At 40.6% G+C, this 61,763-nt stretch overlaps 1 protein-coding gene and 2 long non-coding RNA genes across 3 annotated transcripts; 1 reads left to right on the plus strand and 2 right to left on the minus strand.

The window, feature by feature from the left end:
* The first annotated feature begins 36,561 nt into the window (after positions 1-36,561).
* LOC139434346 (uncharacterized) lies at positions 36,562-37,513 on the plus strand. The gene is made up of 2 exons (XR_011643701.1): positions 36,562-36,673; positions 37,194-37,513. It is a non-coding gene; the product is annotated as an uncharacterized lncRNA (long non-coding RNA).
* Positions 37,028-41,102, minus strand: LOC139434345 (uncharacterized). Its single transcript, XR_011643700.1, has 3 exons — positions 40,899-41,102; positions 38,440-38,516; positions 37,028-37,857 (listed from the first exon to the last, which is right to left on the minus strand). It is a non-coding gene; the product is annotated as an uncharacterized lncRNA (long non-coding RNA).
* Positions 41,103-44,190: 3,088 nt separating this feature from the next.
* atf7ip2 (activating transcription factor 7 interacting protein 2) lies at positions 44,191-57,484 on the minus strand. Its single transcript, XM_034089987.1, has 14 exons — positions 57,396-57,484; positions 52,683-52,738; positions 51,622-51,855; positions 50,031-50,103; positions 49,769-49,900; positions 48,963-49,031; positions 47,603-47,640; positions 47,463-47,500; positions 47,320-47,375; positions 47,090-47,135; positions 46,771-46,850; positions 46,447-46,608; positions 46,166-46,353; positions 44,191-44,739 (listed from the first exon to the last, which is right to left on the minus strand). The coding sequence occupies exons 3-14, from the start codon at positions 51,846-51,848 to the stop codon at positions 44,529-44,531; spliced, it is 1,320 nt and encodes a 439-aa protein (XP_033945878.1). The 5' UTR covers positions 51,849-51,855; positions 52,683-52,738; positions 57,396-57,484; the 3' UTR covers positions 44,191-44,528.
* Between the last annotated feature and the right edge of the window lie 4,279 nt (positions 57,485-61,763).

Raw genomic sequence — 61,763 nt, forward strand, 5'->3', positions numbered from 1 at the left:
CTCCTTTCTTAATGTATAGTTCTGCGCTGTGCCCTTTTGTCTTCAGAGTTCGCGGGGCAGGTCATCTGTAGAGATGTGAATATGCCTTGTGAACCCTCCGGCCGTTTGGTCTCTCAATATATCCCAGTGTTTGACATTCAGAACTCCTGCTCACCCCGTGTCTCTCTGAGTCCTGACTTTCCATTGCAACAGAAGTTTCCCTTACACATACCAAGTTTACATTAGCATTACATACATTAAATCATGCATGCTTCCTCCATATTCGCAGGTGTAGTAAACCACACACGCTGCTCCCCAAACTCTACAGTCACTATACAACCAGCTGGCATTAGTGTCAGCTGCTCCGATGACCATAAAGATACTGTGTGAATCTCAGGGTGCATGCTTAATGCATAAGTGTGTTTACAATATGTTATGTATTCCTCATAAATGTAGGTACTGGAATCACAAGTGATACAATACCTAAATGTTCTCTTATGGCATGGGAGCTCACAGACATTGTATGTACACAATGCACACACAGAACATTGGTAACTGAATACACAAGTATACAGCTAAAAGTAGTAGACATTTAAAATGACAGGAGGTATCAAATACAACGACTTATAAATGACACTAGAGCGAAGGTGTGGTACAAAAGCTGAGACCTATTAATTATGTGAATGCAAAAGTGTCAAAAAAGTGTATTTATTTATATTCACTGTGATTGTAATGCTGTTTATAAAATGCCCTCCTGTCAATCTTGATACCATTAGTGACAGGATCTTTTGTGCAATATTTGTAAGAAAATATCAGCATCAACATCCAGCAGAGTGAGTTCAGCAGACTCAATGATTTCACATTGCTTCAGGGGGTTCGGGCAAAAATACTGTATGTCTATATAAGGTAAGAGCTGCTGTAGCAATTTGGAGACCTGAACCTCACTATCTGCCAAGTACAATAAATACACAGGAACGAGTGTCGCTGACATTTCTGACACATGGTACAGGAACAACAGCACTTAGTGTCCAGTGGGTAGGTATGGCAGACTATAAATATCACCCTACATTTTCACTTTTAAGATGATGCCCTCAATATGTGCATTAAAAAAATGGGGCAAAAGTGGCAGCTATATAGCATAACCTAGCTTTCCTTAGGTGCAAGAATGGTATTTATATATTTCAGGAGGTCAGGAACATGTAGCTGTAATGGATGGATTGATGGTCTTTATCATCCCCAAAGTGAACATTATTTTTGATCAGGTCAGTATCGTACAAACAAACAAATACAAAAATAAAAGTCTATGATGATTATCTTTCCATTGTTAGCACAAAAGTCATGCCATATATTGTTGGCAATTGTATAATGACTGTAATTTAAAGGAATGGTCCACTCATTAGATAATTAATCAAAACTTCAGTATTTAGTGAAACGTTATGTTTAAACCATACCCTGAAGAAATCAGCGATATTCCCCGGTAAATAATGATTTTATAGCTCTTTTTTATCAAGACCTGTATATTCCGTCTGGCCGCCGCCATGTTTGCCATTTTCAGTAGTCACGTGATGGTCGTGACGTCATCCATGCGTTCACTTTGTCAACACACGGAAACATGGTGGAGTATTTCAGTTCGGACTCGTCAGCAGAGGAACAAGTTTTGACCAATGTGAAGAGATTGGATGGGGGAATTCAGCCATACATATCAGTATGACAATACGACACCCTCTGTCCTTTGACCCTCACATTGTACAAGGAAAAACTTCCGGAGAAAACCCACAGTTTAAAGGGAACATGGGAGAAACCTCAGGGAGAGCAACAGAGGAGGGATCCCTCTCCCAATTCACTGAAAGATCAGGGATGCTGCCCCCCTCGCTACACTGCGTCTGAACCTGATACACAGTGAGAGTCAGTGTTTGGCGACATTACCGATGCATTGATCTTTCTGGAACAGTGCAGCTTTTAATTACCAACAGCTGCAAGAGCCTTTTATAATGAGGGGCTCTCTCAGACCTAATTACCCGGCTTTACTGTTGCACATACAAGCCGAGATGTATGCATGCAACCACACATCTCGCTACTTCAGACCAATTAGAGATTCAACATTAAGCCTCTTTCTATCTTCCCGACTCTCCAATTTCCTGCACTCTATTCCTCTCTGGCGTTTTCTTAATTGGTCGGCTTGGGTTCCGTGTGGTTCTGTGAATCCTACTATTCGCTTAATATAAAAAAATGTTGCTTTATTGCTTATTTGCCTATAGTGTCTTGTGATACTCTGGACGTGTCTGGCGTTCACGAGTATGTGTCGGCTATTTTTAAAAACTCATTTTACATCCTTGGAGTTCTAGACAAGTTGGATTTCATCTAAATGTGACCATCAATCCAATGAGGCTAGTCCAAATCAGCAAGACCTCATTAGTCTTTTTCTTATTGGACCAGTTTAACTTAAACTTGCTTTTGAGGGTTTTCCCTAATCCTGTAGTGTCTTATATATGTTTTTGTGCATGTAAATGGTCTGTAAAGGCTAAAATCTTGAAGTTCCCAAAGTTTCTCCCCCACAGTCCCCCCTCCCTGAAAAGCCTTAATTTGACTCCTTTATTTTCTTCCTTAACGTAGTGACGTCACTATGTTACACTCATGCTTCTATAGACTAGCGCTCCAACACATTATACATGAAAGGTTAAGTGGTGGGACATCTCTAACGGTACGTCCACACAGCAGCTTTTCAAAAATCTTGAAAATCTTGGAGCTGGGCGTGTCTGACAGTTTGGGGATTTTTTGCGAGCAATGCGACCATCAACCAATCACATGAATCTCCCGCCCCCGACATACAAAGCAAAAAACCCCGGGGATTTTATGCGAGCAATATATATATATTAGTGCTGTCAAAATTATCGCGTTAACGGCGGTAATTAATTTTTTGAATTAATTGCGTTAAAATATTTAACGCATTTAACGCATGTGCAGAATGGCCCGCCCCATACGTGCCACCAGTGGCAGCGCCAGGGTATGGCTGGGGTAGGCTACACCCATACCAAGAAATGGCTTAGCCCCACCATGAAAAATGATGTTAAAGTAAGCAAAATAAAGTCTGCCAACTCGCGCGGAGTAAATTGCACAGACAGCAGTTAGTAAGATTGATTTCAGTAGCCACGGTTTTGAAAACTTTTGTCACGTAGTGATCGTCTTCTCAATAGAACATCTTTGATAACGGCGTGGTGTTGTTGCAGGAAGTCCCGACGGAGAATACTTTGCTGTAGTACAGGGCAGAGCCATATAATAGTAATAATATGGCTCTGGTACAGGGGTGCACATAACTGGTACGCAGGTTATGTGCGTAATCTGAAATGCGTACCGTCACTTGTGTCACAAAGCGCATTTGCGTACCGACGTACTTGTGAAGCTTTTCCAGAAGGCGGTTAGATCACCGGACGACAGAGTCGGTCTCCGTGTGCACAGACAGGGCTGCTGTTAACGTCGGTCTGTACAACGGAACTGTGCCAAAACTACGCCAACCGGCTGCGGAGGGAGACTCCCCCCTTCACTGGAGAACTGCGCTAAAACAGCTGATCACAACGTTCACACTCTGTGGTCACGAAGTACTCCACTAGCCCCCCCTCTGTCGACTTTCCTGAAGTACTCCCCCGTTGATAGAAATCAACACGTAATGAATTAAGACCCCACGGTTTGATGATTGATAGGTGTGTGGGTTGTCTTTCATTTTGACATGCGGAAATGCTTTATAATAAACATAGATACTGTATGTTAAATGGATATATCCGCCTTCTTTCATTTATCTTTCCATTCCCACAACAATATACATAAATAAATGGCATATTTTGGACATAGTTCGAATGGTGATTAATCATGATTAATTAATTTTTAAGCTGTGATTAATCTGATTAAAATTGTAATCGTTTGACAGCCCTAATATATATATAAACTCCCCAAACAGGCGAAAACCTACCAGTTTCACCCACTGTCTCTGCCACCTCCCTCCATGCCTGGTTCCTCCGGTTTGTTAATAGTTCTGGTCGTAAAGAACCGGGTGATTTGCTACCGTAATTTCTCGTTTGGAATATGAGGAAATGAACTGCGGTCTGGTTCTCCCTGCTTACACGCGGTTTGATTGGCTAGCGCTTCTACTGTCAGATTTGCATAAACGTGTTTGATTGGCTGGCGCTTCCAGCTCAGCTTCAAAAGTTGAACATTGCTCAACTTTTGAATCCTGGAGATCCTGGAAATCTTCGCTTCGCTCCCCCACAATGCAGTTCGGGGAAAAGCGAGGCAAAGTGACGTCATCCCCATTCAAAGTCAATGGGCAGAGAAGCGTTGGAAGCGGTGGAAGTTTCTTCTGAAGCTGCTGTGTGGACGTACCGTTACGGCCCGTCTACACTACAGCGTCGACAGCGTCGAAAGCTCCAAGCTGCTCCAAGCTGCCCATTCACTTTCAATGGGGTGACGTCACGTAGCCGCGCTTTTTCGCCGAACTGAATTGTGGGTAGCAGAGCGAGGCGTCTCAGGCGACCCAGGCGACCAGAAGTTGAACATTGTTCAACTTCTGGTCGCCTGGACGCCGGAGTAGCCAGCGCCAGCCAATCAAATCCCGTTTCCCCAAATCTGACAGCTGAAGCGCTAGCCAATCAAACCGCGTCTAAGCTGGGAGAGATATCCCGCCGTTCATTTCTATATTTCAAAAAAAGTCGGAGGAGAAACTAACTATCGCCGTAGCGAATCACCCGGTTTTGTATGACCAGACCCTCTTCACCTCCCGGGATACAAACCGGAGGAACCAGGCATGGAGGGAGGTGGCAGAGACAGTGGGGGAAACTGGTAGGTTTTCGCCTGTTTGGGGAGTTTATATATATATTGCTCGCATAAAATCCCCGGGGGTTTTTGCTTTGTATGTCGGGGGCGGGAGATTCATGTGATTGGTTGTTGGCCGTGTTGCTTGAATAAAATCCCCAAGCTCCAGACACGCCCAGCTCCAAGCTATTTTTGGAGCTGTAGTGTGGACGCTCCGTTAGGGATTGACAACCAGGCAGTATGAGCAATAAATACAGCTTCTTTTAATAAAGCATGTCAACACGTCACAGTTGAAGACTATGTCTAGTGGACATATAAGACATATGATAAACTAAAACTTAAAAATAGTGGCAGAGTGTGTAATATGAGTAAGTGTGGATGTACATTGATATATTCTCTATTTATTATGTTATTAGTAGGGTCACCAAACAGCATGAAGGAATCACTGTCCTTCTTGTCTTGATATCATAAAAAGTTGCATCCTGGGAGCCAACATGGATTCCTAATTACTACAATGCATTCACTCAATACACATTACACAAACAACAGTCAAAATGTCACTCTAACATCAATATTACGCCTTTACAGAATATCACACTCTCAATTTAAACTATTTTATTCAAAAGACAGTTTTCGTGTTGGGTATTCTGTGATGGGTATTGATTAACTGATTTTCTTGACGCCTGCTGAAGGTCATTTCATTCATACTCGTGCATACATTTGTCCCTCTAAATGTTAGTTTAGCCCTCTGATATTTAAGGCTCTAATGGACCGTTGGACTCAGACATTGTCAGGATGAGTGTCGGCTCTGCTGTGTAGCAGTCTGCTGTGCTTGACCTTCATACTCCCCTCTCACAAACATTAGAAATACAGAGGCATGCAGAGAGGCAATAAATAATTAACTAGAGCAGAACACACAGTTTGTTCAAAGCCACATGTTAATTATATTGTATTAAAATCTGTTTTATTTATGTATGTATTCAGCCAAACATTTAAGATTATTGTATTTTACATTGTTTCACACTTTAATAATCGTGTATTCCATCTAGCTGTCATACTGTAGAGCTAATTGATCTACAGTTCAGTATTCCTACATGCGACCAACATCAAATGCCGAGGCAAGTTCTTTAACACATCTTCAATTTACCAAGTTAATCTGCTGTCAAGACCATTATCTATGCAGTCGTTATGTTACTTTATATAGAGTAGACCATCACTATTATTAGTTTTAGCTGACGCTTCTTTCCAAAGTGACTTACATAAACGTAAATACTGAAGACATGCCAATGAGGGCAACTTGCCTAAGGAGACCAACCGATGACCCTTTGATATGTTTATCAGTGCATTGAAATCCTGAGCCATAGCCGCATGATTAATGTCAATCAAGTTGTGTTGAAGGAGTACTTAAAATCAAATTTCGAATAATTAACATTTGCCTCCTGTTATTGTTCACTTCTATGCAACTGAGGTAACAGAAAAACTGTAATGATGAAAGAAGGATTATATTTCCTCCTTTTCTATTTCCTGATATAACGTGTAACGCGCCTACATTTACATATGTGTGAACGTGCCCTTCCATTGTCCTTAGTCCACAAAATGTTCTGGTCAAATTAAACATTTGAGAGCTGTTTAGGTATAACAAAGACTCAAATCAAATCAATATGTGTGTGTTGCCTCACTCAGAAGGGGCACGGCTCAGTGATTTTATTGAGCAATACTGAGCTGCAGATGACTGTTGGAACAACCCAGCGTTCATTAAACGTCTCATCAACATCTCAGCAGAAAATCATTATCAAAAACATTCTGTGTTTATAATGCTGACTGTTACCCATAAAGTATGTTGACAATTATCTAATGGGAGCAAATGAAGGAAGCTACATCAAACTTCATATTTATTAAGAGGCAACATGAGAAAAGATGGAGGCAGATTTCTTGATTCTTATTCGTACTTCAAAGCAGCTTTTTCAACGCTATTAACATTTGCTCTTGCAACTTCTTCCCTTTGACCAATCTGCTTGCGAGTGGGCATGTGAAAATATTTGTTTCACTGTTGATTTTCTTAAACATTGTGAAATTGTGGTCACTTTTGTGGTACTTTAAAAAACTTTTATTTCATTTATTGAATTTGGATCTCTCCCAGTTCCACCACCTTTCCACTATTGATTGTCCTTCATCTGCTCAAAATTGCATTTAAGCCACATCTAAATGGTTCAGAAAGCTTACTTCTGTGGGTTGTGGTTTTAAAAAAAAAAGAATCTGACACTGCATTCTGCTATGGCCTCAGGAGTGGGATGACAAGAATCCTAATTAATTAGAATAGAGGGGTGGAAAAATTAAAATAAACCCTTGAGTCAGGTCCACTTCACGTCCCCTTTAATCAAATCCACCCCAACTTCCCTTTAATCACAGCACTTTTCTCTCATGCTAAATGCTAAATAAAGCCTGGAGGGCATGAGGGGCAGTGGGGGCAGTGGGGACAGTGGGGGCGAGAAAATCCCGGAGACGGTCTGTCATTAGTGGAGCGCGCTACTGAAGTGGAAAATGAACCTCTTCTTTCACCTGATGCAGAAATACAGCAAGGTAAAATGTAGGTCCTATTAGCATGGACAGCTCATTGTGTCATTTGTATGCATTGCAGCAGCCACCCGAGTAAAAAATCACGCATTTTGTGTAAGCTTACCTTTAAGCCTCTCTTAATAACATCCCAACATTACTTCTCTCTCTTTTCCCTCTCTTTCCATAACCATATTTTATGTGTTGATAATCCCACATCTTGCTCTGTCTGTATATATTGTATTCCTCTCACTTCAAGGTCACTTTCTAAGAAATATGAAAGTGAGACAGGATCTCTGCAAAAATGACACATGTTAAGACTTTAGATGCGTAAATCTTTAGTTCTGTGTAAGTCTTTTTCTCTATCGCAATGATGAAAGCTCTGGCAATTGGCGAGCAATAATTTTCTATCTCTCTATCCCCTTCCCTTACACAGACACACTCATACACACACACACGGACACACACTTGCCACCAGCGTCCTCATTAGGGCTTCCTGCCACTTCAGCATTTCGTATCCTGTCTCGTTTGAGCAGAGCCAATTTAAATGTCCTGGACGTAGATTTGAATCATTTATGGTGGAAGCTTGGCATTTTTGAGCCATTCCAGGATTTTCCTTGTAACTCAATGAATGTATACTCCGATGAAAATATTGTATTCTTGTGTGCACGTAGGATGACTGATGGGACTGCTTATTCATCCCAAACTGCTGTCTTTCCGTCATTTAAGTAAGAGAGGTGAAACTGTGTCTTTAGACAAAGCTGTATCTCAGCATTCATGTCACTAAGAAATATGATAGTGATTCCAAATGTTAACTTGTTTGGCTTGTCCATACCTGGGTCCCTGCTTACACACTGGAAATAATGTGTCAAGTGAAAAGTTAATCAATGGATAGAGCTGCTCACATTACATGATCAATAAAATAGAGGACTTGAGATCTCAAACTCAACCCACAGTCATTTAAAAAAACCTGAGAGTCCTGTTTTTGCTGTTTGTTAGTGGTGTAACTTTTTACTTCACTGCAACATGTTAATAAACTGTGACATCACTGCTGAGCGAATAGTCCAATGATACTAGGTGTTAGAGGAAAACCAGTTTACCAGAGAGGGATGCAAAACACTCCTTTAAGCCTTATGCTAAGTTACCCTTTAACGTGCAATGAAAGGAACAAAACACTGACATAATTGATATTATTAATAATGGACCCAGCTAGCGGGGAACGTTCTCACAACTTTGGCTAACGTTACCTACAGGTTCTAATAATGTTTTAAAGAAACGTTTTAATCTGATGTTCAACGAACCTTTTTAAAAAATAATGTTCCTATTAGGGATGCCAGTGATTATTCGATTATTCGAATATTCGTTACAGTCTCCATAATCGAATATTATTTTTAAAAATCGATTTTATTTATATATATTTTTAATTATTATTTATGTTTTTTTTTTTTTTCTGGCTTAGTTTCAACCAAAATATAGACTAATGCTAATAATAGTAATAGTATTAATAATTGTAAATGGACATTGGTCACACCACCAGTTTGTTTTACTGTAAACTTGGAGGAAGCCTGCGTGCAGAGCAGACTGCTGCTGCAGCACGCTACACACCGACCCCGCCCCCGCCCCCACCCCCCCTCTCCCTCACACGTGCGACTAAAGATGAACAAAGCGGCAGGTAAAAAGAGTTCCTCCTTGTGGAACTACTTCGAACTTACAAGTCCAAAGGAAGTTAAATACAAGCACTGTGAAAAGACGTTGGTCTATCACAGCACAACCTCAACAACTGCCAAAGAGGTTACAGAGAAAGATGCAGCACAGCCGGCCATTACCAACTTCACTTCAAGGCCACGCCGTTGTGATGACATGCGTGCAGGTAAAATAACTGTACTAATCACCAATATGATAGTGAAGGACATGCTGCCAATACGTTTCGTGGAAGGCGGGGGTTTCCTTAAGCTTATGGCAAGCGTGGAACCAAAGTACAGGGGGGCCAACAAACAAAATAAACGACAAATAAACCAACATCAACATGATGTTGATTTATTTTTTGTTATTTTCTAAAGTGCCTGCCATTGCCTTTATTTGAAGATGCGCGATGCGCGCACAATTTATTTATTGCAATAATAATAATAATAATAAATGTTATTCCGAGGCGCCTTTCAGGACACCCAAGGTCGCCTTACAGTGCATTTAAAAGTTAAAACAGCTAAAACAAAAACGGAACACAATTTAATCGAACCGACAAGCCAATACAGCAGCATAAAAGCATAAAACAGGCAAGACAAGAGTGTGGAGTGACGGAGTGAGAGGGGGATCTGTAATAGCAGGTTGAATGTGTTTTAGACTGAGTAGGCCAGTTTAAACAGGTGGGTTTTGAGGTGGGATTTGAATGTCGTTCCCTTAATGTTACATGATAACAAATTAAGAACATTCTCCAAGCAACATTCTGAAAATGTTTTCAGGATGTTATTGAGGCCTGAGATGAGAAAAAGTGTTTTATAAAATGTTCCTTTAATGTCATATGTTAACGAAGGTGGTACGTTTTGCCTGCAACATTCTAAGGACGTGTTTTGGATGTTGTTGGGGTAACACATTAAAGATGCTCTTTATAAAATGTTCCCTCAATGTTACATGATAACAAGTTAAGAACATTTTCAAAGCAACATTCAGAAAAGGTTTTCAGGATGTTATTGAGGCCTGAGATGACAGAACGATTTTTATAAAACATTCCCTCAATGTTACATGATAACAAAAGAAGAACATTTTCAAAGCAACATTCGCATAATGTTTTCAGGAGGTTATTCTTTTTTTATAAAACGTTCCTGCTATGGCAAATATTAACACGGTCAATGTCAGATTTATTTCTAGAAGACTTTAAAAAACAAACGTGTTGCATTTGTTTGAAAAGGATGTTTTAAAAAAATCTGATGTCACCATATTTTCCTTTTAAAAAAAACAAACAAGCACGTAATTCATGATAAGCTGTAAGCAGATATTGCATGCTTGCGGTGGCATGTGTGAGTTCCCAGCTAGACATTTTTGGTTCTCAAAAAAATCTGAGAATGTTACCATTCATTGTTCTAGGAATGTTTTCAGCGGAACGTTTTATTTTGGTTCCCAGAATGTTCTTCTGAAAGGTAAGATAACGTTCTTTAAAAACATTCTTCAAATGTTTGGTGATAACCTTCTTAAGGTTTTTGATAACCTTCTTAAGGTTTTTTTGATAACATTGTTAGAACATTATGCCCTACTGTTCTTAAAACGTTTTTGGCGGGACGTTTTATTTTGGTTCCCAGAATGTTCTTCTGAAAGGTAGGATAACGTTCTCTAAAAACATTCTTAAAATGTTTGGTGATAACTTTCTTAAGATGTATGAGCGCATTGAGACAATGAATAGGACGTATAAAAACGAATTTATGCATGCCAATATTCACTCACATGCACTTATAATCACACTAATCACATTTCATTTGTGTAAAATATCAACAAATAATCACACTTTTTTTTTACTATAAAGGTTGTGTCTCGTATGTAGGTTCCAACTGTTATATAAGCTATCTGGCCGTGTGTGGTTTGTGAGGGCTGCGTATAAACAGTGTGCGCTGTTTATGCATATTGGATACAAATCGCTATTGCACCCTTTAGATTTGAGACCGACAGACATATAGAGGAACGGACCGACTGTCACTGCCCGTCCCTGAAACCCCTGTTAGTGTTTGTATGTGTTTGTTTCTACTGTGTGTCTCTCTCCCCCTACACGGCTGGTTACACTATGAAAGCCTGCAGCCTGCACTCATTCCCTGCCGGATTGTTGCCGTGAACAGTTTGTTGCGTGCCGCTCTAGCTTTTTACCAGCATATTCTTTGACAACTTTGCCTACTTTTGCCTCACACTCATTTTTATGTCTCTCCCAGGAGGAATCCAAGGCCTTCCACACTCCCAAGACCAGCCAGGCCTCTCTACCCACCCTGGAACAACTGTTTCCCACTGCCGCCATAACCCACCACCACTCCCAGCTCCCCTTTTCTAATAAACAAATGTTTCTTTCACCAGCTGATTCCGAGTCTGATTCTGGGTCCCCTCCAGTACATGTGACACAGACAGTGACTTGTACTAGCTGCTGGTCGCATTTAAAAATAAATAAAAGACTTCTGATAAATCGGAATGATAAAGCACGTTATCCTACTCTAAAATAATAACATTCTGGCAACATAAAAAAATCTAACTTGCAGCTGAAAACGGACAGTAGGGCATAATGTTCTTACAATGTTATCAACAACATCTTAAAAAGGTTATCAAAAACATCTTAAGAAGTTTATCACCAAACATTTTAAGAATACTTTTAGAGAACGTTATCTTACCTTTCAGAAGAACATTCTGGGAACCAAATGAAAACTTCCCGCTGAAAACATTCCTAGAACAATGAATGTAACATTCTCAGAATGTTTTTAGAACCAAAGATTTCTAGCTGGGGATATGGCAAAGGTTTTAGCAGTTGACTATGTACAATTCAGTATAATGAAGAGAACATTGGGAAGTATTAGCGTTCATTTGTGTTTGTGTTCATCTATTCTAGTCCAATATTGTCTCTCTTTTAGCTATTTTTGTGGTCTCCACCAACCAACCATTGAAATATGTGTCTCCCTAGCTGCTAAATGCTCAACTATTTACACCAAGTAGTCACTAACTTAGTCTCTCTGCAATTTCCCGCCATTAAGAGACAGGAAATGCTTTTTTAGCAGTTTTTCTGATGATAAAAGCTGTCCATTGCTTTCTTATTTGTTATCTTCTCTGTGATTGACCTGAAAATCAGTTCGCCTTGTGGCACAATATTTTTTTCCCACCCTTTTTCTCTTCGGGGATATGATTCACTGCTTGTGTTTAAGACGCTATCTTGAAGTGTACTTAACCTCTGCCCGACCATCCGCCACAGTTTTCTATCCCTGTTTCTCCTCTCTCTTACTCTCATTCACACAGAACAAGTGAGTCATTCACAGTATACACAGAAAGTGATACACATATTTACAAAAATATGTATACATGCAGAGACCAAATGGAAAACACATCTCTTTCCTGCCCTTGATACAAATTGTGTTTGGCAAGTGTCTTTGTGTATCCCCATCACCCAGTTAATGTGGGTTTGTGTATCGAATGTGTGTGATACTGTAATTTACAGGGCATAGCTCTAATTTTGTCATCCCATTGTAAATACGTCACCTCGGTTTTTCCTGACGTTGTTTGTGCATGTGGGTGCGCCTCCATTTGTGTGGGTTAGTTTAATCTGACGGTGCAAATGATGTTTGACGTTAATTACATGTTTAATGAAGCTATGGAGGGCAGGTGCATAGAGCCACATGCACACAAACACACACCTGTGCATGTATGCGCACAAAGACACAGATGGACGTGTGTACATGTGCAGGGACACACAGCACAGCTACAGGCATTATTTAAAGGTTCCTGTTACACTAAGCAAAGGTGACAGAAAACCACTGTCCCTGACATCCCGTCCACCAGCCCTCCATCCTGAGACTGTCAGCACCAGAACAACAAAACCAATAGAATATTCTTTCAAATCTCACAACATGTATTATTATTATTTATGTTTAGAGAAGCTGCCCCCAAATCACTTTTTTGATGCCACAGCTCTGCTGGGTTTTTACTCTTCTGAGTTTTGATTTTTGCTGCATTATTAAAGATGAATTAGACCAGGACCACAGTTGAGTGCAATTAGACACCTCATAGAACAAAAACAAGCAACACTCCACAAAAAAAAATATGAATAATAGTGAATAATAGTGACACCTAATGGTTGCAGCAGGTGCTCTAAAATGTATCAAACAGTAATGCATGACACCCAGGCTGATCACCAGTTTCATGCTTTGTTTTTTTTCAAAGGCCAGTTATAGAGCTATTTGTTTTTCTTAATGCTCCTAAAGATGTGTATGTCTACTGCTCTCAAGACTCCACAATCTGTACAATAAAATCATGAACTATCTGAAAAGGATGTAACCAAAAGCCCTAACCCTAACCCTAACCCAAAGGTAAACACAAACGTTTCTAAATATGACAGGCCTTATAGTCAAACAAAATTCTGCATTGCACACTTGCACTACTTTCATTCCCTGCTTCTTTACTTTTGCTTGTGTACTTATTGAGTGAAATACTTTGTCCCTATGCATATTCTCTTATACAGTGAATGAGGTGACAAAGAAAAAACAGCTTTCCCTCATTAGGAAATAATCCCAAAAATGAGCAGGTGATTCTCAGTTGGACTGATTGTCTGTAAATGTTTAGTAAAGTTAATCAGAAACGTTTGCATTACTGAGCATCCCTAATCCAAACCGAAATTCGTGTAGATAGTAAGTATAATCAAGTTGCGTTTTGAGAGAAAAACATACTGGCCGCTTAAAACTTCACTATTAGCTTCCCCAATTAAGAAATTCCCAAAGGAGCTTTTCCTTGCCCTCAGATGAGGGTCTAAGATTGTATTATTGTATTATCTTAGTAATGTTAGCCCCTGAGTGTTACAGAGAATAATAGCTATACAAACATTTCTGGAGTATTGCCAGTTAGCGTTCCTTTGTGAGGTGGCCATCTTCGCCCCCTCCCTGCCTGTCACTGTGTTGTTTAGGTGCCTTGGAGTAAAGCACTGAGTTGTGAACTGTTTTAGCTGAACTGCTTGTTGTTAACAGTGTAACTCCCATGTGTAAAAGGGTCCATCAGTGAGTGGGAAAAAACAGGCCTGAGTACATGAAATTATAAAAAATGGGGTCTTATTGGTCCTTGCAATCAGCAGCACCATGTGTGTAACCTTATTCACATTGTGTAGCACTTGCCCCTTTCTAACTTCAATAAAAGTTAACCTAGAGACTGAACTCAATGAACGTGACAGTGTCCTATTTAGTTAGCGAACGTTAGTTATTTAGCTAGCAAACATTAGCTATTTAGCTAGTGAATATTAGCTATTTAGATAGTGAATGTTCAACCCAGTCTCATGGCATTTCGTGTTATAGTCACGACATTTAATCTATTGATTCGTGTTCACCAACACAATTTTTCTCCTTTTTTTCGTGTCACACAGAACGATTTTAAAAGCAATGTATTTCTATTGGTAGTATGTTTCGTGCCTGCAACACGTATTTTTGTCCGGTCGGGTTTTGGAAGACCGGAAGCTGTGGGGTTCATAAAAACATGTTCTTACTCAATATCAAGCCACGATTATTGTTTTTATTTTAAATCGTATAATGTCTGACTTTTTTTGCCGTTTGTGAGGAAAATAAATGGGGCTCAGAGCCTCAGAATACTGAAATCTGAAACACTGTTATTTACTCAACAATAACACACAATTATCCTTGTTTTTATTTATTTGTTTATTTCCATAATCTCTGGCTGTTTTGGCGTCCGTCAGGAACTGAATTTCAAAATAAAAATAACCGGAAACAGACGTAGGCCTATATGGAACATTTCGAGCATCATTGTGATACACAGCCACTGAACTGATTACCCAAGAAACTCAGCTATGGTTTAATCTCGGTGATTGGATGTTTTAGCCGCAATGCACGTTGGGATATGGTGTTAATGTGATATGAAATCCGAAAAACATTTCGGAGTTTAGGATGGCCGAAAACACGACCCATAATCCCCAGCTATCGTTTGGGAATATGGTCCCCTAATTAATCTTCAATCTATTGTGTTTCGCAAAATATTCTATGGGACGTCTCCACTGGGAACGTTTTCCTTTTTCCCACAATTAGAAGTTGCCAGTATTAAACACATTGGTGTTATCAAATGTAAAACATATCATTAATAAATGGGTGAAAATCGCTTGTGTCCATAATGCGCAGCATTAATATATACCCACATGACAGCTCATTGTTACTTTGTAATTCTACTCCACTAAAATTCAGAGGTTAACCTGATATTTTTACTTCACTACATTTATTTTAGTTACTTTGCAGATTCTGATTAATTATGTGAAATATAAACAACCCTTAAATCAGACTTTAGTTACACCTGAGTAACATTCAGGGAAGGTGATTGTCAAGTGCCAACAATCAGGAGAGATATTTGATAGTTGGTGCTTGAGAAGACTAAATGTTTATCTGCAGATCCCTATAACGTATATTCATTACTCGTTATTCTCTACTAATAGTTAATTAAAGACTGTATAATTTCTATTTTTCAACTACGGTGTCACGGTCGAGTGAAGGAAGCAGGACCCAAATGCAGATAACTTAAGAGAAACCCTTTATTATAAAGATAATGCAGAGATACGGAACACTCACCGGTGAACTCCGTCACCAACAAACAATGACCCAACACTGAACACAGACAGAGACAAGACTAAATACAAGAAGGGGTAATCATGACAACGAGAAACAGCCGGGCAGGGGAGGAGAAACACAAGGACAACAGGTGAACACAATCGGGTAATCAGGGAGGGAAACAGACAGAAAGCAGACAGGCAGGAAACGGGGGTGAACACTTAACACAATAAGACAGGAAACCCAAAGACCAGAAAAACACCAACACAGACAAAACTACAAACGTGACCTAACATGTGCATTGTGACAGAACCCCCCCCTCAAGGGACGGATTCCAGACGTCCCTAAAAAAAACAAAAACAAAAAAGTCCAAAACCCCAAGCAGGGTGGGCGGAGGGGGTCCGGAGGACGGGTCTTGGGCTGACAGCCCAGGAACACAGCGGAGGACCAGGAAGGGGTCTCGGGCGGACGGCCGGGGGGCAAGGTACAGTCCAAAAAGGGGGATTCGGGCGGACTGCCCGGGGACAAGGCAGAGAACCAGGAAGGGGTCTCGGGCGGACGGCCCGGGGTCAAAACAGAGTCCAAGGTGGGGACCATGGAGGACCGAAGGCAGCGGCAGGAAGAGTCAGGGACCCGGGTCCGAGGGCGAAGGCAACGGCAGGAAGAGTCAGGGGGTCGGGCCCGAGGGCGAAGACCGCAGCTCTCAGGGGGCCGGGCACGAGCGCGAAGACCGCGGCTCTCAGGGGGCCGGGCTCGAGGGCGAAGACCGCGGCTCTCAGGGGGCCGGGCTCGAGGGCGAAGACCGCGGCTCTCAGGGGGCCGGGCTCGAGGGCGAAGACCGCGGCTCTCAGGGGGCCGGGCTCGAGGGCGAAGACCGCGGCTCTCAGGGGGCCGGGCTCGAGCCGGTGTCGACCGGACAGGATCAGGAGGCCGGGCAGGAAAACGCTGATGGGCCAGTTCCGGAGATCGGGCAGGACCCGGTGTCGGCCGGACAGAAACCGGAGCCGGTCGGACAGGCTTCGGCAGGATCCCCCACGGAAAAGGACCAGGAGTTGGCAGGAACCCCGGCGAGACCGGTGATGGACACAGGGTTGGCAGGACCCCCGGCAGGGGAGTAGACGGCGGGACCTCAAACGGCACAGGACACAGAGCTGGCAGGACCCCCGGCAGGGGAGTATTCTGCGGGACCTCCAACGACACAGGACACAGGGTTGGCAGGACCCCCGGCAGGGGAGTAGACGGCGGAACCTCCAACGGCACAGGACACAGGGTTGGCAGGACCCCCAGCAGGGGAGTATTCTGCGGGACCTCCAACGGCACAGGACACAGGGTTGGCAGGACCCCCGGCAGGGGAGTAGACGGCGGGACCTCCAACGGCACAGGACACAGAGCTGGCAGGACCCCCGGCAGGGGAGTATTCTGCGGGACCTCCAACGGCACAGGACACAGGGTTGGCAGGACCCTCGGCAGGGGAGTAGACGGCGGGACCTCCAACGGCACAGGACACAGAGCTGGCAGGACCCCCGGCAGGGGAGTAGACGGCGGGACCTCCAACGGGACAGGAGAAAGGGTTGGCAGGACCCCCGGCAGGGGAGTAGATGGCGGGACCTCCAACGACACAGGACACAGGGTTGGCAGGACCCCCGGCAGGGGAGTAGACGGCGGGACCTCCAACGGCACAGGACACAGAGCTGGCAGGACCCCCGGCAGGGGAGCAGACGGCGGGACCTCCAACGACACAGGACACAGGGTTGGCAGGACCCCCGGCAGGGGAGTAGACGGCGGGACCTCCAACGGCACAGGACACAGGGTTGGCAGGACCCCCGACAGGAGAGTCTTCTGCGGGACCTCCAACGGGACAGGACATAGGGTTGGCAGGACCCCCGGCAGGGGAGTAGACGGCGGGACCTCCAACGGCACAGGACACAGGGTTGGCAGGACCCCCAGCGGAACCTCCAACAACACTTGCGTAGGGGCTTGAATCGGGAATGGAGAGGGAACTCGAGCGGAGACTTGAGAGGGGACTCGAGAGGAGACTGGAGAGGGGACTCCAGAGGGGACTAGAGAAGGGAACACGAGAGGGGACTTGAGAGGGGAACTAGAGAGGGGACTCGAGGAGGGACTAGAGGAGGGCCTGAAGGAGGGAACTCGAGAGGGGACTCGAGGGGGAACTGGAGAGGGAACTTGAGATGGAAACAGAGAGGGGACTCGAACAGAGACTAAAGAGGGGACTAGAGGAGAGACTAGAGGAGGGACTAGATGAGTAACTAGAGAAGGGAACTCGAGAGGGAACTCGAGAGGGAAACTAGAGAGGGGACTCGAGGAGGGACTAGAGGAGGGACTAAGGAGGGACTAAAGGAGGGAACTCGAGAGGGAACTGGAGATGGAAACAGAGAGGGGACTCGAGAAGGGACTACAGAGGGGACTAGAGGAGAGACTAGAGGAGTAACTAGAGAAGGGAACTCGAGAGGGGAACTAGAGAGGGGACTCGAGGAGGGACTAGAGGAGGGCCTAAAGGAGGGAACTCGAGAGGGGACTCGAGGGGGAACTGGAGAGGGAACTTGAGATGGAAACAGAGAGGGGACTCGAACAGAGACTAAAGAGGGGACTAGAGGAGAGACTAGAGGAGGGACTAGATGAGTAACTAGAGAAGGGAACTCGAGAGGGAAACCAAAGAGGGGACTCGAGGAGGAACCAGAGGAGGGCACCCGAGATGGGACTGTGGCAGCTGGGATCGGGACCATGGCTGCTGGGGCCAGAACTGGGGCTGAAACCATGGCTGCAGGGACCGGAATTGAAGCCAGAATCCTGTCTATAAGATCCAGCTCTGAAGTCGGAAACATGACTGTATAGGGCGCTCTTGGAGCCGGGACCATGGCCGCGGGAGCCTGTACTGGGGCTGGAACCATGGCTGCTGGGGCCTGTACTGGGACTGGAACCATGGCTGCTGGGGCCCGTACTGGAACTGGAACCATGGCTGCTGGGGCCCGTACTGGGACTGGAACCATGGCTGCTGGGGCCCGTACTGGGACTGGAACCATGGCTGCTGGGGCACGTACTGGGACTGGAACCATGGCTGCTGGGGCACGTACTGGGACTGGAACCATGGCTGCTGGGGCCCGTGCTCCTTGTCTGGCCTTGCGACGACTCCTCTTAGCAGCCGCCTGAATACTCCGTGGGCCTCCATAAGCCTGACGAGTTCCAGCACATGACTCCAGAACAGGAGCAGGAACTGGGACAGAAGCATGGGTTGACCCCAGACGGACCACTCCGAGACGTCTGTACTCAGCAGGCTGGAAATCACACCTCCAGAGGAAGTCCAACATCCAGTCAGTTAAGAATTCCACCAAGTCGGGCTTCTCCATCGCCAACCGGTGCGCCTCTACCAGGGCGGCCTCCTTCAGCCGAACACTGGACGCTTCCTTCCACCAATCGTGGCAACATTCTAAAGGAAAAGAAAAATGTTGCAGCTCCACCGCAAAAGGATCGTCTGCTGGGTCCATTTCTGGTTGGGTCATTCTGTCACGGTCGAGTGAAGGAAGCAGGACCCAAATGCAGATAACTTAAGAGAAACCCTTTATTATAAAGATAATGCAGAGATACGGAACACTCACCGGTGAACTCCGTCACCAACAAACAATGACCCAACACTGAACACAGACAGAGACAAGACTAAATACAAGAAGGGGTAATCATGACAACGAGAAACAGCCGGGCAGGGGAGGAGAAACACAAGGACAACAGGTGAACACAATCGGGTAATCAGGGAGGGAAACAGACAGAAAGCAGACAGGCAGGAAACGGGGGTGAACACTTAACACAATAAGACAGGAAACCCAAAGACAAGAAAAACACCAACACAGACAAAACTACAAACGTGACCTAACATGTGCATTGTGACATACGGTGTAGTTATGCAATGAATGAAAAACTTGGGTCGCATGTTCCTCAACAGTGCATTACAAGACATCTATCAATATGTGTGTATACCTCCACCATTAAACTCATATTCTGCACATTTCTTATATTATCTACATACATAAGAGTATAATTCATATCTATAATATCAGTTAAAATAAGTGCTTCAACATAGTTAACATTGCAAGAAAGCAATATATTAGACGTTAAGTACTTTGTCAGGCTTAATATTTATCTGTAGATTCCCCCAAAGCTTTTTTCTTATTTAAAAGAAGACTTTAATCTAAAGTATTATTTAATGTTTAAAGGTTAATTCGTTTTTCTGTTTTGCACCTCCTCCTTTTAATATCTTTGTACATCCTGCACTGAACTGTTTTATTGTAAAGATACTGTATGTGACTCTTCCAGCCGCTGCCTTCGCCCTCATGCCCGGCCCCCTGAATTTGCCCGCTGTGGCCTTCGCCCCTTTATGAACTCTGCCTTGCCCCCGGGCCGTCCGCCTGAGACCCCCACCACAAACTCTGCCTTGCCCTCGGGCCGTCCGCCCGAGCCCCCCTTCTCGGCCTCTGCCTTGCCCCCGGGCCGTAAACAGCATTTGCACTAAATATACACAAAGACAATGGAGAGAGAGAGAGACGCAGTAATAGAGTGCTGGGGGAAAACAAAAAAAGAGCGAGAGAGATAGCAAGTGGAGCAGGTCGAAACAAGTCAAGATAATACTGATATAAGAAAAGTAGTAAAATGCTGAGAGGAGTCATTAATCTTTGAGATGCCCCTTCCTCTTTAGTTCTAAATTGCCTGCTATTTATAGGCTGTCGACTGGTCTTCACCCTGGTGGCGAAGATGTTCTCATCGGTCCAGAGAGAGGTCAGAGGTCAAGTGATTTAACTCCAATCGCAGACGTTGTGTCTCCTTGTGTGTGTTTGTGTGTGTGTGTTTGAGAGAGAGAGAGAGAGAGAGAGAGAGAGAGAGAGAGAGAGAGAGAGAGAGAGAGAGAGAGAGAGAGAGAAAGAGTGTGAAATGATTTAACTCCGCTCTGAATGTGTGTCTCCTGCGGCTTCATTACCCGAGCTGGAGAATCACACACTGAGGCAGCAGAATCGCCTTTTAATGGGACTATTTTCTGCAAAATGGAAATAAATTAGATAAGGCAACACACACTCACACACACATGCAATCAGGTGCTAAAAGACAACTAGGTTCAGAAATTATGCGACACATTCTTTACTTAGGCATCAAGAAAACTTTTCAGAAAGTTGTGTTTCAACTTGCTGGTCTTGCAGCTTAATTCAGTTGACACTTTTGCCACAAACAGTACAAGTTAAAACAGTATGTTTTCTCCAAATGTTTCTTGACTGACAATCATTTACAAAGGAAACTATACTCAGCGAGCTGCATATAGGACATGTTCAATGTTCAGTGTATTGCCCTTCCTTTCGAATGTTTGTATTTAACATGGATTTTTATATTCAAGAATAAGTCAGATACATTCCAGCTTCCTTTAGCTTAGTCATGTACTTACTGTACTTTTCTGTATTTTTTTCTTCCTCTTCTTAGGCCCCCTAAAAAGCTCATTATCACTATCATTTAACTACTTTCTTGTTAAAAAATGGTATGTATCTTTCTTAAAGAAGGCACTCCTAATTAAATAATGTTCAAGGTTGTCTTTTATATTCGAGAATAATGGAAATGCTGATCTGTTATCTTGCCAATCTTCCAGTACATTTGAAGAATCAATCAGCTCATACAGTCACAGCATACAGATGTCACAAATACATTTCGGGGACACACATTTACATAAAAGTTTCCAACTCCCTCATCAGCATCACAGCTCGGTCCCTTGCCAAACTCGGCCTGCCACAGTCCTGCAGGGACAGAAGTGGTCACGACAACCAGAGTGCATGTGAAAGCCAATCAAACGAAAACCCTAGACCCACGTCAGGTCCCATGATGTCTGCACTACGCTCGCAGTAAATTGTTACTGAGTGAGTGTCTCTCTCTGTGTGTGTGTGTGTGTGTGTGTGTGTGTGTGTGTGTGTGTGTGTGTGTGTGTGTGTGTGTGTGTGTGTGTGTGTGTGTGTGTGTGTGTGTGTGTGTGTGTGTGTGGGTGTGTGTGTGTGTGTGTGTGTGTGTGTGTGTGTGTGTGTGTGTGTGTGTGTGTGTGTGTGTGTGTGTGTGTGTGTGTGTGTGTGTGTGTGTGTGTGTGTGTGTGTGTGTGTGTGTGTGTGTGTGTGTTGAAAGACAACAGGCCTGCTGGCTATGGTGTCCATCTTGGCTGTGTCATCGTATGCTGACCTGTCTGTGGTGATGGTTTGTGACACCCCTCTCCCTACTGCCTGTGTGTTTTTTCCACATTAACTTTTGTAAACTGATTATTCTAGACTTAAAGTGGACCTATCATGCTATATTTGAATAATATATTGTAGGGCCATACCTATATAAAACATGTCTGCAAAGTTTTTTTTTCAAAATACCAAACAGATCATGCCTCATTTCGCTCTATTTGCTCTTTTTTAGCCAGGCTGAATCTGTGAGAAGTCTTCTTCGCTGCTTTTGTGGCAGACTACAGCGCCACCTACAGGCCTGGCATATATACTACAGCGTCTCCAGCGCTTTCGAACAGCAATAGCCGTGGCTGTCTCCTCCTGATAGGTGGAGAGTTGCCCATATAGGTCGAGCTCCTCGTTTCTGACTTCAGAGATATTTCAAATCTGCAAAAGTGCATTTTGCATGATAGGTCCCCTAAATTGTCCGTCCATAGGAAATGTGTTATATCAGTGTGTGTGTGTGTGTGTGTGTGTGTGTGTGTGTGTGTGTGTGTGTGTGTGTGTGTGTGTGTGTGTGCGTGCGTGCGTGCGTGCGTGCGTGCGTGCGTGCGTGCGTGCGTGCGTGCGTGCGTGCGTGTGTGTGTGTGTGTGTGTCTGTGTGTGTGTAAGCTTGTGTGCCTGTGGGTATTATTCCTCTTTACACAATGTGGAAAGTTTGCTCCTTATTTGACCTCAAACACTGCAAGGCAAAAACTAGGACACTAGAGTAAGTACACACACACACACACACACACACACACACACACACTGAACCCAGCTAAAGCACTTGAAAATGTTTGATGTGGTTCAAATGTCAAATGTGAAATAAGTGCAGTTCGATGTTTGCTATCGCTAAGGGAAACTATGTTATGCATCCAGGGTTCAGATATCATTCATCCGCATGACCCTTACATTCCACACTTTGCTCATATGATACAGTAGACCAGGGATGGGCAAATGGCGGCCCGCGGGCCGCATGCGGCCCCCACCTCCTCTTTTTGCGGCCCTCATATTAATTTATAAACAACGTAATTAATTAAAAAAAAATTAATTAAATTTTTTTTTATTTTTGTTTCATTTGTTTTACTTGTAGTACTGATACCGTCCACTAGACTCCTAGTTACGTCGCGAGCTGCGTACATGATTTCAAATACCACAAAATAATCTGTGATGCATTTGTGTGTATTGTGTTTGTTTCCCGGGGAAACTCTCACAAGAAACACCGGCTGTTGTTATGTCTGCTGTGACGTTAAATTGCCTCTTATAATTGCCTGCCGTGTTATCTATGATTACTACGCTTTTCATTCATAATTTCAGCGGGAGGGAGGGGGAGTGGCGCTGAGGAACAGCAAAGTGCGGGCGTGTTGACATTCCCCTTATTGTGGAATAAGGAGAATGCAGAGACTGGCTACAAGTGTTTTAGGTTCAAGTTAGACAACTAATGTCTGGGTTAATCTCAATACACACAATTCCCGTGCTTTCCAATAGTTTAAAATAGCTTTATTCCACTGTTTAATAACCTGTTCAATACAAACATGCCACTTGTACAAATGAAATAACATTTCTGTGAACTGATATTTGTTTAGTGAGCTTATTAGAGGATGTTCCCATTTATTGGGGATGTTCCCTTTGATTGTAAAATGTCAATGAAGATATCAGACTTAGTATATTTGTTAATAATTACATACAACACATGGAATTTTTGTGTGTTCCAAGTGAATCTGCGGCCCCCTGGTGGCCAGTACATGAATTATGTGGCCCCCACCACCATCAAAGTTGCCCATCCCTGCAGTAGACTATTTGTAACCAGCTTTCGTTGGCTGGAACAATTTCTTTTTATTTAGATAACAAAATCTGTCAGTATGTTAAGCTCAGTTTACATAAGACTTAACAAATAAGTAAACTAACTAATTTACACACGGCATCTATTGCACGTCTGTCCGTCCTGGGAGAGGGATCCCTCCTCTGTTGCTCTCCCTGAGGTTTCTCCCATTTTTCCCTTTAAACTGGGTTTTCTTCGGAAGTTTTTCCTTGTACGATGTGAGGGTCTAAGGACAGAGGGTCTAAGGACAGAGGGTGTCGTATTGTCATACTGATATTCTGTACACACTGTGAAGACCACTGAGACAAATGTAACATTTGTGATATTGGGCTATATAAATAAACATTGATTGATTGATTGATAATGGTAAACTGACTTATTTGAATAATTTGGGACATTCAGTGCACCAGCTATTTTTTGTTGTAGTCACAGTGGTACTACATTTCTGTGTCCACAACATCATTGGGCCCATTGACTTATATTGGGAATCAGTTGTCCGTAAACCAGTGTATCATTTTTTAAGAGGTAAATTAACTACCCTATTTAATTAATTAATTCCTAAAGGATGTAATATGTGCAGTTCAGTCTCTGTCTGATCAGGGTAGGGAACAGTGTCAAAAGATAAATGTTTCTAGTTGGCTAAAGCACTTTATATGAGGATTAGTTGTTAAGAATGACAAGATTGTTAATCGTTTCATCATAATCCCTCCTCCCTTCTGTACAGTGTACGTAAACGCAGTCTTGCATGTATGCACACTCGCACACATGCACTTCTACGTAGAGCAATGACTCCAAATGACTGTCTTGTTAATAATGTCATCTTTTGTGTCATTTCCAGCTTGTGTTTCACCCCTTCTTTAACTTCAATGTTCCCCCATTTTCTACGTGTCTTTGTGTCTACATGACAATAAATCCTCCTCTGGATACAGATTCAGTTTGCTTTGTGTCACTTTTTTCTTCACGTTATTCAAGATATGTATTTATCTTCTTCAAGACCGATACCTATTTTTTTACTTTTCCTATATTTTCTTTCTCTCTTGTGCGTGTGAGTGAAAAGTGATGCCATGGAATTACCTAACACAAACATCACTCCTGTCAGGCTATAGGTGATTGGCGGCATATTCCCACAGCGGGGGCTGCTGTTGCTGCTCTTGTAGATATTGTCGAAGCTGCTGTTTTAGCTTTCATTTGGATGGAACCTTCTGGGGATGGTGAGCTGAATCAAATATTCATGATAGCAAAGAAAGGAAACATCAAACTCTACTTCCAGCACCACAGTGCACACACACACTTACTGTGTGGTAGGGGAAAGAGGCGAGACAAAACACAATCCTATATGTGCATCACCTCTATACATGTATGTTTTAAGACAGTTTAGGAAATAGGTGATTTTCTAAGTCTTGAAATGTTCTGTGTAATCTTTTTACTTCTTTCCAAATGTTATAAACTTGAAAAACCCTGATTATAAATTAATTGTGTTAACTGTGGTTACAAAACTACAAAACTCAATCACTGTGTATTATCTGATAAAAAAATAAACATCTTGACATTTTCATTCCCATGCCCATGTCTCTCTTTGCTCCGTGGACCTGAAAAAATAAGGCTTCTACATTTAACGTTTTACTTTTGAAAGCTTGCTCCTTGAAATATTAATGCTAAATCTTGTCAAACAAGGATGTTGCATTAACACTCTTAACGGAGTCATCTTTGCAGCATGCTGCTGCCCACTGCCTCTCTTTTATTTGTTCCATGTTTGTACTTTATTTTTTCAATGCAGGTAGGGTGTGGCAGGATTAAAATAGACGAACAATGTATTCCCAGTGGGCATCTGAAGAACTCCATTTAAAAAATAAGACACAGAAATAACAACCAGAAAGAAAAATGTAAATAGCTAAATCAAGAAGTCAGCAAAATAAATCAGACTGTTTTTAGATTCATAAAGTTGAATGTTTTCTTTTTGCAGTGCACAATGGACCCATGTAGCAAAACAGAGTATGTAGCAATAAATACTGAATGTATACGTTTGTATATGTGTTCAACATAGGAGCTGTGGTTGCAGCTTTTAGGAGCTTTTAACAGTGAAGTTATTCAAGAGTTACTTCTGAAAACTCATTTAATTTGATAGCTAATCAATTCCACCCACAATTTCCATTTTTGTGGAAATGTTTGTGTCTGTTGACATCTATATTAATCTATTCAAAAATCTGAACAATTATTGGATTTCTATATGTGGAGCCAGGCTTTGATTCTGAAGTAGCAAAAACGTAGGCATTTATCCTCATTCATAATTATGAATACGGCCTATATATAAAACAACCTAACGCAGCAGCAATGGATTAATAGCAGCAGTGAAAATATGAGTTGTAGTCCCAGTGGCCTATATGGCTCACTGGGTGGTCTTAAAAAAATAAAACCTGACTTGTGTTTACGAAAATTAACATTTAATATAAAACTCACACAAAAATGCCTATACTCTATACACAATACATGTGTTATGTACAATACCTCTGTATTCAATAATGACTTGCAAAACAAAAGATGTTTAAAAGAATAGATTATTAATAATAAATATATCTGACTGTTTCACTGTGAATTGTTCCAGAGGCCAAAATAAATGAAAATGAGTTGGACTTGAACTACTGAGCAGCCTGACGTGTGAGAAGATGCGTCGGAAAAATACGTTCAAATAAATTCCAATTCACGAAGGATAAAAAGATAAGGACGGTTTTATTGGTGAAAAACATCAAAGCTTGGCTATGAGTAGAAGCACGAGTGTGTATGTATGTCAGCATATGTGAGTGTGTTTGAACAGTCACATTGTATGCCTGCATGGGCAGGTAGAAGGTGAAATGAGCCACCTGGGACCCGAGGAAAAAAAGTGTCTTCCAATTTCCTTTTTTTTGTGATTTCCTACCTATTTAGGGTTAAAAAAACATCTTGCAATTTAGACTTTTTTTATTTTAAAATGTTACAGTATGTCCACTGTAGAGGACGTCGGGACCATATTAGTTTGAAAAGACAGCCAAAATTAACAGATGGACTATGTAACGTATTATGGTTATAGAGTGATATTAATACAATAATACATTCACCTTTATTTAAAACATGAATAAGTAATTGATCTGAACATTGCTGTTTATTTGGTCAATACAAAACTAGCTTGTTTTTTGGTGAATCTTTCCAGATCTTCAAAGACTTTGTAGTCAATGTAGTGGGAATGTACCTCATTGACTCCAGTCAGCATGGGCTGTAGGGTCATCTTGACTAGTTTTATGGATGTGGTCTCCATTTGACCATGCTCATAGAAACAAAGCTTGCATTCCTGAGGCAACTCTCGTTTGTCATGGCTCCACTTAAAATAAAAACAACAATAAGACATACGTGCTACTCTTGGCCCACAGGGGGCCATGTCTTTCCAACTCGTCCCTATCTGTCTCTATGTATCTATCTGTGCACTCATGGAGCATCCTGCATCTTTCCCCCCCTTCTTCTTGACCCTCTTCTATCCCAGGTGTGAAAGCCTCATCTCTCTCATCATCTGAGAGCTCAAAATCTTAATATCCCTGAACTATCTGGTATAGAAAATGTCTGCTTCAGTTCCGTCTCCTGCAACAATATTGAGTCATAAAGTCCATGAAGATAGTCCTGACGTCCACTAGAATGGACATTTATAGAAGGGCTGTTATTTGAAAACTTGAATTATTTAATTGCTTTCAGAACTAATTATATAGTTCCTCACATGTTAATAAACAAGAATATATATGATTTCCTTGTTAAAAATGACAATTATTCAACAATATTTTACTTCTCCTTCTGCTTCTATACAATTTTGTTTTTCGTATGCCAGCCATTTTGGATGAAAAGAAAGAGGAACTTCCCAGCATGCAATTTTAACCAATGACATATCACTGGAAAGACCAGGATGTCCTCCGTACAGCACATCAGGGATTGATAGAGTAGCTCAAAAGAGTAAAAGAAGATGCATGTTAACAAAATGTCCACTACAGTGGACATTTGCAATGGGCTGGGTCCCAGGAGGATATGATTCAGGTTTTCAGATGTGTGCAATTGTTGATGCTGTTACTGTAAATGCTGTGTTGTCAATCGTCAGCCTGTCACTCCAAATCATTTGCTCTGAAAACCACAGGCACATATAAAAACACACTCACACAGCTCTACCACCTGCTTATACTGCATACATGACACAATTCATAAACAAGAGTATTAAAGAACAAAACACCCCATTACAAAAAAAAGTACTTCTTATAGACAGCTGTGCAAAAACAGAAAAATACAGTACACATTCATAGCCTTCATTCTTAACTAATAGTAAGTATTGCTGTGTAGAGAAAACTACTCCTTAAACACTAAAGTTTTAACACACTTCTTCAAGGAAAAGAAAGGTTCCTTTAGCCCGTTGTTGACTATGTTTATTTCCATCATGGTATAAATGCTGTTTTAAATCAAAGAGGAATACAGTAAGTCTGAAAATACTACATGTGATAATATTTGTAAAATCTGTCATTAAATCTTTAAATCTGTCGTGCAACATTTTAGGCAATATGCGTATTTGCTTTCTTGCCAAGGACTTGATGAGAATGTTTATATCCCTCATGTCTGCATGTTATTGTGAAGCTAAGCTGCTGGTTAGCTTAGCTTAGCATAAAGACTGAACACAGGTGGAAACAGGTGGAAACAGCTAGCCTAGCTCTGTCTAAAGGTAACAGCATCTTCCTTACTGTACCTTACCACTAAAGATCTCTCATAAACACTTAGAAATTACTATAAATATAAGGTGTCCTGTAGACACTTAATAATGAATGCATTAAATACAACAATGCATTACAATTAGGGCTGTCAGTCGATTAAAATATTTAATCGCAATTAATCGCATGATTGTCCATAGTTAATCGCGATTAATCTCAAATTAATCACACATTTTGTATCTGTTCTAAATGTACCTTAGAGGAATATTTTTCAAGTTTTTAATACTCTTATCAACATATGAGTGGACAAATATGCTTTATGCAAATGTTTATTATCATTTGAACATTACAAATATTCGCATCAATTCAACCTGGAACCTCTCTCATTCAATAATACAATACAAAGTGTGTGTGTGTGTGTGTGTGTGTGTGTGTGTGTGTGTGTGTGTGTGTGTGTGTGTGTGTGTGTGTGTGTGTGTGTGTGTGTGTGTGTGTGTGTGTGTGTGTGTGTGTGTGTGTGTGTGTGTGTGTGTGTGTGTGTGTGTGTGTGTGTGTGTGTGTGTGTGTGTGTGTGTGTGTGTGTTTTTGTGTGCGTGTTTTTGTGTGATGGATCGTTGGAGCTATGTGCAACTCAAGGCATATGCTTGAACGGGAGCTGCCTGGACGCTGCGATCATGTTGCGCGCACTATCCATGCTGAGTGTGCTGACTTTTCGTACAGTGTCCCACTGTCTGGCTGCCTGCATCAAGTCAAGTGCTCGGCGCAGTTGTCGGCGAAATGTCGCTCCTCTGTTTTCATTGAAACAGCTCCTTATATCCGTTAGCGCAGCTAGCTAGCACCAGATGCTAACAACAACAATACACGTAAGGTCTCTCCGGGTGTTATGTCACATTATGCCTCCCCGTCATGAAATGCCCCCCTTGTCACGGGAACGCGCATTTCTAAATGACACGTTTACACCATAGGTTTACACCTTAAAACAATGTTTAAAACGAAAAGTAAACGTTCAGGGTTTTTATTAATGGTAATTTTCAGACTGTGAGTTGTTTAGTGGTAGCTCATAGTCTTGATTCTTCTGGTTTAACTTTTCGCCCCGTATTTGAGGTGTCGAAATTCATTCGTCACTTCCTTTTCAGTTTTTTTTTTTTTTATCTTTTTTTTATCACTATTGTTACGTCCTGTCTGTATAAACGTGCTTTAAAATGTATTGTTTCATTTTACATAGTTGTCATCTAATAATCAAAATATATGTTTACAAATGTTACATAGTCTTTGTCAGCATATTATTATATATGCTATGCGTACAAAATAAAAGTGTGACATTCATGAAACTTGCTCCATTTATTGGTACCAGTCCTAGAACCATACCCTGGAAAATGCTTGAGGGTGGGATTCATAGAAACCTCTTTTTTGGGGGGGGGGGCATTTTATGACAGGCCTGTCCATCACAATATGCCTTCCCTTGCTATCTTACAAAATAAAAGTGTGACATTCATGAAACTTGCTCCATTTATTGGTACCAGTCCTAGAACCATACCCTGAAAAATGCTTGAGGGTGGGATTCATAGAAACCTCTTTTGGGGGGGGGGGCATTTTACGACGGGCCTGTCCATCACAATATTCCCCCCCTTGCTATCTTACAAAATAAAAGTGTGACATTCATGAAACTTGCTCCATTTATTGGTACCAGTCCTAGAACCATACCCTGAAAAATGCTTGAGGGTGGGATTCATAGAAACCTCTTTTTGGGGGGGGGCATTTTGAAGGCATGTTTTGCACACTGGGTGATTAGTGCACCTGGTGTATATGTTGGAGACAGGTGGGTGGTGGGAGCCAGAGCACTAGTCGGCAAACGGTTTTTTTGCTGGGTGTTTCAAGCCACACAAAGGAAAGCCATAGGAAAGGCTTAAGGAAGAGAGATATAGGAAACCTGTTCATTGTACTTTGTTAATGGAATAAAATGCACAAATGGAGGTTCTTGTCTGGATTTGGATGATCATTGCCCTGCGTAAGATCCGCTAACTAGTGCCTCAGCGGCTGTATTATTTTAGTTAATTATCTGTTTTATTTCTATATGATTTTGGCTGCTATAGGGAGACTGCAAGGTTTCTTATATTAAACTTTGCCTATAAAAATCTAATAAATCTTCAAAATAAATGTTTATTTTATGTGTGATAATGTCAACCTGATCTCACCAGAATGCGTGACTCCACCACGACTCCTTAACACCGCATTGCGTGGTGGAGTCACTAACTTTGTTACATTCACGTGTCTGCACCACGCAAACAACCCCAATTGGATAATGTACACAATTTTAGTATGGATAATATGTAACTTTATTTATTTATTTCATTCAACAAGTATTATTAATTACTGTGTGTATGTAAATGTATTGGACAATTGCAGGACTAGCACTCACCAGGCTTGGAATTTCGTCATTTTAGGGGCAAGGCCATTTGGCCTTCCCGTTCACATTTTTTTTAAGGGCACAAAGGCCACATGACAGGGCACAAAGGCTGTTTGGTTAAATTACGCTGGTCAATCAACATGACTGAAAAGTGTAGCACTAACGTCAACACCAGTCGTTTTACAAACGGCTGAATAGCAATAGTGTTTCTTAAACGTATACGTTAAGTTCAGCCATAAACCACATAAGTCAGTCAGGGGTAGACAGTAAGGGTAACATTGTATTGTCACTGGCCCCACCATTGTAACCACTGGCCCGGAGCATTCGTCCACCAAAAAAAAATCGACTAATAATGAAGAAAATTAACACATTTGTTGCAATAATTTATGCACTAACTACATTACTACTTGTACTACAACATTTTAATCATCAGTTCTTCCTCATTTTCCTCAATTGTTCATATTTGGTTTATTAAAATAATGATATTGTGTTCATTGTTAAAAAATGTCTGCTATTATTATGAGTATTATTATTTGTATAATGCACTTTCTGCCTTCCTGTCATTAGGAGTTAGACATGTAATGGCTATATGTAATTGATTTGATTAGAACCTTCATTATCCTAAACTGCTGGGACATTTCGCCAATACCTTTATATTGTCTACTCTTCACTTACTTGTCAGCATAGGTCGGCATTGATGTACAGAGCCGACAGAAGACCTTGTTTATACTGGCATCATATTGAGAGGTGCAGTGACGCGTCCTGAAACCAGGAAGTAAGCTGCTGGTTCCCTCCACAAAAAGCAATGGGATTTCTCCACAGGGTTTTGGAAAATAGCCACGGCCATGGCCGTCGTGGCCGTCATGAAATTCCGCACCCTGGCACTCACTCCATATTGGTTTTATTTCTGACTCGGATGATAAACCAGGCCTGTCGTAAAATGCCCCCCCCCCCCAAAAAAAGAGATTTCTATTAATCCCACCCTCAAGCATTTTCCAGGGTATGGTTCTAGGACTTGTACCAATAAATGGAGCACATTTCATGAATGTCACACTTTTATTTTGTACGCATAGCGTATATAATAATATGCTGACAAAGACTATGTAACATTTGTAAACATATATTTTGATTATTAGATGACAACTATGTACAATTAAACAATACATTTTAAAGCACGTTTATACAGACAGGACGTAACAATAATGATAAAAAAAAAGATTTAAAAAAAAAAACTGAAAAGGAAGTGACGAATGAATTTCGACACCTCGAATACGGAGCGAAAAGTTAAACCAGAAGAATCAAGACTATGAGCTACCACTAAACAACTCACAGTCTGAAAATTACCATTAATAAAAACCCTGAACGTTTACTTTTCGTTTTAAACATTGTTTTAAGGTGTGGTATAATGTATAAATGTATGTATGTGGTATAAAGGTCTATGGTATAAACGTGTCATTTAGAGGTGTAAACGTGTCATTTAGAAATGCGCGTTCCCGTGACAACGGGGGCATTTCATGACGGGGAGGCATAATGTGACACAACACCGGTCCTCCCGATGGCCAGTCAGGGCCTGCCGGTGAGCGTGGAAGTGTGGTCTGCAGCAAGCGGGCGGCAGGAGCGGGGCTGTTAGCTTGTAGATGGTATTTTAAACTCGATGCGCTCTGAAACTACGGGGCGGCCGAGGACAAAAAATGCACATGCGTTAATCGCGTTAAAATAATTAGTGGCGTTAATTTGTTTTTGCGTTAACGTGTTATTAACTTGACAGCCCTAATTACAATATAGTAAACACATTGTTAATATATTATAAAATATGTCTTCATCTAGGAAGTTACAAGTGGGTCAGACACAGCTCAATAAACTTCTGTTCAGATTTGCCCTGCTTACTGTGATCACATATGCTGTGTTTTACTACAACCAAACTCATCATTCTGTTGTTCTCATTTACATATTTTAATTGTCTTTGAAGCATAAATGTAATTGTGTCTCATAAATGCTACCAAAATGTTGCCCCAAGGAAGACAACTTTTCCTATGGTGCTGCACTGAAGTGTCGATCAAATCGCTATGTTATGATTGCAAAGTTGTCTGAAGAGATTAACATCTTCCTGTTGCTGGGAACACCTGTATCATGTGATTGGCAACACTTTTTCTTTTTATGAGGAATCACAGAGAAACTTACAGGAAACAGACACCTGTTCTCTTGACCTTCCCCCCACTCCAACTCTACTGAAGACGATACACATTTGGGAGTCATTTTTCCACCCGGATCCTATTATTATTGCAAATGTAACAATTTGCTAGGACTTAACTCCAATGTATTTCGTAATTGAAATAATGATTATCAAAGAAAGGAATGGTTAAGGAATAGTGGTTAGGAAAATAGGAAAAGACGACCGGGCTTCCAGAGAATCCGACTGCTCTTACACTATCCGACGTATTTATGTATAAGCGTATTAATTGTAACTGTATAAAAGCCATATCTTCAGTTTGAGTCATTGCACTGGGCTGTGAAGACATTGCTTTCTGTATCCTGTGTGCCTCTCTTGTTAAATTATTATTAAAGACTCAGAAGGACCACTCTTTGACCAGTTCCAAGTAAACAACAATAACCCTATCAACAACCCTAACCCTATCAACAACTGCCTGTTCTCCTTAATTTTTCATACAATTATTCTGTCTCAAAACATTATCTTGTTTCAAATAAGTGTGACGAATTCACCTCTTAGACTTTTAGGTAAATTATGTATACGTCATATTGTTGGTAGAAGAAAGCAAAGCTATTCCTAACTTAGGTGAGACCCAGGGTGGGAATTTCACGACGGCCACGACGGCCATGGCCGTCGTTGCCCCGCACTTTGGCCGTGATGCCCTGTTAAAAAAAATGCAATTCACGGCCAAAGTGGCCTTTGTGCCCCTGTCAAAAGTAAAAAAAAATGTCCTGTGGTATTGGTATTTTGACTAGCAATTTAGTTAAATTGTTTCGTTTATCAACGCTACAACATAGCGTTTCGTGAGTCGGTTGTCGTTGTTGGGGGGGAAAAGCAAACAGCTGTTTGCTGCTCACGATGTGCACAGCGCGAGCAGGCTCCCGTGAGCGGGAGGGCGCTCCTTCTTCACTACAGACTATCGCCCACCTAACCATTCGCCAAAATGTTTTTAATACGAGCGGTAACCGGCCAAGCGCCGTGCAAAAAACAATCTTCAAATAAAAGAAAGTCACCGGAGGAGTTAAAGGAGTGACAGGGAGTTGGCTGCAGTGCCGCGTCCTAAAACCCTTTTATAATCTATCGATTAGATTTATGATTCGAAAATTATAAAAGTAGGGTAGACATGTGGAGATTATCCGGCTGAACAAAACGTGCATTTATCAAACAGGTTTGTTTTCCACAGACCTTATTTCCAGCTATTTTCCAAAACCCTGTGGAGAAATTCCATTGCTTTTTGTGGAGGGAACCAGCAGCTTACTTCCTGGTTTCAGGACGCGTCACTGCACCTCTCAATATGATGCCAGTATAAACAAGGTCTTCTGTCGGCTCTGTACATCAATGCCGACCTATGCTGACAAGTAAGTGAAGAGTAGACAATATAAAGGTATTGGCGAAATGTCCCAGCAGTTTAGGATAATGAAGGTTCTAATCAAATCAATTACATATAGCCATTACATGTCTAACTCCTAATGACAGGAAGGCAGAAAGTGCATTATACAAATCATAATACTCATAATAGCAGACATTTTTTAACAATGAACACAATATCATTATTTTAATAAACCAAATATGAACAATTGAGGAAAATGAGGAAGAACTGATGATTAAAATGTTGTAGTACAAGTAGTAATGTAGTTAGTGCATAAATTATTGCAACAAATGTGTTAATTTTCTTCATTATTAGTCGATTTTTTTTTGGTGGACGAATGCTCCGGGCCAGTGGTTACAATGGTGGGGCCAGTGACAATACAATGTTACCCTTACTGTCTACCCCTGACTGACTTATGTGGTTTATGGCTGAACTTAACGTATACGTTTAAGAAACACTATTGCTATTCAGCCGTTTGTAAAACGACTGGTGTTGACGTTAGTGCTACACTTTTCAGTCATGTTGATTGACCAGCGTAATTTAACCAAACAGCCTTTGTGCCCTGTCATGTGGCCTTTGTGCCCTTAAAAAAAATGTGAACGGGAAGGCCAAATGGCCTTGCCCCTAAAATGACGAAATTCCAAGCCTGGTGAGACCCTTAACTTTTTGTACGCTTCGAAAACTGATGATGTGCCCTGACCTTTACAACACATGGGTAAATCAAGAGGAGATTCTGAATAAATAATATGCATAAAATCATTTTTAAACAGAAGGTGACTCAGGCATGAAGGATTTGGCCGTGTCTCTTCTAAAGGGATGTTTAGCTTCATTTCTCGCTTCTGTGTTTCGTGTGTTTCGTGTGTGTGTGTGTGTGTGTGTGTGTGTGTGTGTGTGTGTGTGTGTGTGTGTGTGTGTGTGTGTGTGTGTGTGTGTGTGTGTGTGTGTGTGTGTGTGTGTGTGTGTGTGTGTGTGTGTGTGTGTGTGTGTGTGTGTGTGTGTGTGTGTGTGTGTGTGTGAGAGAGTTTCCATCTGCTTTCATCTGTTCCAAGGTCCTTGTTACGGTTGCTGTTTGTCTGCTCATTAATCTGCCTGTAACAGTCCTTATGTATTTAAGGTTATACTTGAGGTAAGAAAGTGTTGTTGTATTTTTTTTAAATATCTTAGAAAAAAAGAAAACATGGACAAACACTGCTTTCACAGAAGCAACCCTGACATTTAATGTTAAAATGGAAGTAGGGCATTGTGAATCCATGTTCTTTTTTGTTAATAAAGGTACAAACATGCAGCAATGAAATGCTTAGACGTGTCGATTATAAAACAGACACATACTACACGCAAAATATATTACATTTTCCTACATTCGTCAGCTGGCCTGGAATACCATGTGCTGTTAAGCAGCCCCCTCTAGTGGTACAGCGCTAGAATGCAGTGGCTGTGATACAAAAAGAGAAGATGTTAGGTTATCAACATTTATTGTATACATGCCATTGATGTATACATGCTGTTTGTTGACACGACAAGATGCAAAGCAAATTACATTCTTGCTGAATTTAAACCAAAGGGATGTCAGTTAACAAAGTGAAAACAGAGACAGTTGGATAAGGAAGTGGAGAACTGCATAAAGGAAAGCAGTCCACAGCATATTTGTGGAAGTTGAGTCATACAGTTTGGTAAGATATTACACTATAACAGTGTAAGATTTAGTGTACTTAATGTACTCTGTTCCTCTTTTTTCAATTGTAATGATTTGTTGAAAGAAACAAATATAAACATCAATGGGATATTGTCTCTATCCCACCACCCATATGACTTACAATTTCAGGGCATATGTCTATATTAGGGGTGTCAAACGATTAACATTTTTAATCAGATTAATCACAGCTTTAAAATGAATTAATCATGATTAATCACCATTCGAACTATGTCCAAAATATGCCATTTCTTTATGTATATTGTTGTGGGAATGGAAAGATAAATGAAAGAAGGCGTTATATATATCCATTTAACATACAGTATCTATGTTTAATATAACATGTTTCTGCGTGTCAAAATCATAGACTGTATACATAAATGGACGTAGGGTCCGTGACGTCACCAATAGGATTCTGCAAAGTTGCCGTGAAGCCCTTAGTAGGCGGAGTCGGCCACTAACGGCTCAACAGTGACATCAGAGTTCAACTTCCGCCTGTTCCAGCCTGCTCCAAATAAGGGAAAAGAGGCGGAGCCGAGGCGGGACCTGCTGCCACCGAGCTGGAAGTTCCAGAGCTAGCTGAAGCTACCAAGCTAAGCTGACATGCTCCCCATCTGCACACTGCCGTCGCATTTTACGTTTCTAAGGTAAGCGGACATGAAACTATTCAGAAAAACTATAAATAATAATCTAAGTTATTGAGTTTTTAGCATAATACTTCATAATCTTAAAATCCCTTAACGTTTGTATGCAATTGTGCTAAATGCAACACTGGAATCAAGCAAATATTAATATGTTTGCATGACATTAGTTATTTATATTTTGATATCACTTAATTACACGTTTAATACATTTAAGTCAAGCTAAGGTACATGTGATGAGCTAGTTAGTGCTCTTACCTGTGATGCCTCCTCCAAACAGCATAATAACCAGACTGTATCATTACAACTAAGTACCAGTTCTAGATCCTTGACTTTAGACAAACAATTCAAAAGACAAAATGTATTTAAAAACCAATCTTTATTTGAATGTGCCTCTTAACCTGAGATATTAGTTATACAGTAATAGTATTGACAATCTAAAAAAACTGAGCAACTCAACAGTCAACTTTATATTTCTTATTGTCCAAAGCATTTATTATTTTCATTTCCCCCCTCTCATATTCAGTGTGGACGGATTGCGACAGCCTGGTGTCCAGAGGGCTGCAGAGACTTCAGGGAGAAACCTCCGTGTGATGGATGTCCTGTCTGTTGGTTTGGAGAGGACTGAGGGTCTTTCCTCTGCGAGGAGGACCAGGCCTGATGAAGGAGCCCATGCTGGGCAAAGCTGATACCACCTGCACAGGCCTAGTCTGTCACTTTATTTGACTAAATGTGTTTACTTATACATTTAATAGGTTTACACCTTCTGTCCATATGTGCTTTTTATTTAAAACATGTTTGATTAAGTTTTGGTTCACATTTCAATAAATTGTATATGTATTTGCACTCCTTTTGTCCATTATTCTTACTGAAAATGTAAGATTACACATTCACATCTGACTGAAGATTGGCCCCATTTATTTGTGACGTTGCAAACTCTGCGGTACAAGGCACGAGTGATGTGACGCTCATAAAGTGAGGCAAATAGAAATAATCAGCTGATGGAGTGCAGATGTGGAAATAGGTGCATTCGATCAGCTGACTGTGTTTTCACAATAAAAGTAGTTTCTTAGTGAATGTCCTGTACTGCTCTTAAAATCTCATAACATCATCTTTTAATGTTCCTCTTGGATGTTCTTCTTGACCCTCAGAGAAGGAGAAAATGTCGTGTCTTTCAGGCATGTCTTTTCCTAACAAAAATGACAGGAAACATAAAACATATTATTGCAGAACAAGTGTGTTATTTATGAAAGTGGTGTGTTTGTGTGTTTAGGGGCTGTAGATATAATTATTTTGTAATTGTAATAATTTTTTTTTATTTCAACAGTGAGCTCCAAAGACGATCAGATTATGAATGAACAGTATGAAGCTCATCAACATTGAAATATATGTTATTATCAAAATAATATTTAACTGTTATCAAAACGTAGTGCAACTGTAGAAGCTTGTTCTGTTGTCTCACTGAAAGAATAACTTTTACCACGTTTTTTTCAGACAATATTGAGAGATAAATAGTAGCAGTTCTCACTATGTGTTAAATATCTTTGCCTTCAATACATTAAATTAGAAAGCTGACAAAGTCATATTGCTTGTTAACATCTAAATGTGACTTTTTGCATGGAAAAAACCCTCAACTTAACTGATGTGTAGGTGATCTAGTATTTAGTATTGTTTAATGGAATGTATATCAGTGTATTAAAGTCAATACTTCATTCATTTAAACCAATATCTTTCTTGATTCTTCGTACAGTATGAAAAAAGAGTCTTAGTACCTGTGCTGAAGTTCACTGCTGTGAGGAGTCCAGTTCTGTCTCACTCTCTGGTCCAGCCTGTCTGCATCACCTGGACACTTTAAACAAACAGATATATATATGTAAAGTACCATGTGTACAAACAATATAACTGATTCTCTTCTGTTGAACATGTTGGATTGTGTATTGTCCGAGTCAGGGTCCTTTTTATTTTACTGTAACTTTGGAAATTGTGTTACCAATGCTTACTGTTTATTTGATACCCATTTGGTAATACAATTAATAAAAACAACAAGGTTTGGGTTCGTTCTTCAGATGACTGATGTTAACGTGTAAGCTCAATAATGAATTCCAGCTCAACCAACCATATTGTAATATCTAAGTAATCATCTTGAAATATGACATTAATAATTGTAATATACACACATCTTATTGTGAGGTTGATTTCACATACACTACTTCGACGTTAGCTAAATAGAAAATAGCATGGATAATTTACAAAGGCTTTAAAAACACAGCAGGAGCCCAAGACAATTATAAAACTTGTCATTATTTCAGTACAGTTGGTTTTATTTTCATAAACGGTTATCAACCGTTAGTGCCAAAGCAGTAGGCTATAATATATGAATTACTGCTGTATAGACTACAACCACTACTTGTTTAGCTAGCATAAACACATCTACAGGTGAAAATTACTTTTGCGACACTTTTATCGCAAGAAGTGTAGCAAAAGTCAAGACCGCAGATTCGTCGATTTATACTGCCACAGAGCAGATTCGTCAAGTTGTAATGACTGATTTGAGAGGTTGTAATAAATAAAGTTGCAGTTGTAATGGAAAATATATTTAAAAAATATGTATTTTTCTGCAAGTGAACATTTCATCTCTAAGTTCATTTTTTTTCTACAAGCTACAAAACTTTTTTTCTTCTTCTGTGACTTCAAATTTTGGTTCACAGTTACGTGGATATTTTTTACAAGTGTACATTTGGTTCACAGTTACGTGGATATTTTATACAAGTGTAAATGTAAGCACACAAGCTCAGATTTTTTTTCTGCAAGTGCTCACATCAGGTTTTACACGCTCTCACATTTTGCACCATATCTACCTTCATAGGTAGGCCTATACTATTCCAAAATGTTTGATATTTGATAAGATTCTTATATTTTGTATTGTTAACAATGTATGTGAGTTTAACTCTAAGGTGCCAAACTAAGCATGTGTGACAACACAGACCTACCTGATGTGGAAAGACTTTTCAAACTGACAAATGTACATGGCAATGTTAATTAGTCCTAAAGTTGATAGCACAATTAGTGATTACAATTAATCAAAGGGGAGAATGTTAAGGAAATTGTGCGATCAAATGTGTTAACATTGCTAACCTTAGTTTTTCTGATTAGGTCATCTCTTTGGGAGTGAACCTTAAATGTATGTGTGATCAACAGACGTGTTTAGGGGGTGAGGTTTTTGCATAATGTGTCTGAGGGGTATCTGTATATCCCATTGTCTTGTAGGGTGTGACGGTTTTGCATACAGCTGGCCTCCCAGAATGTTGTTGTAATGTAAATCTGCTTTGATGTCCTCTTATAAAGAGAGCCTGTTTTACTCAGAACAGTACGTCCTCCGTTGGAGGGGACGTCATACTTGCAAGTATAACGTTTCTTATTGCTTTTAATGTGAGTATTGTGTTGCTGTACGTTTGTTACCTTACTGATTATTCTCTCTAGACCACAGCTGATTTTAAAGCTGCTACGACAGGGCTTAAACGGTGTATTATAGAATGATCACACCGGTGTGACAGTACTCTTCAAAGGGTTCACAAAATATGACTACTACTCTTACTGTTTGACATTTTGGGTTACTTAATGTTACTTCATGTTAAGGCTAAGGCTGTAATGCTAACTAACGTGCTTGCTACTAGCTAGTTAACTAACTTGATCCAGGTCCTTTCATCAGACGGGAAGCGAAAGAACGAGCAAGACCCATTGCTGGTATGATTACAACCTGGTACAAAGCACACAGGCATCTTGTTAAAGTTATCTTATCTTACATGCTCCCCCTCGGTGAAATCATCCGCCGACATGGTCTCAACTTCCACTCCTATGCCGACGACACCCAACTCTACATCAGTACCAATCCATCATCCCAGCTACCCCCACTGTCACTTGTCAACTGCCTCCGCGACATCCAAGCCTGGATGTCAAAAAATCTACTTAAACTCAACAATAACAAAACAGAGCTTATGGTTGTGGCCCCAAAAATACTGCTCCGGAAGGTTGGAGATCTGCTCCTCACCATCGATGGCGGCTCCATCCACCCTTCCCCTGAGGTTCGCAGCCTGGGCGTCACTCTGGACTGTAGCCTCACCTTCAACTCCCACATCAGGTCTACTGTCAAAACTGCTTTCTTTCACCTACGAGACATCTCCAGACTCCGGCCCTCTCTCCCCGACCCCGTTGCAGAAACATTAATTCATACCTTCATCTCCTCTCGACTACTGCAATGGAGTTCTGTTCGGGGTCACCAGCAAAGCCCCGGACAGGCTCCAGTACGTCCAGAACTCTGCAGCCAGGCTCCTCACCCACACTAAGCCCTGGCAACACATCACCCCCACCCTCATCCACCTTCACTGGCTCCCGGTCAAGTCACGCATCCAGTACAAACTCCTCCTGCTAACTACAAATCTCTCCACTCCCTAGCCCCTCCATACATCTCTGACCTCCTTCAGCCCTACACCCCCTCTCGTCACCTGCGGTCCTCTGACAAAGGGCTGCTCTCCATCCAGCGCTCCAAGCTGAAAACATTTGGCAACAGAGCCTTCAGTGTCGCAGCCCCCACCCTCTGGAATTCTCTCCCCTCTGCAATCAGGAATGCAGACACTCTGGACACCTTCAAAAAACACCTCAAACACCATCTGTTCACTCAGGCCTTTGGCCTCAACTAATATACAGTACTCAGCAACCTGTTCCTGTTTTGTTTTATTCAGCCTATGTATCTGTATTATTACTTTTTGTTTTGTTACTTCCCATTGTAAAGCGTCCTTGGGTTTCTTGAAAGGCGCGATATAAATTGAAATTATTATTATTATTATTATTACAAAGCACACAGGCATCTTGTTAAAGTTATCTTAGCTATCTCTTATATTTAGTGGAGGAAAACAAATATGACATCACTTACACCAGTGGTTCCTAAAGTGTGGGGCATGACAGGGGGGGCGCGAGAGACCAGGAGGAAAAATGGTTATTAATAAATAGAAAAGAAAAAAAAGAAATCATAATTTGAAAAATTATTGATTCGAAAATAATATGATACAGTACAGTACTGTTACGTCTGGGTCTCTGTGTTTCATTAAAGCTCGGCTCTGTGTGTGTGTGAAACGAGCCATTTTGTGTGCGTGCACGAGCGAGAGAGAGCAACCCCAAAATAAATCTCTGGCGCCGCCACTTGTGTTGGGGGGGCCCGACTTTTTTTTTTTTCCAAAGGGGGGGCCTGACAGAAAAAGTTTGGGAACCACTGACTTACACAATTTGTAGTCTTTCTAGTTGCATATTTTTCAGTCTTATATTTCAACAGTTTTACGACAAACTCTGACTTTTTTTACATGGAAATGATTTGTTAAGATTGACAAACATCATAGTTCATGGCACAATCCAAACGGGATCGAAAGATACGTTTTCTCTCCCCATTGACTTCAATACATTATTTTTTTAGAAATAAAGTCCCATGGGTCGGAAGTAGATGGGCGGGACTTCGCCTCTCTATATATTACCCGAATAGACCCACGAGTAAACTGACGGCCGACGTTAGATAGACGAAGAGAGATGCTACAAGCTAGCTAACATGCACATTATTGCTGTTAATAAGAATTAACAATATGGAGCTAAACATCATAGTGCTTTACTCTTAGCTCCTATGTTAGCTACAGCTATCTAGCATCAGTGATCAACTTCCAGTGAGTCATAGAAGAGAACAAACTTAAATTCTTTGTCTAACAGTGAAGCAAGCAGACAACAAGTCTTGTTCATATATATATATGGATGAACCTCACAAAATGTGAACATTTATATGTAGGACATGATAGACAGTAATATCTTACCTTCCAACATTTCCACACACCAGGAGGGAGGCGCGAAAGAGAACCGTTCCTCTGGCCTGCAGCCAAGAATCACCGCAGACGCATGAAGGGGCAGTGTGGGCCTAATGTCTTCAAGTAGATTTTACCCAGATTGTTTGTGCTTCAGTTGGTATTGTCAGAAATTAGGTAGTGTAGGTAGAATTGACCCATTCATATATACTAACAATGCTCACTTATATACCTTGAGTAGAATTTAAATGATTTGCTTGGATAATATATACTACCCTCCAAAATCCCTTTTCACAGTGTGTAGGCCAGAATATATATATATATATATATATATTAAACAGGCCCTGGGGCTGAATTATTAAAGACCATGGTACCGTTAAGCTCCAACATTATCAAGTTATGTTCAACTGATAATCCATCATAACATTTATGGCAATAAACATATTTTTCATATAGAGTGTAACAGAGCTTTTGGTTTGGGCAAACTGTGTGTGCATCACTCTCACTTCTCAATGGTAATGTTTAGGTGGATTTAGGAACCCCCCCCCCCCCTCGATTCTATTGGCTCTAACGGTTACAAAGAGGTGTCAATCACCAAAATCGACCAATGGGTTCCAGAGATACGGCAAATACACCCAAATGTACCCAGAGGTGGGTTTTTCTTTTCTAAACCCCTCTAAAAAAGGTACAATTTCACTTTGTTTGCATTAATCTTGATACAGGGTACTTATATGTTACAGTTTGGATTCTTAAAGGTTTTTGGCTACCATCCCATCATTCAAGGGTGGTTTTCTCTATAAGTATTGGTTTTAATGACAATCTAGTGAAGTCTGATTTCTGTACCACTCTATTAATACACACCTTTACTGGATACTCAATTCTGATTGCTTATATTATTAAAGTGAATATAAAACATTTTCTGTTGCTTTTACATAAATGTTCCTGCAGGTTATGCTGTTTAATCTCATATTACATTTGTGATGAACAATTTCTCAATTTGTGGTCCTTATGATGTTGCTTGTAATTACAAAAACTGCCTCTTGGTCATGAGTCACTGTTTTATGGACTCAAACTGGCAAGATACAGAAACAGCTTTGTTCATGTATTTAACTAGTACAAAGCCAGACCTTACAGAGAGCTAACACCACACTCTATCGGCCGCTTGTGGGTTGATCAATGGTACTGTGCACAATAAAAGGCAGTTCCATGGTTGCTTAAATAAGGGTTACAGGTTACATAAACACTTAGGCTTGCACCAGCCTACTTTTGACCTTCTTAATGCAAGTTAGAACCCTTCATCAAAATAACATTTATTTATCTGTACAAAAATGCCCTTGCCTCTGCCATTTGCTCTGACGGTCTCTTCTATCATAGCTATCCAGAGGACAATCAACCAATTGTTATTTCCCTGTCTGAAACCCAATTGGTCACATGCATCTCTGCTTGTCTGGCTGATATCTGTTAGCGGACATCTACATGCCACTTAAAGCTCAACTTAAACAAGACCAAACTGCTTTTCCTTCCAGACAAAGGACTCTATTGCTGTTCTGAGTCGTAATGGTTTATTGCACTTATTGTAAGACACATCAGCTAAATAACGTTTATTTTAATGTAATACATGGCTTTACTTTGACCTGCTGGCAAGTATTCAAAACTAGTTATGTTATATGAAGACACATACAAGTGTTAAAGATTTCTACTTTTTTATTCATCAAGTGACCATTCAGAACCTAATAATAAAACATTTACAACTTTAGTATCTCAATGAGAAATAAAAGCTTTTTACATTATAAAAATATTGATCAATTGATACATTGGTTATTCAAACATTGCTGGAGGACAGTAGGGGAGTCTCTATATACATTGGGTGCAATTCTATTCTATTTGATATGCCTTAAATTATAATACAAAAACATGAATGATTGCTTTAAGGCACAACAACAACAAAAATGATCAGGATGCTCTTTATTTAATTACATGTATGAGATGAGGTCCTTCATCTAGAAAATCGTTGACCTCATATCCTACTCGGGTATGAGTGCGTTCACAATTTCACTATAAGGTCCGTACCGGCCAAACTTGTCCTTGCCAATCACCACTACACACATTGTGTGGCCGAGCTTGTATTTACTGATCATGGCACACATGGGTAGTGGGCCGGCTGAAATCTCACCAAGGGATGCCCAAGATGGAAAGACGCCGCTACCTTTTACCTTCTCCATAGTCATGAAGAGGCTGCATCAGGGACAGAGAGACAAAATAAAAATGTGTAAGCTGAGACATTTTATAAGGAAAGCTGTAGTCACTGGCTGAAATATGCTTCCACCTGGTGGTCATATGTCGATATAAGCAGTATATTACTCAAGACAGATGTGTGAAAAGACGGTGTGTGATTGTAGAGCTATGATGGTAATCTGCTATGTGGGGGATGTGCTAGTGACTTATCCGACCGGCCCACTTCGGTACCGGCCGATCGGGATTCGTCCTGATGGCCAGTCCGCCACTGCACCCAGCCCACGTAAACTGTCAACGGGGGGAGCCTCGCTGCGGGGAAACGGTGGACCTAGTGTCCCGATCGGAGTGGGAATAATAATAATAATCCGTGGATTGTATCCATTCATTTCCCCAACATTGTGGTAAAAAAACACACGTTTAATCCATGTTGTTAGTGTACTACAACTACAAAAAGCATCGGTTTGTTTTCTCATCAGGAAATGCAGACCGGCTCAAACAAACGATTTTTAATGATCATCCTCACGATCATTTAATCTATCATATGTTTGCCGAATTTACATGAAAGCACTAATAAATGTAGTTTAATCCACTTGAGTTTACAACTACAAAAATAATCGATTTGTTTTTATATCACATCCGACGGGAGGAAATTCAGCAGCTCTCACTCCCGATTTTTAATCCTTATGTAATCATCATCTTCACCACGATCATTTATGTTTATGTCGCCGAATTGACATGAAAGCACTGACAAATATGAATATACTGTAGTCAACTTCATTAAAACGTTATTAACGTGCCTAAACTCAGTAATTCACCATTTCTACGCATAACAACACACTTTGTCCGTGTTTGGCTCTCTCGCCGCACAGTGAAGCGTTCCCGCATTGACGTCACTTCCGGCTTCCCCCAAAACTTCAAAATGAGTCGAAGGAATTTCTCCGCGATGTTCGAAATTATTGATATTTATCGGAACGGTATCGCAACTTATTTTTTAAACTGACGGTTCGAGATGACTAGTAGCCCAATATTTCATTGCACAACAGTTGTTGGGAGGCTGTCACAGGCTCTTTAATATAGATGGGGCTTAAAACTTACATGGAAACCTGATACAAGCTGATTCTTTTCAAAACAGATGAACATCTGCAATTCACCAATTGTTTTATGACATTTTTAAAAGATACAATGGAAATTAACTGGCGTTTGCTATTTAAAAAATGTGAATTCCTGCAGGATGCCCAATGAATCAGTAGAGATGATCTGCAGTGTACAACAAATAAAGTTCTATGTAGTTTACACAAATGTTACTACTTGGAAAAAAAAACAAAAACAGGGATTGGGTTGTGTTGTACCATGTAGTGGAAACACGGGATTATGTAGCTGGCATGAAACCTTCCTCCATAATCCCTCATCCTGTGCTGTTTCTCACCTGTAACTATCCATGGGGGGGTCTTGGGGGTCTATATCCTCCACGTTCCAGAGCACAGAGAGGCCGACGGGTTTCTTGATGAGAGCCACATTCACTATTGGTCTCCCGGGGAGGTTGTATGAAGCCACCTCTATGCTTAGGATGGAGGGGAAGGGTGTTGGGGGCAGAGGAGGATACAAGAGTGTGCCCTTCATTGTCAGAAAAGGCAGAAAGGCAAAATGGTGAATTTGAGTAGCGAACAATCAAGTGAGTTGTTATTTTGTTGTGTGAGTGTGTAATACCTGCTTGGTGTTTGTTTGATTGGGACTGCTACTATGGTCACTAGAAAGATGTTCTACTTTCACCTTCACAGCATTTAGTTCAAACGACTGCTTTGAGTCCTCTACAGTGGGGCGTTTTTCCGCCTCATGATCCGTCTCTTTCTTAATAAATATGTGAGTTTCCTACATTAGTGTGAGTAATTAAAGACACAAAACATTAAAAAACATTTATTTTTAGGAAAGGAAATCTCATCTTTCCCTTGCTTGTGTAGATTGTTACCGATAGCACACAGTATTTATGCCTAATAATTTGGAAAGGATAAATCAAATAATGAAGCATCTTACCTTGCAGTCAGAAGAGCCGTTAGGAGTAGGAACCGGAGGAGGCAGCTTCTCTGTTAAACCTGCTATGACAGCCTTCAAAGCTTAACACGGATTATTTGCAGTGACAAGTAACAGAAGGGACAGGAGAGAGTAGAAAAAAGGGTGTGGTTATTAGTTCAGGTGACTCATATTATTTAATATGGGTCATTATAGCAGCTTATCTCGTCAGTTTTTGCAGTTTTTGCATGCATGGATAATAATATCATGAGAAGCTACATTAGTTTAAAATGGTGCTATTCCAACCTCTGCATGTATATATATATAAATCAAAAGCTCTTACATTCATTGTCTTCTTGCATCTTTGTTAATGCTGTTTTTGAGTTTTTCTGGACAGAGAGAAAGGTAAACCGCGATATTAGAAGATTTTGAGCATAAACCCCTCATATTTTCAATGAATGAGCAAACTACAATTAAGTGTGTGGAAATCAAGTTTTCTCCTTAACAAACAAGGAGACATTTTAACATTTGCATTTAACAAATTATTCCAAGAGAAATTAACTGCATATTTACCATCAAATTTAAGAACTGCACTTTCTTTTCCATGCTCTTAATACCGCTTTTGACATCTGAAAATGTAAATTGCATTGAACGAATACTCAACAATCCACAAATGAAAATATTTATAAAAGCAGGCTTGATGGCTGAGATCTTACTAGGTGGGATTTTCATCTTATCTTTCGAAGAGTCTGCCCTGCAGGGGTGAACAAAACATCAAAGATGTCTCAAAATACAAACCAAGCAAAAGTACACAGGCTCACATGAGTTTTTACCACTGGGACTGGGCCATACATACCTTTTAATCTCGACATCATCCAGAGATGGCTGTGGGTTCTGAAAGGCAATCAATTGTTTGGATCTCGTGAGGCAGTCTTTACTGTTTACATTTCAAACTGGATATAATAATCAATGAGCACACTCACATGAGTGTGTGTGTGTGTGTGTGTGTGTGTGTGTGTGTGTGTGTGTGTGTGTGTGTGTGTGTGTGTGTGTGTGTGTGTGTGTGTGTGTGTGAGAGAGCAGAGAGAGTGAGTGAGTGAGTGAGTGAGTGAGTGAGTGAGTGAGTGAGTGAGTGAGTGAGTGAGTGAGTGAGTGAGTGAGTGAGTGAGTGAGTGAGTGAGTGAGTGAGTGAGTGTGTGTGTGTGTGTGTGTGTGTGTGTGTGGAGCTCCGCAGATTGGTATAGAGTGCCGTCAACCTGCCCCGGAAGTAATAAATGGAAAAAGAAAGATTTCCAAAGATTTCCAACGAGGCGTTCTGGGGCAGCAAGTCTTTTCTGGGTTAGAGTTTTACTCGCTACAGGGTGTACTTTGAGGCATTGTGACTTTGCAGACCGTTTACATGAAGAAAAAGCTACATAACACACAAGGGGGCGGGCAATAATAACCAAAAAAGCATATGATGGGACCTTTAAAAACATAGAACTGCATGAGCAAAAAAGCAGGGTTTGAAGTGTGTGTGTGTGTGTGTGTGTGTGTGTGTGTGTGTGTGTGTGTGTGTGTGTGTGTGTGTGTGTGTGTGTGTGTGTGGGATGAACGATTAATCGATTTTAAATCGAAATCGCGATTCGGGATGATGCAATTATCAAATCGCAAAGCCTGCGATTTTTTTTAACTTTTTTTCCTTGTGTGTCAGTCATCCACACCAATCAGAAGTGCTGTGCTCTACATGTACCAGCCATTGTTAATCAATCAGAAGTGGCCCATGATAGAAGGTGATAGACAGATTGGTCCAATCACCTGCCAAGTATTTTTGAAAGTGCCTGCCCTTTCCAAATGGCTTCCAATGGAGCTTTCCTAGATGGTTTGGTGAAACAAACCATCTGAGTCAGGTTAGTAATGCTCCATCACATGTTCTACATTTATTACAGGGTGAATCTTAAACTGAAGCTTGACTTTAAAGCAACCCAACGGAGGTTTCATGTAAGTTTAGCTCTTTCACTCGTAGCTCGGGCTGAGGGGGTGCTAGAGACGGGAGTACGTTGATACGACCTTCCTAGCCGGAATTATGGCCGCATTTTACAATAAACTTCCGTTGGGTCGCTTAAAAATAAATATCGCAATTCGAATCGCAATATTTGTCAGAAAAATCGCAATTAGATTTTTTTCCCAAGATCGTGCAGCCCTAGTGTGTGTGCGTGCGTGCGTGTGCATCAAACCTCTTTCTGTGTCTTTGTCATGAAGGCGATAGCTGCTTCCGCTCTCCTGGTTACTGTGTTCATCCGCTCCTTAGGAAGAGAGAAACATTTTTCTGGTTTAAGATATACTTTATAACCAGTTAGGCTTTGAGACATATGCAGAATATATCCAAGTTTGGTTCAAAGACGTGGCAGAACAACAAATAAAATTCACACAAAGGTGATTTTATGATGCTGAGTGTAGCGTGTGTACGATTAAAGTGGATCCAATCTAATGGGTAAAAATTAGGAAGAACAACGGGTTAAGAAGAAGAAAGAAAGCTTATAAGATTTACTTTACAGACACTCCGCCAACCCTGCCTGAAACACCTCCATGGACTCCTTTGTTTACTTCAATAACATAGTGACATTTCTATGAAACACTCACCCTTGTTACAAGCTCCCAATAGAAGGGCCTTCTATTGGCAGCTCTCCAATACATTGTAAGTGATACTATAGAGTGTTTCCCACAGAATTTAATTATATATTATTTGTGGCGTCCTGACACAAATAAATCAAAGTATGGGAAACACTGCGATATAAGGGGTGGGGCATCTCCAAGGAATTGACCAATCACAACAGAGCTAGCCGGCTAACCAATCAGAGCAGCCTGGGCTCTCATTTCAGACAGAGGGTGAGAAACGGTGCTGCAGCACAGGCAGTATGGGAAAGGCATGTTAATACAGAGAGGCACAAAATACAAATATGAAGCTGAAAAGGACAATAAGAAGGCCCCTTTAAGATAACAAAAACAAAGTACAGCACGCTGAATCACTACTTTCACGAACCTCCAGTTTTTGGATGGAGCTTTTGTAGTTCAGTGATTCATCCAGCTCTTGAATTGTTCCTAGCAAACCCAACAGCTTGTTTTCTCTCTTTTTCAGTGCAGTTTGAACCTCCTGCTCGATCAGCGTCTGCACCTAAATCATAAAAGAAAGAAACTCAGAAACTGAAGGTTGATATTATTATGATACACTGTAATCAATTGCAAATTATCATGTTATCATGCATTTTTAAACATTTAATAATCTCAAAAATAGTGTCTCTTACTTCAGATTGGGATAACTTGATCCTTTTATCACTGGGTCCAGAGGAATCTGAAGATAACCTCTTCATTCTTCTTCTTCACACACACACACACACACACACACACACACACACACACACACACACACACACACACACACACACACACACACACACACACACACACACACACACACACACACACACACACACACACACACACACACACACACACACACACACACACACACACACACACACACACACACACACACACACACACACACACACACACACACACACACACACACACACACACACACACACACACACACACACACACACACACACACACACACACACACACACACACACACACACACACACACACACACACACACACACACACACACACACACACACACACACACACACACACTTTAGTTGACATCATCTTAAAGCATTTCTGTAATATCTGGCAACATAAATGATTAACCTGTCCCACCATGTGTCTCTTTGCTCTAGGAACACCTCTAAGATCGTATTCATATTCTGTACAAACTGTAAAGTCCAATGAGACAAATGTAACATTTGTGATATTGGGCTATATAAATAAACATTGATTGATTGATTGATTGATTGATTGATTGATTGATTGATTGATTGATTGATTGATTGAAGATGAGCCTTTCAAACCCTCATGACAAAATTGTTAGTGTTTAGAATTTGGATACGGATGAGGCTTATCTGGGGTCAAACATTCAGAAAAACACAAGAAGTAAAATGCTCCATCTTACATATATTACACACTGTCATTTGGCAGAAATGGGATAAAATGCACTGGAAAATAGGAAAACACACGAACATAGATTAGTTGATATGTTGATTTGTGGAAAGGTCACTATCTCATGACCTCTTTAGGAGTAATTAATACCCTCTCAGGATATGAATTATCCAATTGTCAAGACTTAACTGTATTATCCAAAACAGGGCCTCCTTGACCCTCTGCTCAGCCTAGGTAATTGTGGAAGAGACGATGGGGTCTCTCTGACCTGTGTTACCTTAATGAATAAGCGAGAAATACGCTGCTTAAGGAATCTGTCATAACAGTTACCTTCACACGTAGACAGTAAAAGCTAAACTAATCAAATCAAGTTTTATTTATATAGCACATTTTTAAAACGATTTTTGGTGGAGCCAAAGTGCTGTACATATAATAAAAATACCCTACAGTAAAGACACTTTACAGCAAATACAACAGCACAGTTTGTGCAGAATATCAGTATGAGAAAATGACACCCTCTGTCCTTAGACCCTCACATCGTACAAGGAAAAACTTGCTGAGAAAAACCCACAGATTAAAAGGGAAAATGGGAGAAACCTCAGGGAGAGCAACAGAGGAGGGATCCCTCTCCCAGGACGGACAGAAGTGCAATAGATGCCGTGTGTAAATCAAATATACAGTGTTAGTGTTTTACTATGGCAACATTAAGCAGACGGGCATGTTGATACTTGACAAACCAATCCGCTGTATGTACGTAGATTAAAAAACTGGCAAGAGACAAATATTTATGAAGCTGTTCTGAAAACAGAATGCTGTTGAGGGTTAACTCACTTATCGAGCAGAGTAAGAGCCAACTCCGCATCACTTTGTAATCCTTTTGAGGCCTTCACTTCACGCCACGTTTCAAACACTGATCCAATGTTCACTCGAGCATCTCCCGCTAGCTTCGTTTGCTTTGGAGAACACAGGCTAGGACTCTCTTGTTTGGGGGAAGGTTTAAACGTCTTCTGATCTGCTCTTGAGCGTTTGCGAAGAGTTTGTTCTCGGGCATCTGCCATTATGTAACTATACTAAAGAGAGGGACAAATGTAACATTTGTGATATTGGGCTATATAAATAAACATTGATTGATGGATTGATTGATTGAAAGGACACTGTCATCAGTATATCACCTGGCATTAACAACAGCCACTGTTAAATCTGTTTCTGTTGTCAGACATTATTGGATTAGTTTCAGCTACATCGCTATACTGCAAGAAAACTACTTTAGATATCTGTAACAAAATAACCTGGTAAAGAACATTAAAATGGAAATCCATGGTTTTAGAGAAGGGATTCATTATATTATTTTAGTTTTAGAGAATGTTAGTAACAGCCAAATATAACGAACTTTTATAAACTGTGTTGGAGAAAATACTGAATGTACACAGGTGCACATGATAACAAAGGCCAAACTGTAAAAGTGTATATGAGAGGATGTATGATTACCTAGAAGAGTGTCAGGACACACTGTTTTAGACACCTGATAGCTATGTGTTAACATGATGATTCAGCCTCTAGGGAGATAGACATATGACATGCATGATTATTTCTGACGTGGGCCTCAACTAATTTGAACTAAACATTGTGTACTGCTTTGAACTGGTATTCCTCCATCTTGTGACTGTGATACACCCTCTCTTGTATATAAGCATGTGAAGGACACTGTTCGGGGAATTAGTTGTACCATATGCTGTATGTGATAACTACTTCCATTCTTGCAAGGATAATAAATACATGCATCATGTTTCAAACCTCAAGCCAGTTTTTCCAAGGTTATGGCCTTGTACACAACACGGCTAGCTTCAATAGTCCATAGTGTGATTTCTTGCGATATTGGTTATTTGTCTCACCTTTCAGTCTGTGCAGAAGTTAAGTCCTTAACGTATTTGCAATGTTGCGAGGAATTCTGTAAACACAACACAAACACAAAAAATAGTACACATTCAGAGCAATTTATAATGCAAACTGCACATTTCTGCATGTGTCCAATGGCTGCATCTACCTACATTATGACAACATCTTTCCATACAGGAGTTGCAATAATCGGATTAATGTTTATATTTGAAGTCAACTCTGGTGTCAAACATACATGATGACACTTCAAAAAGCAAACTTGGATCTCAGTCTGACTACAGACTAGGGCTGTGCGATTATGGCAAAAATCGTAATCACGATTATTTGGGTCAATAATTGATATCACGGTTATTTTGACGATTATTCATTGACCATTTATTGAACTTTAAAACAAATAATATTTTACCAATCAACAAATATGTTGGAGCGCACTTCCAAAACATATATTATTAATATGATAAATAAAAATAAATTAGACCAAAATAAATTAAATCAAATATGATGCAGTGCACTGTCACAACCTACTGAAAACTCCTTAACATATAGCCAACATTTTGGTGAAACATATTCAACATATTCCACTCGTATATATATATATATATATATATATGAGTATTCCAGCCTTAAACGTTGAAGGCTGGCCAACCGTCATGGTCCAGAAGTAACAGGAAATAAATGTTGAACTACAATTTAAGACCAAATAAAAATGTTTAGGCCACCATGGCAAATGCTGGTAGGGCTGCTCATGTCATCTCTTAAAGATTTTTTGCAAGAAACACCAGCCTGTTTACATAGTCTGGTTTCAGAGATGAGCGCAGGCAGGTGACAAGCCACCTGTACTGAAGACCCTCAGCCACGCCCCGACACATGGGGTGACGCCGGCCAATCACAAAGCTTTGATGCGTTCAAGTGCATTATTCTGACACAGGAAGATTATGTTACAGGACATTAACCATAAAACAGATTATTGTTGTTCTATTTTTAGACACATCTCGCGATCGACTGGTTGGGCACCCCTGGGCTAGACCATAGGTCTGTTGTGGTAGGAAAGTAGTGAGCTGAAGCCACATCTCTCTCAACTTCCCCACGGCCTTTGTCATATAGTGCAGGCAGCGCAGACCTGCTGAAATGATACCGAGACGGCATCGCGTAACGCTTGTCCAACGTGTTGACAAGTTGCTTAAAGCCCTGGTTGCCAACAGTGCACATATCTTTAGCGATGTGAAATGTAATGGCAAAGTACTTGCAAATAGTGGAAATAGTTTTACCCTTCTTTTTAACGAGTTGCTGCTCTTGTTCTGACATCTTCGCTCGCCCTGAACACTCACAACACATGTCACTCCCACGTGGCCGAGTGGGCAAAATAATCGTATTTTGTCAATTATGCTGTTTTCATAATCGTCGCAAGCCATAATCGTAATCGCGATTAAAATACGATTAATTGCACAGCCCTACTACAGACTACAATAGATTTAATTAAATCAGTGTGTAATTTAAATTTAACTGAAATATATGTATTTAGGATAAACCCCTTGAGATAAAACATCTTGTTTTCAAGGGGGACTTCAAATGTAGCACCAACACGGCAAAAACAAAATCAAGTCCCACACAAGCTGCAGACAAGTCGACTACAAACACAACACAACAATTGGAGATTACACATTTGAACATAACAACTATAAGGCCACAGAGAGGCCATGAACCAATGCATTATACATTGTGTTACCCTTGTTTATGTAAAATATATATTCTTCAGTCATCCAACATAAATCATAAACTGATTTGCTCAATTGGATACCCTCCATTTTTAGGTCTTGTTTTTAATACAGCAATAAGCAGGTTACACTTACACAGACCCGGCGCCAGAACAAATCTAATAATAATTAAAAAAATAAAATATATATATTTTTTTTTAAATAATAAAAAACGTGTTTATTGGGGGAGAGCAGGAATGTCAAATGGGAGGGCCTGGCCCTCCCACGGCGCCGGACATGCACTTACATGTTCTTTATATAGAGTTGAGTTGGGTTCCAAAACGCGATAAACTCCACTTGTGAAAAAAACGAGTTCCCGCCGAAATCAGTATTGTATTTCGTCGGTATTGAAAAGTCAACATTCAATTTTCCGCAAAACGCGATATCCGCCGTGTTATTCTGTCCTGTTTTCTCACTTTCTTTCCAAACAGCGACAAACGCCTGTCTCCCTTCTCTACAGAATGCGATATATCCGCATGCAGCTCGCGGATCAGTAATGAGTGACCCGACAGTAAAACTAAACATAGGCCTATCTATTACTAGTTTAGGTAGTTTGAGAGGTAATTAAAATAGCTACGTGTGATATTCTAACCTGACGTGTGTGTTTTGTCCGCTCACCGCTGCATGTGATTATGCAGAGCTGCGTGTCGAGTCTCGACTCGTCAGCAGCAGCTGATCTCTCTCTCCCGTCAGATTAGACTTCACTCGCATTTATGTCCATATCGATCAGAACCAGCTAGTTCTAGCTAATGATATGACTACCTGCTTATAAAAGACACCTACACAATAAGTGTCGCTGTGCAACTGGGTGAGGCCAAAGTATAGCGCAGCATTATGCATTTGTTTACATGCCCACCGGAACCCCGAGGCATTACCAACAGATCAACGCACAATCAACCCATACAGGACATCTCTTTCTCCACATTAAGTGTTAGACATTAGAATTGACTATTCTTGTCTGTCGCATACTCTTCTTGTCTGTCACATAAGTGGCGCAACTTATAGCTATGCAGGGAATGCAAGCGAGCAAACACAAACAAGAACAAACAAACAAGTGAAATGAAGAATAAAATTGAAATTGTACAATATAATATTGTGGTGGTTCATCTTATAATTCAGTCTAGAGAATGCACCAGACAGCATCTAAGACCTGCAAAAATCTAAAATTTCTAGGGGGACGGACCCTTCGTGCCATTTCGTCCGCGCGCATTTTTCAGGGCAATCTTTATTGGGCTCAGGGCAATCTGTAAATTAGCTTAGATGGCCCACAGGGCCATCTCCCAAAATCCTTAATGTCATGCACTGAGCGATATGCAGAAGGATAGGGAGGTCACTAATGAATATCATTTGCTGACCGAAGATCATCCTACAAAAATTCCTGTCTGCAAGGCCACCTTTTGCAGCGTTTTGGGTGAGTTTAATTTTGATTTACGAATTATATTATTCATACAGGACTGCCTGCTCTTAAAACATGTGGATCATTAAACGACGCTATGTTGATGTGATAAGACTGGACTACACAGGACTACACAGGCAAGATAATGACTTAAGCTTAATTCACAACAAGCACATCACTGGCTTTTCAATGCAGCCTGATGTGTAGCCTAGGTTATATCATGAAGTGAATAAGGCACAATTAAGCTTTTCTGTTGAATCTTTAATGTTTAAGTTTCTTGCTATTTTTTCGTTTGTTTTCATGTTAAAATGTAGCCTACTTAAGGAATTAGTATCACTTAGCCTATAGCTGTCTGATGTATTGCTTGGGCACAAATTCTTTACACAGATATAGTTATATGAATGCAATGGATTTATAGTATGCACAAGACAATCGTACAACACTAATATGAATGTAACATGGCAAAGATGAATGTAATTTTGGAATTTCTGTGGTCTAATGTGATATTGTTGTTCTTGTTCATGATACATTTTCCTCACATGTAATGTTTTATTGTTGTAATGAATGTGTAGCATTAACAAGATGACCCGTTAAATACATTTTGGGAGCGATGATTGATGTATTTTTGGCCCAGTGCCCATATATAAGTTTAGTATTGACCAAGTTCAGAGGTTTTAATATGTTTCAACTGACTTACTGTTATGTATTTTTGCACAGTTTCAATATGAAAAATAAAATAGATCTATTGCATTTTGGAGGGGAAAAAACGTGTCATGTATGTATTGCATTTTGGGGGAAAATGATGTTTTTAAAATAAATCTTTGAAAATCTAATTCTGGATTTTAATTTGTAATGTTATTATAACCTCAAGATGCTATGTGAAAGTTTGAAACAGAAAATAGTGGTTTTCACTTGCCACTTTTCTTGGTAAAGAAAATACATTTTTACTCAAATTAATCAACATGGATTTATAGCGTTTTGGAACCAAACTCTTCATATATACTTGCATTAATATTAAATACAATAGAGCTGCAATCTGAATTTTGTTATTACGTGTTATAGTAATTGTCATTCAGATTAATTAATACTTCTGTTTCTTTTGAGAGGGGGCATACTGAAGTGCCTCGTCAGTTCCTCCATGTTGTACAATGGCACGGGCGAAAATACCAGGTAGGGAACTATATCAAAGTATGAAAGTGCTCTGTGTGAACGCGGCTAATGTCGGCTAAAATCTAAATCAGTGCTGAAAATACGGGTCCACCGAACCAATCGACGCACATGTGTTAAGATAACCCGTCTTATTTTACGGGTTTAATGGCTCGTAGCAGCCTTTCCTTCTCGTTCGCATGAGTCGCCTGGCTTTATTGGAGAGCCTCGTGAAGCTCACAATAGTTTTAGCGTTAGCAACCGTTAGCCGAACCTTCTATTAAATATTCCTTTGTCTAGCAACGAGCTGGTAAACAAGTAACAAGTACGCTGTATAAAGTTAGCTCACAAGACTCTCTACCACACATATCGAACGATTTAAATGATGATTTAGTGGTCATGTTTGTACATACCTCCTTTAACGTTTGATGGTTTCCTGGTGAGATGATTCGTTCTTCTTCTTCTCTGGTTTTTGGGGGATTGCAAAAACTGAAATGGTGCATACCGCCACCTACTGTACATGAGTATGAATCATCATATCATTCCAACTCTTAAGCCTGTTTTTCAGGTTTCAGGCTCAAAAATTACATTCCCAGAACAAATGACCATATTATCTTCCCTTCTAAAAGGGTTAAATTAATAATATTTTTTCTCAAAGTAATAAATATGATATAATATAATATAATAAACCTGAGAGTTGGATGTAGAAAAGTCAGAATCTATATAGATATTTTTTATTTTAAAGAAAATTCAGATTGAATATGGTAAAAAACTGTAAATTAGTGTCCGTCCAAAAAATGTGTTGTACTCAGTGGCGGCTGGCCCATAGGGGAACTAGGGGCGCCGCCCCCCCTCTTCCCACATGTTTGATTGTCATTAAAAATGTATATTTAAAAATATTTATTTTTATTTTTAATTAACAAGGTAAATATTATATAGTTGGTATCAGTAATATGTATAGTATACAATAAAATCTCGTTTAAAATAGTTTTACAATGTCTAAAGTTACTGATAAGTCACATGTTTCCTGCCTGGCCACAGCGTGTATCATTACCCTCTCTCGTCCGGGCGGTAGAAAGGAGCCCTCAGCCAGAGCAGCAGCAGCCAACAAGCTGACTGTTGCTATCTGTATACTATGCCGCCGAAACATAATTTCAGCCAATCAGCGTCGTCAGATCTGATGCTCAAAGGGCGCCCTGTCAGCGCTCTGGCCTGTGTGTCTGTGAGTTGTTTGGACTCGTATCCAGGTGATGCTACAGTAGTTGTCGAGGATGGCTGCGTCTGCAGGTGGAGACTCCGGTGCTAGTGGATCGCCGGAGCTGTAGATTAACATTTACATGCTTATTGTAGTTGTAAGGGCAATGCCCAGAGATGTTCACAAGTCTTTTTTTGCAAGTCCAAGTCAAGTCTCAAGTCTTTGGTCACGAGTCCAAGTCAAGTCTCAAGTCTTTGTGGGGTGAGACTTGATCAAGTCTCAAGTCTTTGGTCACGAGTCCAAGTCAAGTCTCAAGTCTCTAAAAAATAAAAGTCTCATGTCTCTTCTGGTTGTAATAAGCCTTCTATTGTCTGCTGCTATCCAGTCTGTTAAGAATACTGCACAGCTATATCTAAGAAATTCAAAGCATTTACTGTATTATTATCACTCCTATATCTATTAGCATACAGTATCAGTACTGATTAGTTGTTTGTTATATGATCACTTTAAACAGGCTATTGCAATATGAGGAAAAACATCACACTTTAGCTAAATGCAAACAACTTATAAGCAAAACACTTCAGAATCAGAAATCAGTATCACAAATACTTTATTAATCCCCCGCAGGGAAACTGTGTTAAAAGTACTTAAAAGTAAACATTTGTTCTGTGCCATTTGCAACTAAAAAACTATTGCTGCAATATTATCTGAAATATACTGAACTGGTGATATTAAAACATGACCTGTTCCAAAAGAGATATCTACCATTAACACCATTTACCAGCCAAATGCTGGTAAATCATGCAAGTGGCTGGTACTGTATGTTGCACGCACCAGCCAAAAATAACAATGGCAATCTATTGAGTGGCTGGTAACATTTCAACATTCACTAGGCTAGCCATTTGGCCAGTGGACAAAAATGTTAAAATTGACCTCTGCAACCGTATTGTTTAATTACACTGGGTCTCTAATTACATCTTTTAAGTCTACTATAAATAAACATATTCCTCTATCCTCTCACTCAAACCCAGTGTAATGGTAACCTGATAAACCTGTAACATTAACGTTACGTGGTCAACAATAAACCTGTAACCTGCCTATAAACCGACAGATGTATTTATGTATGTAACTATGTATTTTTCTACGTTTAACGTTAGCCAGTAGATGGTGGCAGCGGAACGTAATGATTAACGTTACCGACCTTTTTTATGTCATGTCAAGAGTTGGATGTCAACGCCACTCAACGCAAACAAGTGTGACAAGCAAACATTCACTCATCTTTTCAAATATTCAGTTACAAAGCTAGTAGCAAGCTAAGTTAACATTACATAGCTGATGCTGAGCTAAACATGTTTGCTAACCGTCCATGCGTTAATGTGACTGACCTCTCCGGGTGAGTTTTCAAGTGCCTGATGAAATTTGACGTTGTTGCACCAGCATCCTTGATTTTAATATTGCAGACTTTGCAGTGTGCGCTCCTTTTGTTGGTGCCGCCGGCGTTTTGTTCGAAGTTTTTATAGTTGAACCTAATTACAAGCGGTACAGCTGCAAGTGTGCCACCGGTCGCCATGGTGTTACCATGATGTTACCATGATGTTACCATGATGTTAATGTTAATGTTAAAGGTGGGGTAGGTAAGTTTGAGAAACCGGCTCGAGATACACTTTTTGTTATATTCCATGGAATGCTCTTAACATCCCGATAGCAATGAATATCTTAAGTGCTTTGACAAAAAATCCATAAAAAAATGTCATCTGTGGAAGCCGTAATACTGTAAAAAGCACGACCAATTATTTTAACCGGCCCAGCTAAAATAACTGGATAGCCTACCTGCCTGTCAGCCTCCCATCGGGGCACAAACTTATCTCGTGCCCTCATTGGTCATGTGCGCGTTCGTGTGTGTTGGAGGAGGGGCTCTGTAAGGAAGTGGCAGATTTTCTCCGGTTGTGTATTTTCAAATTCTAGCGATCTTGAGCCGGTTTCTCAAACTTACCTACCCCACCTTTAATACGTTAAAAATAGAAAACACAATGATTGTTCAGGAGTCCCAAAACACGAGTCCAAGTCGAGTCCAATGTCTTTTGAGCAAGAGTCCAAGTCAAGTCTGAAGTCTCTGTGTGTGCGACTTAAGTGCGACTCGAGTCCGAGTCACAAACTCGAGTCCCCATCTCTGGCACCATGGATCATATGTGTGGGCTGGACCTGTATTTTACAGGAAAGGAGTGAGCAGAGGGTGGAGTTGTCGATTCTTGTTCAGTTTTCATCTTCCTCACCCTCTCAAACTTTGAGTTGCGCGTGCTGCTAAAGAGACGCGCTACGATGGAAACCAAACAATGGTGTAGCTGTATTAAAGTCCGAGTGGAAACCGTTGTGAGTAAATCTGATTTTGTCAGAAAAAAGTAATAATTTAAGGGGTTATTTCTCAGAAATTTCTTCCGGGGGACAATCCCCCCGGACCGCCCTAGTATGGTTTGGTCCCTATTTCCATAGCCCCACCAAAAATATTTTCCACCAGCCGCCACTGTTTGTACTTATAGTGAAAACTAACCTTGGATGATGGGTTCTGGGACCATTTGGGTGGATTTTCCATATCTCTGGCCCCCCTTGTTCGATTTTGACATGTGACATCTCTTCCTGACCGTTAGAGCCAATAGAAGGGAAATCGTCCCGCACACACTCATGTTAAAAAAAAAGGTTGTGTCTCCACGCATGCAATCTTGCTTCAGAGTGGAGGAATATCCCTGCTCTGATATTTGAAAACGGAATTGCAGTTTTATTGCTTATAGATTATCAGAAAATTTCAAAGGGGACACAGTCACATTGGATATTAACCTATGGATTAACTACAGCATCGTTTTTGTTGTTTTAATGCCATTGAAGACCAGTTTTGACCAGACAAAGACCTAGGTAAGCCATGTTAGCGTTTTAGGCTACCTCGCGCCACATGTTTTGATTATTTATGGTATTATTTCTCTCCATTCTTCCTTCTGCCAATGGTGTCGCAGTTTCTCGTCTCTCCCGTTTTTGTGTTTTGTGCGTATATCCCTTTATAAATGAGGCCCCAGGAGATGTTGACAGTTGCTTCTGTAGCCTGAAACCATAAAACTATTACCTTAACATTGTGTAGTCTTCTTTACGTCCACTGGATGTCAATTGCAGACAAAACCAGACATGTGGATACATTATAAGACAGTCAAATATAAGCATATTTCCGAAGAATTTACTGATTTTGATTATGTTAAAAGATATATCATGTTATTTATTCGACTAAAATTGTAAAAGCTTCTTAACTTGATATACGCCTAGAGACGCTGTCAAACTAACAGTTTTTGTAAAAAAAATCTCAGACCCTAAATCAATGTGGAATTAATACTCGAGTAATCATTTTAAATATTCAAACAGGTTAAAAAATGTTTTTTTTAAATCCCCATGAATTCAGTTGAGGCTTCAACCACTCATATGCTCATTTGTTACCGTGGTTATTAGTGTAGATCTACATTGACTAAGGAACATTACATCTACATTGACATCAAACAAACTGCAGAACAGTTATAACAACCATAAACCGAAACATGACCAATTATAC

The sequence above is a fragment of the Pseudochaenichthys georgianus genome, chromosome 8 (genome assembly GCF_902827115.2).
Source record: "Pseudochaenichthys georgianus chromosome 8, fPseGeo1.2, whole genome shotgun sequence".
Classification (NCBI taxonomy): Eukaryota; Metazoa; Chordata; class Actinopteri; order Perciformes; family Channichthyidae; genus Pseudochaenichthys; species Pseudochaenichthys georgianus.

Excerpts from the sequence above, each read along its gene's own strand:
- atf7ip2 (XM_034089987.1), bottom strand. The coding sequence starts at position 51,848 with ATGGCAGATGCCCGAGAACAAACTCTTCGCAAACGCTCAAGAGCAGAT. Across the intron at positions 47,641-48,962 it reads TGACAAAGACACAGAAAGAG|AACCCACAGCCATCTCTGGA; the intron begins GTTTGATGCACA and ends ATTGCCTTTCAG. Across the intron at positions 47,136-47,319 it reads TGCAGTTCTTAAATTTGATG|AAAAACTCAAAAACAGCATT; the intron begins GTAAATATGCAG and ends CTCTCTGTCCAG.